At 35.0% G+C, this 72,089-nt stretch overlaps 2 protein-coding genes and 2 long non-coding RNA genes across 9 annotated transcripts; 3 read left to right on the top strand and 1 right to left on the bottom strand.

The window, feature by feature from the left end:
- Positions 1-9,935: 9,935 nt before the first annotated feature.
- LOC110870174 lies at positions 9,936-19,693 on the bottom strand. 2 transcript variants are annotated; one of them, XR_002553115.2, is made up of 6 exons: positions 18,916-19,693; positions 18,607-18,752; positions 18,420-18,519; positions 18,083-18,261; positions 17,390-17,548; positions 9,936-10,139 (listed from the first exon to the last, which is right to left on the bottom strand). It is a non-coding gene; the product is annotated as an uncharacterized LOC110870174 (long non-coding RNA). The 2 variants fall into 2 exon arrangements; XR_004888093.1 differs by lacking the exon at positions 9,936-10,139 and adding an exon at positions 16,476-16,620.
- Positions 12,144-16,340, top strand: LOC110870155 (uncharacterized protein At2g29880). 3 transcript variants are annotated; one of them, XM_022119373.2, is made up of 4 exons: positions 12,165-12,593; positions 13,241-13,293; positions 15,207-15,568; positions 15,670-16,340. In XM_022119373.2, the coding sequence occupies exons 3-4, from the start codon at positions 15,296-15,298 to the stop codon at positions 16,222-16,224; spliced, it is 828 nt and encodes a 275-aa protein (XP_021975065.1). In that variant the 5' UTR covers positions 12,165-12,593; positions 13,241-13,293; positions 15,207-15,295; the 3' UTR covers positions 16,225-16,340. The 3 variants fall into 3 exon arrangements, with proteins under 3 accessions (XP_021975059.1, XP_021975052.1, XP_021975065.1); XM_022119367.2 differs by lacking the exons at positions 15,207-15,568; positions 15,670-16,340 and adding an exon at positions 14,062-15,129 and having other exon boundaries at positions 12,144-12,593; XM_022119360.2 differs by lacking the exons at positions 15,207-15,568; positions 15,670-16,340 and adding an exon at positions 14,059-15,129 and having other exon boundaries at positions 12,144-12,593.
- Positions 19,694-30,173: 10,480 nt separating the features above from the next.
- LOC110917679 (putative UPF0481 protein At3g02645) lies at positions 30,174-57,600 on the top strand. Its single transcript, XM_022162173.2, has 2 exons — positions 30,174-30,312; positions 56,264-57,600. The coding sequence occupies exons 1-2, from the start codon at positions 30,201-30,203 to the stop codon at positions 57,598-57,600; spliced, it is 1,449 nt and encodes a 482-aa protein (XP_022017865.1). The 5' UTR covers positions 30,174-30,200.
- LOC110870185 lies at positions 38,287-40,269 on the top strand. 3 transcript variants are annotated; one of them, XR_002553119.2, is made up of 7 exons: positions 38,287-38,588; positions 38,872-39,060; positions 39,164-39,200; positions 39,461-39,666; positions 39,748-39,922; positions 40,003-40,068; positions 40,157-40,269. It is a non-coding gene; the product is annotated as an uncharacterized LOC110870185 (long non-coding RNA). The 3 variants fall into 3 exon arrangements; XR_002553118.2 differs by having other exon boundaries at positions 40,003-40,269; XR_002553120.2 differs by having other exon boundaries at positions 38,856-39,060; positions 40,003-40,269.
- Positions 57,601-72,089: the final 14,489 nt, after the last annotated feature.

Raw genomic sequence — 72,089 nt, 5'->3', positions numbered from 1 at the left:
TGCGAGATAAAACAACTTAATGAAAATTCAGTTTGTAAAGGTGCTACTGTAGGATAAAAACATGTTAAGCCCTGGTCTATTTGACGTCTTGTACGAACGCCTGAATGCAGTTCTTCTATGATCAACTCCTCTGGATGATAAGAAAGAGTTCGCGGCATCACGTCGCTTGGAACATCAACATTTCCCTCCAGATTAGTAACATTCTGTTCTGCATCTTGTTCACCAACTTGGTTTGTTTGACTCGAAAACTGGATCTGCTCCCCCTCAGAGTCTGAATCACCATGATAAAAAACTGGCATGTTTTCAGCTTCTTGATTATCATTCACCTCCGACTGATTACCGGGAGCAACGTCATCATCATGTTCACCAGCATTACTAGGACCTGCTTCATCATCATTTGAAGTTTCGTGAGGTCTTCTAGAATACTCCGCTGGGAACCTGAGTTGCGACTTATACTCTCGCAAAATATCCAGCTCATCAAAGAAATCTTCATCTTCATCTGATTCTTCTCTCATGTCAAACGAATCCCAAAGTTTGTCATAACGATAACGCCATGAATCACCAGGATTCTGTGGCGGCATAGTGTAACCTTGACATTCAACATTCGCAGCTTCAATAATCCGCTTTTCACTTGGAACGAAGACACGTCGCATTGGATTGGAATAACCAACAAATATTCCCTCGATGCTCTTCGGACCAAACTTTCCATGAGGCTCTATAACTGTACAGGGTGACCCGAACGGTTCTAGATACTTCAAATTCGATTTGCGATTATTGATTAGCTCAAAACACGTCTTGTTGAACTTCTTGACAGTAAGAACCCTGTTGAGTGTATAGCATGCAACAGAAACAACTTCAGCCCAGAAATTAATTGGTAATTTTGAATCTGCGAGCATCGTTCTGGCTGTCTCAATTAGCGTCCGATTTTTGCGTTCTGCGACCCCATTCTGTTGCGGAGTGTACGGAGCACTAAACTCATGCAATATACCTCTTTCATCACAAAATTCTTCCATCTTACTGTTTTTGAATTCAGTACCATTATCACTTCTAATTCTACTGATAGGCCTTTTGTACAGATTCTCAATTCTCTTAAACAACGCCATCAGACTGTCAAATGTTTCGTCTTTCGATTTCAAGAATGAAACCCACGAAAATCTGGAATAATCATCAGTCACGACCAAACAGTAGTAATCTCCTGTAATACTCTTAACGTTCACTGGACCAAACAAATCCATGTGAAGTCTTTCCAATGGTCTCGAAACTGAATTGACTTGCTTTGTAGGGTGTGACTTTTTCTTCTGATTGCCTTTGACACAGCTTATGCACTCCCCTTCCAGATGAAAACCTTTGACATGAACTCCTGTGACCAAATCATTATGCACCAAATGATTCATTTTCCTTAGATGAATATGCCCCATTTTCCGGTGCCACAATCTTGATTCTTTTTCAGTTGCTCTGGACACAAAACAATGAGCCTGACCCGTGGTTGTAGTAGCAACGCTCATGTCCAACACGTACAGATCATTGACTCTTAGTGCCCTCATGATGATCCATTCCTCAAGTATCACAAATCCCGATTTCAAGATCAAACATTCTTTGTCAGTGAAGTGAGTAGTATACATCCTGTCACAGATCTGGGAGATACTCAGCAAGTTGTTCTCCAGCTCAGCGATGTAGTTAACTCTCTCAAACGTTACGATTCCATTGGATAACGTTCCTTCACCTATAATCTTTCCTCCTTGATTACCCGCAAAACCTACATAACCACCGTTGATATTCCTCACATCATACAGCAACGCAGTCTTCCCTGTCATATGTCTTGACGCTCCACTATCCATGATCCATCTGGATACAAGTTTTGGAAGATCCTGCACATAACAAATCATCATTTAAACAACTTCAAGAAAGATGCCGATTCATGCTTCGCGATCCAGGAAGCTCCGGCATTTCAAACTGCTTAGTCAAACATCGAGTCCACCCAGGCCTCATCAGGCTTAGTTGTAACCTTGACTCTTGCAATTTGAATTTTGAAATTTTCAGCCTTGAGAGGTGGAAAATTTGCATCATAATCAACCGTAATTGATTCTTCAGCCTTTTTCACTTCAGAAGTTGAAATTTTCTTTTCAATTTTGGGTTTCCAAACTTGTTGAGATAATGCAACCCTCTTGTAAAATTTGTCGTTTTTAGTTACCAACTTCTTTACGGGTTCATTTTTCACACTCTTTTTCTCAACAACAATTGGTGTTTTACCCTTCACGTCAACTTTCTTCTGTTGAGTCTTCACAGTTTAAGTCTTAGGCTTCAAACTATTACACTTTCGTGCAATGTGACCAACTTGATTACATCTGAAACAAGTTCGAGTACTTGTGCCTTCAGACTGAGACTGAGAAGCTCTTTTCTCAAAAAACTCTTTGTTTGATTTTGAAATAATTTCTTTCTCTTCATCAGCAAGTGAACTCGAACTATTCACAAACTTTTTCTTCTCGACAAATCTCTTGTTTGGAATATTTATTTTCTGATACGATTTACCCCCCTGATAACCACCCGACCAGTTGTTTCTGTTGTTATTAAAACACGGTGGATTAACAGATTTCTTGTTGTAAACCTTGCCTTTCTCAAACCTCATTTTACTCTTTGTTTGACTCAATTTGTTCACTTCTGACAATTCGACTTCGACTAACTTGAAAACATTTGTCAATTTGTTCATGTTTACATTCTCAATTGGAAACTCTGAATCCGAAAACAACTTATCCGATCCCGACATCTTGTACATGACAAGATCAGGTTCATCATTTAAGTTGTTCTTGGACTTTTGTTTCGGAATGTACTTGTCCAAGAAACACCCATCTTCCTCAGTAGTGTCACTATCTGTTTTAAGCACATTATCAACAATACCTTTTACAATATCATTTTGGACACTATCGTCACTGGAAGACGTGAACGTGACATCAATGTTCTCTGGAAGTTTAACTTCACTTTCTTCCTCAAGTTCAACCAAAACAGATTGCTTTTTCGTGTAGTTATCCAAAATCGGCGGTGGAACTTTGTGAAAACCCACCCCGGTTCCATCAGAATACATGTCTTCGCCAGCTTTGTTTTTCCCGATGGGTTTGGGAACAATGTGCTGCAACACAAAGCTTGCGGAACTGTAGCTGTTAAGCTTCAACTGGATTCGCTCGTTTTCAATTTCAGCCTCTTGAACTTTAAGTTTCAATTTAGCGATTTCATCCAGTTGTTTGTTGATTGATTCTTCTTTTACTCTCAGCACAGCTTTTAGATGTTCGTTTTCTTTAAAAGTTTTACCATTTCGATCATCACTATATTTTACTATGCTTTTGAGTTTTTCAAACTTTTCAGAAATCTGACGGTTTTCAAGAATTAACTTTTCATTTTCTTGTTTAACTTTTTCATGTTCAATTTTATCAGTTTCAATTTGAACAGTTAATTCTTTAATCCGTTCAGTTGAAGCTTTAACTGTTTTGTCACGACCAAGAATCTGATTCTCAACACTTCTGACTTTTGCTGTCAGATCTTTAACTTTCTCACCGTTGAGATACGTGACAGTGTTACAAAATTTGCACTCTTTGAGGCAATTTTTGCAATCAACATTTCCTTCAATCTTTTTACCTGACGCATTCGTTGATGAGTTTGGACTAACATGGCCTTTTAACTCAGACACGCAGTTAGAGTCTACCTCAAGTGCTTTAGCAGCTAGCACTTTGTCAGCCATTTTTCCCAGGTTCTCTGCAGTCAACTCCTGCGTTGTATCGATAATGCCGGTATCAACCATCTTTGCTTTCTCGATCTCTTCTTTATCTTTCTTCTCTTTCTCTTCTTTCTCCTTTCTCTCTTTTTCTTTCTCTTCTTCTTTCATTTTCTCAGTTGGAGTTCCCCACCATTTGTGCTGCCAATACTCATCATCTTCTTTTATCTCCTTGATGATGGCTTCCAGATCAAGCGTTTTGTCATCAATCGCGATATTTCCATACTCATCAAGATAACACTCCCTGTCCGGATCCCATCTTCTCGCTCTTCTAGCTTCCAGATAGATACGAGAAATTCTAATGATTCTATTTTCAGCAATCATTTTCCGATAGCAATACTTCTGCTCTTCAGTACGATCATCTTTCCACGGAATAGGTTCATCGTTATTCGCCATGAATGCGTAACCAACCGCATCTTCTTCCGGTAGAACCTCTTTACTCCAATCATACCCCTCATCATCATAAATCACCGCTAGAGCTCTAGATTTTTCTCTGCTATCTTCACCCTGCTTCAATCTCGGCGGCTCGGATTTATTCTGATGGTATATTGCCTTCTTGTAGTAATCGTCCCTAAAAGGATTCTCCGACAAATCAGCATAGGCGTTTCTGCATTCTCGCTTAAAGTGACCCTTCTGCTTACACTTGAAACACGTCACTTTGGATTTATCGAACCCCAGCTTGGTAGATGGACCACCAATCGTCTTCCTGCCGGTAATTTCCATGAAACGCTGTGCTATACGAACAGCACTGGCCATCGCCCACCGAATATCAATCAGCTCCATTTCTTCGGGATCTATCTGATCATAATCTTCCTTCGTCAGATTTGTATTCCCGATCTTACCAGCCACCAACCCTTCATACGATTCCAACACCGACGCCAAGAAGACCATTTGTTGCTTAGCCGACTCCTCGTCAAAATTCTGTGTATTCTTCAAATCTATTGCGATGTTGCATGAAAATTTTGCATCAGAACGATTTGCAGAAGATGAAGATCCACTGTGATACCCACAGTGACTTCCACTGCTTTGACTGCTTTGACTTTCTTTGCTTGCTGACGAAACATTCTCAGCAGAAAATGCAGTCTTGGGAGAAGTAGCTTTTGGCATCATGCTTTTTGGATAGTAGAGATCCAAATTTTGCTGATAAGATGAATGATTGACTTTGTATGTCTTCTTCAGTTCCAGTTCGTGACTTTCAAGTCTCTCAATCACCAAATCTGGTTTCAAATTTTCAAGAGCAATAGTGTTCTTCAACATTAGCGTATAATATCTCCAATCCATCTCGTCTGGTAATGAATCGAACAGTTTGTCAACAAGTTCATCATCAGAATATGTGATATCGTGTCGTGCTAATTCCAGCTTCAGATGACCAAACCTTTCTATCATCTTACAAACTGACTCATTCTTAAGACAACCGAACATATCGAACTCTTTCCTAAGAAGTTTCTTTTTACTTTTTACAATTTCAGTACTTCCTAGACACTTCTTTTCTAGATTTTGCCAAAGATCTTTTGCATTTGTGTAATCGATCAACGCAATGATGTCTTCTCGAACAGACTGGAACAACAAAGCTACACACTTCTGTTCTGCTACAAAAGCATCAATCTCTTCAGCTGATCTTAACGCTTCACTATTTTTATTTCCATTTGCATAACCGTTCTTCAAACTTTTCCAGCTGGGAAATGCGAATGCCATCATCCAATCTTCAAACTTCCTAGACCACCTACTGTACTCCTCGATAGCCATAAGCTTTGGGGGTTTATTGAATGTTCCAAAAGCACTTTCCGATTCCCAAGCTTCCTTTTTCTTTTCTTTCGGCGGATTCTCATTTTCTTTGTTTGAAGACGTATCATCATTTCCGGAGTTTCCCGTGAATGCGTACATGTCGCTGAACGGGTTCAAGAAGATATCATCCATCGTGAATGTACCTGCAAAGTTAACAAACACTTAGAAAAATTTTCAAGATTTTGAAAAATGACAAACAAGCGGAACTATCAATGTTTGTGACAAATAAGCGAAAGCAACAAGTGACAGATAAGAGAAACTTCAATGTCCGAATAAGCGAAACCCCTAGTGTTCGTACAAGCGAAACTATCAGACTGTCACTACAAGCGAAACTAATTGTTTCTTCAAGCGAACCAATCAAGCGAAACGTTCAAATAAGCGAAACTTATGGTGTTTCAAGCAGAACTATGGTCTAAACTGTCCCTATAAGCGGAACTATCTGACAGTTTCAAGCGGAACCTTCAATGTCCGTTCAAGCGGAACCTAGTTCTAACCAATTTTCACCATGTTTTAGTCTGAATTTTAACCTGAGACTTTCTAGGATTTGTTAATACTGTATAACACACAATATAGTCAAAATTCAGGCCATTTCAACCGTAGGAACCACTTCAAACTGAAAAAGTATGAGAGAAAAAGAGTAGAAATGAGAGATTTCTGCAGATTCAAGCTGTAGTAGTATGAACTCCTCGTCCTGAGCTCTGATACCACTTGTTTGACCGTGTACCGACCTTAAACCGTCAGTTGAGATAGTTCATCTTCACGTATAAAGGCGTAATCAATATATGTGAAGCAATACAGCTTTTCCTTTTCAATTCCTACTCTTCTATTGCAATTTGAATCAGATTTGACAGAGTTTTAGCTCCAATACAATCAACAGTTTCGCTTCAACATGCACCAGTCCCTCTCCTAAGTTTCGCTTCAACTCCCTATTTATAGTTCAAGTAGTTCCGCTTGAAAGACATGCCTTTCAAGCGAAACCTATTTGTTCAACCAAGCGAAACCTCTACTCAATTGACATTCAAGCGAAACTCTAATATAAAACACCGTATTGACTTTCTAGACCCTATGTTGACCTATCTTGACCTAAAACTTCATGCAGACGTAGTCAACAGACATTCCATGCATCAACAAAATATTATTATGGTGTTGATTATATGTATGTTATTTATCATAACTTGATATATTATATATATTTTTAAAACATAAATTTATAAATGAAAGTATAAAATATATATACATGAAAATCCTAACGGGCATACCTGATACACGACGGGTAAATACCCGCCAAATACCCGACGGGTAATGGTCCGGGTATGGGACAAGATTTTGCAACCAGGCATGGGTATGGGATACCCCACCTGCAAATATGTCTCCCATGTTGATTTGTTCGATTTCTTTCAAAAGTTATAGGCTTTGACCAATCGATCTGATTGCTTTCCCTTTAAGATGCAGAAAAAACGCATCACACTGGAAAAAACAGCCGGTATCGCCCATAACTATAAAACGCCACCACAATTCTGTTGATAACTCGTGCGTTTCTCTTTCACTAAGAAATACCTGCAAAATCACGAGGGGAGGTGGTAGGAGGTGGGGGGGACCAGAGGTGGTGGCCGGCTATCGGAGAGTGGTTGGACTACGGCAGAGTGAAACGGTGTAGGAGAGGAGGGTACGGAGGAGGCAAGAGGACGAGAGTTGGTGGCCGGTTATCGGAGAGTGGAGAAGATGAAGGGTTTGTTTTGCGTGAGGTAGTGGTGGAGTTGGTCTAGTGATGAAGAAGAGAAAAAGGTGTAGGGTTTAAATGGTGGGTCCACTTATTTTTTATAACCAAATAATTTATATTTGTTTTATCTATATTTATTAAAAGTGACGGTAGTTAAGTCATTTCACACGTACTTTCCATTCAGGACTACTCGAGTAAACAAGTGAGCAACCACATGGAGCAAACATGCTATTTTGAAAAGTTGGGGATTAAAGATGAAAAAATGAAAAACCACAGGGACCATTCAGGAAATTAACTCAAACAAAACAGGTAGGTGCTTCGTCCGTCTAGTAAATTCTTTTAAAGCTCTGCTATCTCTTTGCTTCCAAGTTCGAATCCTTCTGTTTTACCCTATACCTTCCTTGCTTGTGTTTCTTCTTTGTATTCTTCACATCTTTTTTTTTTTTTTTTTACTTTTTATTCACCAAATTAACAAAAGAGAATATTTTATCTCATTTGCCTCCTTTTATTCTATATTCGCCAACCTGTATTTGCCTCCTTTTATTCTATATTCACCAACCTAAATAAAGTGAAATAATCTGTGTAGTTTTTTTTAGGGTACGGAAGAAATATATAACAAAAAAAATATCCCTAGAATATCTTTTACAATAAATATATATACATTTTAAGATATTGATAAAAATCAATGACAAAATTGTTCTTTCAAACTACAAAATAATAGATATTGTTCTTTCAAATAATAGATCGAAAACTACAGTACTAGTGCTAATTTATTTTTTTTTTTATATTTTTTTCTCTTATACAAAATGACATTGCTTAACCGCAACCCATTTAATTTCTTTTATGTGTTTTCCTTAATAACTTTCGTTGGTTAACTACAAGAAACCTAAAACGTGGTTAAGTTTAATCATTGTTTCTCGACATTTCGGTATTACAAATTTCATTGAAAAACTGAGTGGTATGCGGAATAAATCACTTTTTTTAATATTGTAAGCTGTAGCGAGTGCCAGTTAGTGTTATCCAAACTGGTAAAGGTATTCTTTTCTTAATGGTTATAGATCAACGTAAATATTTGTTGATAAAAATATCGATATCCATCTATTTGGTTTACGTCAAGGTTAAATATCGGTACCATTACCAGTATTCATTTTTGTCTCTTTTGGTTGAGATACAGAGTCCAGAGTCTCCTGATACCATAATAAAGTGAATCCATACCTAGTAAATTCTCTCCCAACATAAAAATACTTGTTCCCTTTGTTCGCAATTTTTTTTGCTTTTTATTCACCCCTGTATTTGCAATTTTTTTTTTTTTATTCACCAACTTGACAAAAGAGAATAATTTATCTCCCTTGCCTCTTTTGTTTTCTTTATTCACCAAACTAAATAAAGTGAAATAATATGTATGGTTTTTTTAGCATACAATACGAAAGAAATATTTTTTCCCATACTTAAAAAAAATAGAATAATTGTTATACTATATATAAGATATTGATAAAAATTGATGGCAAAATTGTTCAACCATAACCATTAGATCACACGGTGTGGGTGTTCTTTCTTGATGTTGTTGCCAATCAACGCCCACACTTTCACACCGTCCTCCCGCTTTATTCACGGCGTTGTTAAAGGGGCTTGGAGTTCTTTACTGGCGTTAGGGCAAACACATGATGATGTGGACACGCTTGGTTGGTTGATTTAAACTAGACGTTCAACGGCTAGTTTGACCCTAAAAAATCTTTTTTTAAAAAAAAAAACCTATATATGCTAACATATTTCACACCATTTTTTACAAAACCACACACTTCATCACCTCCCAACTTCCTATTTCTCTGAAATTTTATATAATTGTTAAAAAATGGAAGGCTACATTTTTTCTTCTTCTTCGCCGTCGTCGTCGTAAATATGATTTTTTTTACAAAGAAAGGATGTGTGTGGTCGTCTAGGATTTAGCACGCTGCAAAAAGTCACGGCTGCGCTTAGACAATTGGCTCATGGGATTGCTTCCGACATTATGGATGAATATATAAAAATGTCGGAACGGGTGGGTAGGGAAAGTCTTCATTTTTTGTGGGTATCTTATCGAAGTATATTTAAAAAAAATATTTGAGAAAACTCACGTTTAGTGACATACAACAACTCTTGGAGACTCATGAAGAGCGACATGGATTCTCAGGGATGATCGGTAGTTTAGATTGTATGAAATGGGAGTGGGAAAATTGTCCAACATCGTGGGCCGGGCAACACAGTAGCGGATTTCATAAAAAAAACCGGCTATGATGCTCGAAGCAATTGCATCTCAAGATCTTCGGATTTGACATGCATTCTTTGGTATGCCTGCTGGAAATAACGATATAAGTATTCTTAACCAATCACCCATTTTAAACGACCATATGAACCGTGTTGGGCCGAAAGGACCTGTTTTTATTAACGGTGCGGAGTATAAATATTGTTATTATCTGACGGACGGTATATACCCGGATTGGGCTGTGTTCGTAAAATCATTTACCCGGGAAACGACGTTAGACGAAAAAACGACGTAAGTTTAACGGGGCTCGAATGGCGGCACAAAAGGATGTCGAAAGTGCATTTTGTGTTTTGCAATCAAGATGGCACATTTTGAAAGTGCAGTGTAGATTTATGGAAAAACCTAGAATTCGAAATATGATGTACGCGTGGTTATTTTGCATAACATGATTCCGGTGGATGAGGGACGCGCAATTTGCGAGTACTACGAGGAGACGAGTCAACCAAGCACCGAAGAATTAAGTAATGAAGAACAAGAAGCGAACTTAAATGAAATTAAAAATAATACAACACATTACAATCTTCGAGCGAATTTTGTTGAACACATTTGGAGCGTTGCACGAGACGACCCTGATGAAGACAAAGAAGAAAATTAAAGTTTATATAAAATTTTAAACTTTTATGTAGTTTTGTGAATTTATCTTTATTTTTTAAATTTATGTGATTAGATTTAATTGATTTTATATTACTTTTAATAGAAAATAATAATAATATTAAATATGTGTCATGTGTCGAATAACGCCCCTCTTCCACACCCCCCCCCCTTTTTCACCATGTTACTATTCTGACACGCGCTGACGTGGCGTCCACATGTCGAATAACACCAATTTTTCAAGCCCTCCACACCGTGGGTCTTAAAAGACTATGGGTTTGTTTGGCATGGAACTTTTAGAAGCTTTTAGGAGCTTCTAGCTTTAAACTTTTAAGAAAAAGCTCATACTTAATAAAAAAAAACCTTGTTTGGTTGAAGAATCTTAAAGCTTTTAGGTTAGAACCTTGAATCTTTTGGCTGAACGCTCCTACTAGTAGCGTTTAGAAGGAGCTACAAACTTTTAGGGAAAAAATTACTATTTTAAACTCTAAAGATAATTAATTTTTAGGGGATATTTCACAGAATAGTAACCAAGTTTTGAAAGTGTTCTAATTAGGTCACTGGTGTCGTTTTTGTCTCAATTAGATAACTTAACATTCAAATCGAGCCATGTCTTTTTTTCCACGTGTCAAGAAAAAAATGGAGCATAAGATGCTGGGGTCGAATTATTTTAATATATGAAATTATATTTATTAAAAATAAAAACCATTTAATTACATTAAAAAATAAAAAAACAAGTTACAATCCACGTCATCACTCGACGTTAGCATCAAATAAAAGAGAAAAAAGAAACAAAAATCCACATCACCACGGTTATCTACGAAATGGATGAAAAAACCCTTAATTTTAATGAAGAATGAATGTTGAGTGACCTGATTGGAACAGTTTTGAAACTTGAGTGACCTAATTGGAACACTTTTGAAAATTTGTTACTATTCTACAAAGTTACCCCATTTTTTTAAGCACAAACTTTTTAAAGTTTTAGTTATGTCCATTTTGGTTATTTTATAAATTTTATTAAAAGCTTTAGCTACTCTGCCAAACACCAAATATATCAAAAAAACTACAGCTACTAGCTACCGCTTCCAGCCACCAGCTATCAGCTTCCAGCCACCAGCTCCTTTTGCCAAACATACCTTATGTCTGTGAGCTAATTGCGCTGAAACGTTGCCCCACTAACTTTTATTTTTATAGTTTTCTTTTAACAACGCTAATAAATTTTTAGTTTTGTCCATTTTGGTCATTTTATAAATTTTATTAAAAGATTCAGCTACTCTGCCAAACACCAAATATATCTAAAAAACTACAGCTACTAGCTACTAGCTTCCATCCACCAGGTATTAGCTTCCAGCCACCAGCTCCTTTTGCCAAACATACCCTATGTCTGTGAGCTAATTGCGCTGAAACGTTGCCCCACTAACTTTTATTTTTATAGTTTTCTTTTAACAACGCCAATTTTTATATATTAGAAAATAAACAGAGACAGCAAAAAAAAAAAAAACTGGTTGATGCTTCGCAAGAGCGGCCCGGGGGCGGGTTAGGTTTTTTTTTGGGGGGGGGGGTTAGGTTTTTTTTAGGTTTTTTTTTTTTTTTTGAGGGGGGGGGGTTAGGTTTTTTTTTTGGGGGGGGGGGGGTTAGGTTTTTTTAGGTTTTTGGGGGGTGGGGGGTTTAGGTTTTTTTTGGGGGTGGGGGGAGTGGTTAGGTTTTTTTAAGTATATTTGTAGAGTAACTTTGATAGTTATTGATAATTACAAAAATGCCACCTTGTCTTTTTGAGTTTTCCTTCAATTTGTATGTTTAGTATGTTAAGATTATTTGTACAAGAACTTTACCCATTATTTATAATAAAACATATGGGGTCCCAAGAACCTTTAGGAAAAGCACAGTTTGTAGAAAGCAAACAGCATATATACAATATTAATACTTGATGCATTAAGAAATGGAATTATACCGAAATAGCTGAAGTTTTGTATCTCCAAGGAACACGCAGCTGATTCTAAGTCCGGGTAAGTGGTAAACCTACCTACCTGAAGTTTTAAACTTTAAGGTAGTGTTTGGTATGAGGTAATGGACGATGGAATGGAATAATCCATTCAAGGGTAATGAAAAAAGAAGTGTTTGGTTGACCATGTGAATGGAATAAAGCATTACATACCCCATTCCATTCCTTCTAAAATTGTTGAAATCTATTCCTCGCCTACCCCCAGTTTTTTTTTCATTCCGTTCAATAAGAAAAGGTTGTTTCTCTATTTTGCCCCCATCTTCACCGATTATCCCTCCCTTTCCATCGTTATCTGATCTGCACATCCTCTAAACAAGGAATGGATTATGATTTTGGTTATATATATCGCCATCTTCATAGAGCGTCACTCCTCTAGAACCCTAATTTGCCCAGTTCATTGTTATTTTCGTCATCAGACACACGAAATCAGGTAAATTATTTATTTATTTGTTCAATTCTTGTGATATTATCATCCCAAACTTTCACTGAATGAATGGTGAACTAAACTCTTTACGAATCAATTGGTAATATCACTGGTTCTTTTTTAATCTTCACCATGATAATTGAATTTATCATTTTTTTTTGGTTTCTGTGTTAGAAGAAAACACAACTAAAAGTTTTTTCATTTTTATTCAAGTTGTTCGTTCCTTTTTCATATCACGATTCTTGTTGTTCTGTTTTGATAGTTCATATTTTATATTCTATTTCGGTTCTATGTATTGAATTACCGGTTCTTTTTTGTGAGTTTTAACTAGGGATGCAAAAGAGCCTAGCGGCTCGCGAGCTACTCGATATCGGCTCGAGAAAAAGCTCGAAATAAGCCGAGCCTTATCGAGCCCGAGCCGAGCTTAAACCTAAAATAAAAACTCGTTTGTTTATCGAGCCGACCCCGGACCTAAAAATAAGCTTATTTAGTAAACGAACTCGAGCCTGAACAGTCTATTATTTAGTAAACGAGCCGACCCCAAACCTAAAAATAAGCTTATGCAAGAATTTAATGTCTCATCTTTTTTTAGTCAAAACTGAATGTTTTTTTTTCATATATATATATATATATATATATATATTTGTTTGCAGATAACAGTTGTGTTATCACTTGTGCTTGCTGGTGTGGACCTTTACCATAAAAGGTATGTTATTTGTTGCAACCATTTTCATCACTTGTGCTTGTTTAGAAAGGCTTTTGTTGGTAGAAACTAGAAAGACCAATGACTGAATGTTGGAGGGTGTGCTATTGGGTGGCTGGTCATATTGTGTTTGATGTTGCTCGTAAGTGTCATGTACATAAGAAGAAACTAGCATATTTGCTAATTGCATATTCTTTATTAACTGTTTGTGAACTTCCAACTTGATTTTTTTGGACTTTCCACATTTTGATAGCCTTTTAACTTTGTTTATTTCAATATATTAAAAGTTGTCCACATAAGAATATGCACTAATAGAAAGTTAGAAACATGAGATGAATTAATATGACAGTCTTAAAGAGTGCTTTCGTGCACTCGACAACGACCAGATTCACATCCTATTTTGTTGAAGTTCACAAACAGTTAATAAAGAATTTGCATCAGCAAATATGCTAGTTTCTTCTGATGTATGTGACACTTTATAAAGTGTCATATTGGTTCGGGTCAAAGCGGGTTGTTACTATAATAGCTCTTCAAATTATTCCTTCAATGAGACCTCATTTTAAATGAATCCAGCCAACCAACCAGATCCCAGGATAATTACCAGCAGCATCAAACACCTTTTTCGTGATGGATCGACATTACTACCTAAGTAGTTAATGGGGTAAAATATTGGATATCAGTCCTTAACCAGCTAAGTAGTTAGCCACTAATTCCATTGAATTGAGTAAATATATTAATACTGATGTGTGTGTATTTGATAATTACCAGCAGCATCAACTACTACGATTATGTCTAGACTTAAATTGAACAGCCAGAAAAAACAAAAGAAATTAGCCGCATTTTGTGCGTTGTGGCTTCATATAGTAAATATGGTTACTTGGTATATACGAGCAGTTCAAACAGTTATAAGTATACGTTTAGATATGTGTCCAACTAGACCTCGCTTCAAGATGTTCAACCCCGAGAGAAAAGAATATATGCATAGATTAGTGTACGAGAGTGACGACACTTGTCTTCATCAACTACGAATGTTTAGGGCAACATTCGTGACACTTTGTAGTATGTTGGAGGGGGGTGGAAAGTTGAAGGCGACTAAGTATCTCCAAGTAGATGAACAGGTTGCAATTTTCCTGTACGTTTTGGCACACCATGTGAAGAATCGAGTAGCGAAGTTTCAATTTCGCAGATCAGGAGAGACTATTAGTAAACATTTCAACAATGTGTTAAATGCTGTTATACGGTTGGAAAATGAACTTTTTAAAAAGCCAGAGCCAATGTTAGATGGACATAAACCGGAAACGCCCGAAGAGTATTTCAACGGAGAGGGATTCCTTGCACCATTCCGAGGTCAACGATATCATTTGAATACTTGGTTAAATGGACATAAACCGGAAACGCCCGAAGAGTATTTCAACATGAAGCACTCTTCAGCAAGGAATGTCATCGAACGATGTTTTGGCGTTTTGAAGAAAAGATGGGCAATACTTAGAAGCCCATCTTTCTATCCTATCAGAACACAAAATAAAATTATACTTGCATGTTGTCTTATGCATAACTTTATTCGAAGAGAAATGGCATATGATCCTTTTGATGATGATGAGTTCATTGACACAAATAATGATGCGGATGACGAAGATCTTGGCTCAAATGTGGAACATATTACAACAGTTGGGACCTCGAATGAATGGACAAACTTCAGACAAAATTTAGCAACATCTATGTTTGATGCATGGACATCTAGACATCATTGATTTATTAGACCATTACTTTTTAGTTATGTTATTTCGGTCATGTTTATTAAATGTTTTTTGTTAGAATAAATCTGAATGTTTTTGTGTGTTTGTTATCTTATGTTTGTTATTTATAAATAATTGAATGTTTTTATTATTTATATAACATTGGTTTGTTGTGTGAAGACATGGAGTCACAACTTGATTCTGAAAGGGGTCCAGGAAAAAATAAAAAAAAATAGAATGACGATGAAGATGAGAAGCTTGTTGCAGCAATGCTTGATGTGCTCAATTCAGGTTCTAATTACAAATCCGATAATGGGTTTAAACCGGGCTTCTTTAGTGCAGTTGAACGAAAACTAGCAATATCACTTCCCGGAGCTGGCATAAAAGGAAAGCCACATATAGAGTCGCGTGTAAAGACAATGAAGAGTGATTGGTCTGCTGTGCATGATATGCTAGCATGGAACAATACAAGTGGTTTTGGTTGGGATTACAATAATGGCATGCTTGAGGCTCCGCCGCATGTTTGGCAAGCTTATATACAGGTAATTCATAATCATTTATGATTGTAGCCTTTTCTAATATTTGTTTTCATATAATTATTTTATGTCTTATTAACTTCGATCATGATGATGTGGCTTGTTAGGTGCACAAAAATGCCGCAAAATGGAGATCGAAGAAATTTCCTCATTACTGGGACTTATGTATTGTGTTTGGCAAGGATCGGGCAAGTGGGAGAGATGCCCAAACAGCCGCTGATATTATATCCGATATGACCAGAGAAGAACCAGAGGCAGAGGCTACTGGGTATGGACTAGATGATGTGGATCTTAATCAACCACTAAATAGGTCTTCATATGAAGCTTCTAGAGAAGACTCAAGTATACAACGAAAGAGGAAGAAGCGCAACAACTGGGATCCTCTAATGAGTAGCTTGAAAGAGTCGGCTGAAATAATTGGTGCGGAGATTAGGGAGGCTACAAATACTTTCAATAGAGTTTTTGGAACTGAGAGCAATAGAGAGGAACTACGTAACAATCTTTTTGCGGAGATGAACAAAGTTGTGGGTTTGACTACTCGTGAATGTGACAAGGCTGTATGTAAGCTCGCACAAAATGAAGAGTTGATGGTAATCTTTTTTAAGGTTGATGAAGAACGCAAATTTGGATGGGTAAAGACTATGCTTGAAGATATTGCTTGACGTGATATAGATGACTTTTGGATTATTTTTATTTTTTTAATTTGCAGATCTTGGATGATTTTTAATTATTTTGGTTGGAAACTTTTGAATAAATTTTGAATTATGTTTGTTAAATATATTTTGTTTCTCATAATATATATTTATTATAATTTTTAATGGAAAATTTTGTGAAAACTAGTAATTTTTCTTTATTTTTCAGACAAGGGTATTGTTGTCATTTTCAATGAATTGTATTCCATTCATTCGTCTTTTTTTGCATACCAAACAACACAAAGTAATGTATCATTCCATTCTTATAGGTTAACCAAACATGACCATGGAATGGTAATGACCCATTTCATTCCCTTGCCCATTCCATTCCTTTGTCCATTCCATTCACTCGTCCATTCCATTACCCTATACCAAACAGAAGGTTAAATATGATTGCTTAAATCATAAAGTTGCTACTTGTAATTATTATCATGCGTTTGTGATTTTGAGTTTTTTTCTTTTGGTCAAGAAAGTCAACGGCTGGTTGTCTTCTGATTTCTAATTTGTGGCATTGAATGTGCTATTTCATCATTCATTCAGGATATGCTAACTGAACTGCTATTGCAATTTTTTTTTATTTCCCTCTTAGTCAACTACTAGTGAAATAATAAAAAGATTGTAATATAACAATACTTATAAGAGTAAATTGCCATTTTAGTCCCTGAGTTTTGTCCAAATTTGTCATTTTAGTCCACATAGTTTTTTTTTCGCCTCTGGGTCCCTGACTTTTCCACTTTGTTGCCATTTTGATCACATTGACTAACTTCGTCCAAAACCCCCATTTTTAACCAGGGGTATATTGGGGATTTTCAATTTAAATCTTTTAAATTGTCATCCTAATCCATTCTTTTTTTTTATTTTGATAAAATAAAGAGTAATATATAAAAAAACCTTTAATTTCTAAAAACAAAATATTCAATAATATATATTAAAAATCCCTTTAATTATTATAACACTAGGATTTTGACCCGCCGCGCGTTGCGGCGGCGTCAAAAGTTAAATTAACTCGTATTTATACTTTATATTTGATCCGGCTCTTTACTAAAAAAAATTATGTCATCGTCGAATGAAAACGCATTTATACTTTATATTTGACCGGCTCTTTACTAAAAAAAAGTTATTGAAAACGTGTTACCTGGCTGTCGATTGCATCTCTCAAGCACCGAAAACGGCATGAATTGGGCTCGAGTGCGAGTGATGTGTAGGTTTTTGCTGCTCCACCTTCAGCAATTACTTGAAATGATGATATAATTATCTGCATTTGATGATAATATTGTTTGTATCTTCTATCAACCTGTGCACATAAAAAATTTGTTTCTTGAGTTCTTGGTTTTGTATTCTTGAAAACCAACAAAATAAAGATTGAATCCGCACAAGTCGTTACACGTTTTTTGACTTTGTTAGACACATTATGTTCGTGACGTTAACGTCATTAAACATAGAATTAGGAACGCCATTTTTTTGGGAAGTGGGACTTTTATTCAAATAAGATCTGATGCACAATTACCTAATGAAAAATGCAAGTTCGTAGACTATTCAATAAACTATTGTATAAGAACTGATGCACAATCACTTTACGAAAAATGTAAGTTAGTAGACTATTCAATAAACTATTGTAACTTCATTTAAAATCCAAAACTATATGAATAATTAATCATGAGTATTCATATCATCTTGTTTAGACGATAATAAACACTAACACACATAAAACATAAAGGCCATAACATCAAAACCAGCTCAATGAGCTAAATTCTACAGTCACAGAACAATTTAAACTATAGCATGCGAAGATATTACTGATAAGTTAGGTCAAAAATCACAAACTCACTTGATAATCTTCCTGACATGCTCCAGTGGCATATCTTCCTTCTGCGTCTCAACAAATCCAAACTTCCATTAAAGCCCCCGCAACGCGGGGGTGTGTGTTTTACACGTAAGTACACGGAGGTTGTGGCAGAGCGCACATGTACGGTTTTCTTAAAGTCTTTTTTATGACTACGTATACACCTTCAATTACAATGCAATGTTGGTTTAAAAAAAATTGATAGGGTGTTGCTTCATAAAATACTAAAAGTAATCGAATTTTCTTGTGACCAAACATCGACTAATACAATCCTACAGTATACATTAATTTTTCAAGTAAAATAACATGAAATTGAATAAACCTCATCATCCGTCACATATCCCAGCAAGATGTTGGAACAAAAACCACCACCAAAGCTTTTACAACAATAGCTAGACGTACCATAAACTTCAATACACCTCCTATTACATTACAAATTAAAATCAAATAAACACCAAGACCCAAGTATAAAGTATTCCACTTTTTAAGTTCAGTTTTTGAAATGTTACCATTATCAAGGGACTCCTGGCGTTAAACACTCGGGAGTTTCTTTCCGATCAATGTGAGGACAATGTTACCAAGGACAAAACTTTCCTTGGAAACATAAATAAACAAACTAATTTGCTTCCATCTCAAACATTCTGTCCTGCAGCATCTGTATAAGAGGTAGGATCTTCATCCTTTCGTCATTCAGAAGAAACAGGGTATACAATTACATCCATAAGGCTCAAATTTATCATAGCCTTCAGAATAAATCGATTAAACAGAAATAATTTAATGGAGAAAATCTGTAAAAAATATATGGAATATATATATACCCATGAGGCTCAAATTCATCATAGCCTCCGGCATAAATCCCGTAAAAATAGACCATTTTAGATTCATCATAGGCTTCAACATAATCCAGATCCAGAGTCAGAAGCACATCATCACCGTCTTATAAACATCGATGCAAACCAGAAAAAATAGGGTCTTATCATCACGGTCTTATAAACTTCTAGGTAATATAAAAAATAAAGAATAAAACCATAACCAGAGAACAGAAGAGGCATTGCATTGTGCACGAAAAAAAATCGAAAGAAAAAAATATAGAGTTTACACCCTTGAGGCTCAGAATCATCGTAGGCTTGAACATAATCCATGTCGAGACTCAGAAACACACCATCACGATCCCATTAACATCCATGCCAACCAAAAGATTCAAAGCTATAACCGGAGAACAACAGAGGCGTCGCAAACTGGACGTCCGCCGCCGCCACAGACAACCGGAGCCACCGGCAACGGCAGGGCAACACCTCAAGCTCTCCGTTTCTATCTCTCCTCGTATGGAGAGAATAGAAAAAGGGCTTTGAAAAACGTTCAGCATCTCACATCACCGGCAAAGGACCGTCGCCGGATAAAGCAAGAAAGAGACAGATCAGGGAGAAGCGGTGGAGATAAGACCGATAGAGAGCGAAAGTAAAAGCTTTACTCTCTCTCATCTCTTATCTCTTTCTGTATGATATTTCTTGCTCCTGCAATTTGAGTGGTTCAACGGCGATTTGTGCTAGTGTTTTGGATCTGAGTGATATGTTTCAGTCGAGTGGAAATGAAGGGGGAAACAGAAGTGAGGAGAAAGAATGGCATTACCGTAATTATAAGGAAAGGGCATTATTGTAATTTGGTTGGTGCACCGACATTTGTCTGTAAGATTATATAAATATGTATATACAGATAACTCAAAACAACCCCCACCCCCTCTCTCTCATCCACCACAACAATCACCACCGTGCACCACCACTGCCACCGCCATTCACCACCACTCACCATCACCACCGTTCACAACCCCACACTCTCTCTCATGCCGCACACGCTCTCTCTCTCTCTCTCAACATTCCACCACCGCCACCACTTACCCCACAACACCATCAATACCTTCAACACCTTCCACCACCAACACCACTGCCACCACTTACCCCACAACACCATCTCTACCTTTTTCGGCCATATCCACCACTACTCCTCCCCGCATGCCACCATTAATCTCAATGGAAGCTAGTGGCACATGTTGGCTATATCAACCATTTTTCCTCTTCACCGTGTAACACCCCAAAAATGGATTTGGTAATTAAACCACGTTACTAGTGACGACGGGTAAAATACTGTTAGTGGTAAAAATTAACCCGGTTAATATTAGGACTTAAATGAATAAATTTGATATGAATTAAAAGAGGATAAATACTTTGAGGAAAACAAGTATATAGAGAAGGCCCGAACTAACGTGACTTAAAATATAACGGGCCACGACTACCCCAAACTCACTAAGTTAAACTAGCAAAGTTTAACCTAGTTAACAAAACAAAATATTCTTGAAAATAAGTAGGTTGTAGCCTACTTACTAGTTAACAAAACTTGAGGGGCCAAAGGTGGAATAATCTAAAAGATTATTTACTAAAATAAAAAACAAAACACACACACACCTAGTGTGTTCGTGAACGACCAGGAGAAGGCTCCAAGGAGAGCCAAAACCCTAACTCCAACAAATCAACAAATTGAGGCTCAAATCAAGACCCAAATCGATGCATGAACACATATAAATGATCACCTAGTCGTGGGGATCACAAGGTATGTCGAATTTTAAGATTTGGTGATACTTTGAGATTATGATGAACAATCATAATTGAAATTCTGGAATGAATATTGAATCTATGAGTGCTATTGTGTTGAAATCTTTGTTTAGAAACAAACCCTAGTTGAAAACTTGGAGAATTAGTGTTAAAACTAGGGATTTGATAATTAACCTATTATGTGCTAAGTGGGTTTTGATTATGTGGTGAAGATGAGGGTTTACACATGTTTAAAATCATCATAGTTGCTAGTAGAAACAAGATACTTGAACAAATTTGCAAGTTTGAGTGTTGAACATACATGACTTGAGGTGGGTTTTTATATGATATAAAAGAATTGATGTTAAGATCGTGATATAGATGCTTGAAAACATGTTACCTAGTAGTTAGTGTGTAAAAATTTGATTTCGTTAAGCATTCGGATGAAATGCCTAAGTGAAATTCAATAAACCAAATGTGCAATGAATAAGTTGATAAGTCGATTGACTTTAAAAAGTCAAACCGACCAAGTATATGATCAAATGATAAAACTCGATATAAGAAGCGTAGGATGGAATAGTCGTAAATGATTATGACTAACCCAACCGTCTTACGAATTACAATGATAGTTTGACGCATGGCAAGCTAGGTGAAAGCTTGGGGAAGGAAGCGGGTCAAACGAATCAAGAACGAAGGAAAAGCATAATGCGGATGCAAAGTAAGTATATCTTACACTAGTCATATATATATATATATATTTAGAGTACGTAAAGGACAAATATCTAATTGAGATATGGTGTTCCGGCGTGTAGTCGTACGGAACAAAATAATCAAATATGATAAGAAACCATAGTGATGGTTAGAAAATTGTTAAAATTTGTTATTCGATCATTTTATGACGAATGAAACATGTACTTTTAATGGTTATCAAATAAGGTAAATTATAATAACCGATAAGGGCAAATTGGTTAATTGACAATATTTGACAAATTGGCGATGGTAATTGGTCATTTAGACCAAACGAGTCAAAAGGGTGAAATTATCACCCTTTGACGATATTGACTAATGGGTTGTCAAGTTGTATGATTTTAGGAAATAAATAGCACATGGATACTTACATCGCTATCATTTAACGGCCACTAAGGAAAGGTATTGAAACGGGTCAATATATTGACCCGAGCCAGGTATGTATAATGATACAACTCATCATGTAGAATTTGGAGTTCTACAAGAATTAGACAAGGTTAAAATATAGATATTTGGTTACCTCTTAGGTAAACCGAATAAATTGAGTTATGATTTAGGTATTTTAGAAACATATCGATTTCTAAGCAAGAATATAGTTAAAAGGTCGTAAATTGGAATCAAACATGTACTAATAGTCCTTCGTCGTAAATGAAGGACTAAAATTGACTAAAACGCCCTTGTAAGTGAAATTGAGCAAACGAACCATAAAGGTTGTTTGGAAATAAGCGATAGGATGAAATAAACACTTTGAATAAGTATGAAAAGCAAAAGACGTAAAATATTGGTCAAAAGTCTCTATAAAGAGTCTTTGCCGTAAAATAATGATTTGAAGTGTGTAATTTGGAATATATAAATCACTACATTGAATCCACCACAAATATAGTTGTGGTGGGAGGTCATTTGATAAGAAATGTGGGCATATGTATTTAGGAGCGAATGAAAGAGATTGGTGCTTAAAATATGCATAAATACCCTTAACGGGTCAAAATGAGCATATGGGTGAAAATGGGTTTAAGGAGGTATATAAACCTCTAATTTGAAACCTATTATGTTAAACATTTTTGAACTTGATAGGTTTATGGGAAATAAAGGTCAAACAAACACGTTTGTTCGATAAAAATAGAACGGGTCGAAAGTTGGTAAAAAGGGAAATAGCCGAAGACTTAAAAGTCTAAAATTTTGTAAAACCGGAGGATTGATTTTAACTCCATAAGGTGGAGAATCAAATTACAATCACGTAGGAAGAAACGGTAGGTTAAACGGACAAGCGGTTTGAAAGATACGGAAGTTTTCGTGTCGTTAAACGGCAAAATGGAAAAGCTGGATGCAGGGACCACCGTAACTTACGGTGCCACCGTAAGTTACGGTGGAGCTGATATGATTACGATGGTTACATACTGAGTTACGGTGGAAGGATAGACTTTCAGGGGCTACCGTAACTTACGGTGCCACCGTAAGTTATGGTGGACCCAGTAACAAAATATATTTTATTTATTTTAAATTCCCGGATTTGTTTAGACACGTTTTAAATCCCGTATGACTAAAGCATTTCATGTTTATGAAAAGTAGGTACTTTTGGATGCCGGAAGACGATCAAGCTCAGCGAAGAACCGAACACGATAAAGATACACGCTTCCGCACTTTGCCACGTTGTAAATTTTAAACAACGAATTCGATCACATTATGTAGAATAACTTATGATTTGTAAAAGTTTTAATAAACCCGTATTTCTATAGCATGTGTAGCCTTAACTACACATTTAATTGTTGGTAATTACATACAAAATCGTTAATCAGTAACTAGGGTGTTACAAGTTGGTATCAGAGCCTTGGTTTAAGAGATTCGAGTATGGTGGGGAGGAACCATGCTTGGACTTAAACCTTATGCTCTTGACAAAGAATAGTGTTCGGTTCGAGGCTTGATCGCAAATCCGGTAAGTGCATGTACGCTAATGGTCTAGCGCATTAAAGTGTTGCAGACAACACATAGGGTTACCGTGTAATACACGTTACCCCAATTAAATGATGGATATAGTTGACAAAAATACGCGCGTTGACGCGTATAGTAAAAAAGCCTTGTATTATAATACAGGTGATTATTGAAGTTGATATTACTAATTTTTGTGAATATCTTGATTGAAGGACACTTGCATTTAAAGATGACAAGAGCTGAACAAATTAAGGATATGATAGAGGAACGGTCCAAAGTATGACGATAGGAGCATGCTCACTAAGGACTAAATCGCGTAACGACCACGAACAAGGTTAATGGCAAGAAACGCCCGTCGGGGCAAGCATTACCAGGTGCGTGTTTTTAAATATAATCGCACAATTAGCAATATGCAACAAACATGTAGAGAATGATCGTTGCATAGGTAAATTAGAAACTTGGAAAACCTGAACAGAAATACATATCCAGGATGTAATTTCCAAGAAAACTGAATAGGGGCGTTACTTACATAGGGCGTGATGTGAAAACTATAAAAAGGTCATGTATGTCATGTGTTAAATCACTTACTCTGGCCAAGTAAGTAGTGGCATATGATACCACGAGTTTCTTATAGCGGACACATTTACATCCGATGTAGTAAGGGTGGAGTGAACGGGACTAACTAAAAAGTACCCAAATGAATCAGATAAGCAAAATATTTGATAATAATGTAAACGCACAACCGAGTGACGGAAGCGTATTACAACAGGATAATGAGCCCGAGTGAAGGGACAAAGAAGCATGTAAAATGATTTAGACAAGTATTGGGAGGGAGTGTACTTACACTCGAACCCAGAAAACGCAAGCATGTAAAATGATTTAGACAAGTATTGGGAGGGGGTGTACTTACACTCGAACCCAGAAAATGCAAACATGTAAAATGATGTAGGCATGTATTGGGAGGGGGTGTACTTACACTCGAACCCAGAAAATGCAAACATGTAAAATGATGTAGGCATGTATTGGGAGGGGGTGTACTTACACTCGAACCCGAAGAATATAAACATGTAGAATAATCAAGATATGCATTGGGAGGGAGTGTACTTACACTCGAACCCGGAAAAATGAAAATATGTCTTTAAACGAGTCGTTTTTGTAAAACGTCAAACTCGAGGACAAAGTCGGAAAATAGAAAGGAAGCGAGGTCTTAATGTATACCAGGAGGGTCGTAATAATAACGACTTCGGTAAAACACCCGGTTGATGGGTAAGAATTGAACGCATGCACAGACCGAGAAACGGAAACTCGGATAGAAAGTTAAAGGACTCGGGTTTTGGGTCATAACTAAAAGATGACAAAATAATGTAAATAAAAATTGTGAATAAATTATGTTCAACTATTTTAAAGTTGAACGGGTCGATTACAATATCACGCCGGACGGCATGAATAAATACAAACGGGATAGTGGTACCGTTAAAAGCAAAAGAATAATGAGCCCGGTAATGGGACATAATCGAGTACGGATATATGAAAACTGGAGAATGGTGAGCATAAGATGAACCTACACATAAATAATATGAGAAGTCATAAAGTCGGAAAATTTCGTCCGAAAATAAACAAATGAAGCCTTAGACTACGATCAAGGTCAACTAAAGTTCAAAAGCGGAAATATACGATTCCAAACATAACAAGACATGTTTTGAAGCTATATATGCATATATACATATATGCATTTGAATGTAGATACAAATAAAAGATGAATCTGTGGGATCATCGTAACCTACGGGAATGCGATTAGTGTTAAGGTCTATGGGATCAGAATGACCCTCGGGTCACGAAAAGAAAGGGGAATAAACCTTAGGGTTCCCATTAAAAGGGGGTGAAGACCTAAGGAAATAGCCTACGAGGCCACGTGAGAGAACCTACGAATTACTTAAACAAAGCGAGGGAAACAGTGAGAATCTTCGCGTAAAACAAAGACTGTAAAAGAGTAAATGCCAAGTCGTCAAAATTGCTTGACATAACTTAAAGATAAAACATTAAACTAAAATTCCGTTTTAGTCAAAAACAACGTTTTATCAAATATATATAGTATGAGATGATTGGGAAATAAACCTAAAACACGACGTGACGCGATCACGGTCAGGAAAGTTAAGTGAAATAAAATCACATATTAGCCCGAGAGATGGGTATAAAGTAACTGGACTAATAAGACTAGTCAATGAGGCCGGTTAAGATCAATATTTAAATTAAGAAAGTGTTCAACACGCTATCTATATTAAGATTAGCGTGAAATAATCATAGTTGATAAGCGTGTATGACCTAGTGGCCAAATGGCTACTCAGTCAAGCCAAATAATAAAGGTAAGTGAATACAAAACGACAGTGATGGTCCATGAGGTCATAATAATGAAAAGCATTGATCGCCTACTGAGCGATCACAAGGCAACACAAGCAAAGTGTTGGGAAGTCAGATCGAGTAAAGGCACGAGAAAAAGGATAAAGCTGGAAGGTATGTGATAATATGCCTTGTAGAATTCCGTTAATACACATTTAAATAGTGCTAAATAAATAAGATAAAATCAGGAAATTCATTTTAGTGGCGAATGCTGTACGAATGAACCAAATAAATAAGTTCGTAAAGAAAAGGGGTCTGTTTGTAAACAGTGAAAGATCTCACTAGAAACATCCAAATGGGTGAAAATAACGGATTCACAAGGAATTCGAAAGTATAAAGGCGATGGATTTCGCTAAGTTACTCAAACAAGTCGAAATGACAAGATGGCGTTATTTTGAGTTGCGTAAATTCGCATAAAAGATACATATGTTGTGTAATTAAAAGATGTTACCATATTGTCTAATGACACTAACAAATGGTCAAAGTGTGAGTAATGCTTAGAAGGTTACTCAGTCTATGTACATTGGGTTGAAACTCAAATAAATTATGTAAGAAAAGGTTTCGAGGACGAAACCTCTCTATGGGGGGTAGACTTGTAACACCCCAAAAATGGATTTGGTAATTAAACCACGTTACTAGTGACGACGGGTAAAATATCGTTAGTGGTAAAAATTAACCCGGTTAATATTAGGACTTAAATGAATAAATTTGATATGAATTAAAAGAGGATAAATACTTTGAGGAAAACAAGTATATAGAGAAGGCCCGAACTAACGGGACTTAAAATATAACGGGCCACGACTACCACAAACTCACTAAGTTAAACTAGCAAAGTTTAACCTAGTTAACAAAACAAAATATTGTTGAAAATAAGTAGGTTGTAGCCTACTTACTAGTTAACAAAACTTGAGGGGCCAAAGGTGGAATAATCTAAAAGATTATTTACTAAAATCAAAAACAAAACACACACACACCTAGTGTGTTCGTGAACGACCAGGAGAAGGCTCCAAGGAGAGCCAAAACCCTAACTCCAACAAATCAACAAATTGAGGCTCAAATCAAGACCCAAATCGATGCATGAACACATATAAATGATCACCTAGTCGTGGGGATCACAAGGTATGTCGAATTTTAAGATTTAGTGATACTTTGAGATTATGATGAACAATCATAATCGAAATTCTGGAATGAATATTGAATCTATGAGTGCTATTGTGTTGAAATCTTTGTTTAGAAACAAACCCTAGTTGAAAACTTGGAGAATTAGTGTTAAAACTAGGGATTTGATAATTAACCTATTATGTGCTAAGTGGGTTCTGATTATGTGGTGAAGATGAGGGTTTACACATGTTTAAAATCATCATAGTTGCTAGTAGAAACAAGATACTTGAACAAATTTGCAAGTTTGAGTGTTGAACATACATGACTTGAGATGGGTTTTTATATGATATAAAAGAATTGATGTTAAGATCGTGATATAGATGCTTGAAAACATGTTACCTAGTAGTTAGTGTGTAAAAATTTGATTTCGTTAAGCATTCGAATGAAATGCCTAAGTGAAATTCAATAAACCAAATGTGCAATGAATAAGTTGATAAGTCGATTGACTTTAAAAAGTCAAACCGACCAAGTATATGATCAAATGATAAAACTCGATATAAGAAGCGTAGGATGGAATAGTCGTAAATGATTATGACTAACCCAACCGTCTTACGAATTACAATGATAGTTTGACGCATGGCAAGCTAGGTGAAAGCTTGGGGAAGGAAGCGGGTCAAACGAATCAAGAACGAAGGAAAAGTATAATGCGGATGCAAAGTAAGTATATCTTACACTAGTCATATATATATATATATATATATATATTTAGAGTACGTAAAGGACAAATATCTAATTGAGATATGGTGTTCCGGCGTGTAGTCGTACGGAACAAAATAATCAAATATGATAAGAAACCATAGTGATGGTTAGAAATGAGTTAAAATTTGTTATTCGATCATTTTATGACGAATGAAACATGTACTTTTAATGGTTATCAAATAAGGTAAATTATAATAACCGATAAGGGCAAATTGGTTAATTGATAATATTTGACAAATTGGCGATGGTAATTGGTCATTTAGACCAAACGAGTCAAAAGGGTGAAATTATCACCCTTTGACGATATTGACTAATGGGTTGTCAAGTTGTATGATTTTAGGAAATAAATAGCACATGGATACTTACATCGCTATCATTTAACGGCCACTAAGGAAAGGTATTGAAACGGGTCAATATATTGACCCGAGCCAGGTATGTATAATGATACAACTCATCATGTAGAATTTGGAGTTCTACAAGAATTAGACAAGGTTAAAATATAGATATTTGGTTACCTCTTAGGTAAACCGAATAAATTGAGTTATGATTTAGGTATTTTAGAAACATATCGATTTCTAAGCAAGAATATAGTTAAAAGGTCGTAAATTGGAATCAAACATGTACTAATAGTCCTTCGTCGTAAATGAAGGACTAAAATTGACTAAAACGCCCTTGTAAGTGAAATTGAGCAAACAAACCATAAAGGTTGTTTGGAAATAAGCGATAGGATGAAATAAATACTTTGAATAAGTATGAAAAGCAAAAGACGTAAAATATTGGTCAAAAGTCTCTATAAAGAGTCTTTGCCGTAAAATAATGATTTGAAGTGTGTAATTTGGAATATATAAATCACTACATTGAATCCACCACAAATATAGTTGTGGTGGGAGGTCATTTGATAAGAAATGTGGGCATATGTATTTAGGAGCGAATGAAAGAGATTGGTGCTTAAAATATGCATAAATACCCTTAACGGGTCAAAATGAGCATATGGGTGAAAATGGGTTTAAGGAGGTATATAAACTTGTAATTTGAAACCTATTATGTTAAACATTTTTGAACTTGATAGGTTTATGGGAAATAAAGGTCAAACAAACACGTTTGTTCGATAAAAATAGAACGGGTCGAAAGTTGGTAAAAAGGGAAATAGCCGAAGACTTAAAAGTCTAAAATTTTGTAAAACCGGAGGATTGATTTTAACTCCATAAGGTGGAGAATCAAATTACAATCACGTAGGAAGAAACGGTAGGTTAAACGGACAAGCGGTTTGAAAGATACGGAAGTTTTCGTGTCGTTAAACGGCAAAATGGAAAAGCTGGATGCAGGGACCACCGTAACTTACGGTGGCACCGTAAGTTACGGTGGAGCTGATATGATTACGATGGTTACATACTGAGTTACGGTGGAAGGATAGACTTTCAGGGGCTACCCACCGTAAGTTACGGTGGACCCAGTAACAAAATATATTTTATTTATTTTAAATTCCCGGATTTGTTTAGACACGTTTTAAATCCTGTATGACTAAAGCATTTCATGTTTATGAAATGTAGGTACTTTTGGATGCCGGAAGACGATCAAGCTCAGCGAAGAACCGAACACGATAAAGATACACGCTTCCGCACTTTGCCACGTTGTAAATTTTAAACAACGAATTCGATCACATTATGTAGAATAACTTATGATTTGTAAAAGTTTTAATAAACCCGTATTTCTATAGCATGTGTAGCCTTAACTACACATTTAATTGTTGGTAATTACATACAAAATCGTTAATCAGTAACTAGGGTGTTACAAGCGGAACAAAACGCAGGTGACATGTCGAAATCAAAGAGAGGAACCGGATTCAACGATTGCCGTCACCACCAACCCCACCATCACCAACGATTCCGCTAGGATGTCGATTGGTATGTTGTTCACCATTAATTTTGATTTTTAGGGTTTATTAGGGAAGATTTGGGGAGACAGTTGCAGACTTGTGGGTGATTTTGGTGATGGGTGGTGGGTTTTGGTTAAGTTCTCTATTTTGATTAAACCCCCAATTCATAATCTCATGTTATTCAATCAAATCCCTCGATATATGGTTCAAGAACAGAGAAGAAGGTGATGGTGATGGTCAAGAAAGAGAGAGGAAAACTGGAAAAGTATATGTGTGTATATGATATCAATATATAATTGTGTATAATAATAAATTATAGATTATAAGAATAATATAATAATTATTATAAGAATAAGATTAAAGGGGTTTTTTAATATATATTATTGCATATTTTGTTTTTATAAATTAAAGGTTTTTTTATATATTTCTCTTTATTTTTTTCAAAATAAAAAAAATGGATCAAAATGGCAATTTGAAAGATTTAAATTGAAAATCTCTAAAATACCCCTGGTTAAAAATGGGGTTTTTGGACGGAGTTAGTCAATGTGATCAAAATGGCAATAAAGTGGAAAAGTCAGGGACCCAGAGGCGAAAAAAAACTATCTGGACTCAAATGACAAATTTGGACAAAACCCAGGGACTAAAATGGCAATTTACTCTACTTATAATAATATAACTCATATACATCGCAGAAGAAACAACATTCACCATGGAAAGAGGCGGCGATTTGGAGTTTGGAGAAGTAGACTCGATTCAAAATGGTGTAGAAAATGAAGACAACCATACGAACCGCTTTTCACCATCAATTCACAGGAAACCTGGTAAATTCTTAACTGATTTTCAAAATGGTCAAAATCTGTAGCTTCTTTTCTTATCAGTTTTTTTTTCTTTTTAAGAAAAATGTTTTTACACCTAAATACCACATAACCTTATAATTTGTGATTGCCATGATTTAAACCCACACCATTGTTTGTAGATGGCAAGTCCCATACAACTAAAGCACTAGGTCATAGGTTCTTATCACTAATTAAATCTTAGGCTATGTGTTACACCATACGACGTGGAGAGGCTTGAAGAATGAGCGTTATTCGCTATGTGGACATCACGTCATCGCGCGTCAGAATAGGGGCATGGTGAAAAAATGGGGTGTGAGAGGGGCGTGGAAAAGGGGGGTTTTTTGACACGTGACACATATTTTTTATTATTATTTTTATTTAATAATTATATATTATGTATTAATTTTCTAAAAATAGCATTATTACTAATATAATAATTATCAATCATAAAAACACTTACAAAATTAAAAAAATAAAGATTACATAATTTAAACTTAAAAAACGAAACAAAAAAACATAATCTAAAATAACTGAAAATAGCTACGATATTTATCCATGATTTCTTCTTTAAGTTTCATGTACGTTTCCCGCTATTCGCCTTCAAGGCGATCGATCTTCATAGCGAGTATTTTCATATGAGTTCGCTTTTGCTTTTCTTCGTAAAGGCTAAAAGCGTTTATTTTTTGAGTGTTTCTTTCTTGTTGGATGTTGTTGAACATGTGGATTTCTTCTTGGATGCCGGTAGAGGTGTACAAAACAACTGGTTTTAGAACCGAAACCGGAAAAAAAACAGAAACCAGTTTTTTTAACCGTTTTTTTTTATAACAGGTTTTAGAACCGAACCGAACCAGCGGTTGTAGACCGGTTAGGGATCTTAATCTTCGAAACTGGTTTTAAAACCGAAACCGTTTATAAAAACCGGTTTAAGCCGGTCAAAAACCGGTTTAAACCAGTAAAAAACTGTTTTTTTTTTGCATAAACCGGTTGAAAACCGACCCTAACCGGTTGGACGGGTTATTGTTTTGAGTAAAAAAACCGGTTATAAAAAAAACGGTTTTTGATTTTGATGAAAAAATCGGTTTTTGATTTTGATGAAAAAACCGGTTCGGTTAAAAACCGGACCGGTTATTGAAAAAAAACCGCTTTTTTGACTTATCTCTTCCCGGTGGTCGTTCCGCTTCAAAATTACCGTCGCTTAAGTTTATCTCAAAATTGGTACGAGCATCCGAGCGACTAGTGGAGGAACAACTTTTGGACCTTTTGGAGGACAATTGTCCCGCTAAAGGTACTCGTGCCCATTTTGATGAGTTTTTCGCAATGCCAACAATGAATAAATTTAAAGGTGACCCCTTTTTGACTTCCGAACAGAAGGATATCGCAGGCGTCAACAAGTCGGTGTCCGTCTCACCACTTTTTGGGTTGTTCTTTGGATTGTTGTAGTGGCCATTGAACGTGGGCATGGCAGCGTTTATTTCACGCCACTACTTAACGAGAGACTATCATTTTTCTGATAAAAATATCGTCCCAAATTTTGTGATAAAGCTTGTTAATTCGGTTCCAAAAATCATCACTATGTTGGTTGATACCTATTAAAAATATATTATAACTATGAAATATATTTTTTACAATAAATATAATAAAATATACCTATAACCGAATTCTCCAAAATCGAAAGCCAATCTTTCGTCAACATCAACTCTTATTCGCTTGTCCACAGATGTACACGACGATCCTCTTTTGTTTTTCCCTTTTCGGCCCCGGTTTCGTTCTATTGTTTCGTTTTTTTTTTCGCGTAGAGGATTCGGGTGGTGTAGGTTGAGTTTCCGTTACGGATTCGGGTGCAGGTGGAGTTTGGGATAGAGGAGTGAGCGGTTGTTGTGGAAACATAAAAGGTAGGTTCGTTAAAAGTTGACCGTATGCTAATATGCACGGATCGTTAAAACGTTGTTGGTTCGGTTGAGACCCTCGAGGCGAAGTCGTATTTGGTAGATCGCCGAAAACGTAGGGGTTGTTCGGATCAAAGTTTCGGTTGTGTGGAAGCATTATTTTTTTATATAAGAGGGTGAGGTGAGAAGAAGTTGGATAGAAGATAGTGAGGTGAAAATGGTGAGTTTTTTTATATAGATGGGATTAATTATTATTTAAATAAAAAATCTTTTTTTTTAAATAATGTCGTTGGGATCCAATGGCTAGTAGCCAAGTCCAATAACAGCATGTCATGTCAACACCCATTTATCATTAACGTCGGTGGGAAATCTCAAGCCCCGTCCACAACACCATCAACAACGCGGGGGTTGGTGTGGTGTGTGCGGCATGGAAGGGCATAAGCGCTGCACTTCCACGCCCATACCACATGGTCTTATGCTTTCATCTTATTTCAATGCCATATCATTAAACCACTTCCATTCACCCTGTTATCGTTTCACAAGTTTTCACACCCTTTTAGACTATACAGTGTGAGAGGGGCATGAAGCGGCACATGGCAACTACTTTAGCATTGTCAGATTTCACTTTCAAGTCCCTTAAAAATGTGGGGTGAGATGGGGCGGGGAAATGTGGCGTGGTGTGACACGTGGTATACACTTTTTAATTTAATTGACGTATAAAAAAATAAAACAAATCTATTAAATTAAATAAAACATTAAGTAAAAAGAGAAATAACATTAATAAACAAAAACATTACATTAAAAAATACTCAAAATAATAAAAACGAAACTAACAAACATAAAAATAACCAAACTAAGTACGATATTTTGCGTTGAGTTCTTCTTTATATTTCTCTTTAATTTCTATTTCTTCGTCACTAAGGTGATCGGTTTCTCATGGCGAGGATTTCCATATCCGCTCGCCTTTCTTTCGCCAACTCTTCATTTTCCAAATTTACTTTTCGTTCAAAAAGTTTGATAACCTTTTCTTTTTGGGTGTTCCTTTGTTGTTGGATGCAACTGAACGTACTAATTTGTTCATTTAGGTCGGCTAAACCTTCTTTATAGTCCGCACCCGAACTATGTGATTTTAGCTCCCTCTTTTTTTATTTATCTCTACCAAGTGGGCGTTCTGATTCAACCTCGTCGTGGCTCAAGTTTATCTCAAACTCGGTACGAGCATCCGAGCGATTAGTAGATGAACTTGTTTTCGTTCGATTGTCCCACTAGGGACACTCTTGCCCATTTCGAGGAGTGCTTCGCCACATATATCCCAACAATGAATAAATTTGAACACCGCTCCTTTTTTGCCATCGAATAAAGACTAAACACCCGCGTCACCATAGCGCCGCCAGTTTCAACGCTTTTTGGGTTGTTCTTTATGCTGTTGTAGTGACCGTTGAAGGCGGTCATGATGGCATTTATTTCATGTCACTTTGACTAGAGACTATCATACTTACTATAGTACTCTCGTTTCATTGTTTTGTGATAAAGATCGTTTATTTGATCCCAAAATTCGCCACTGTGTTGATTTGTACATATTTAAAAAACAAATTATTAATATCAAGATAAAAAAATAATAATTTATAATCATATCTATCTTTTAGCAATAAATATAAAATAAAATCTACCTAAAACCAAGTTCTCCGAAATAGAAATCCAAGATTTGGTTAACCCCACGTCTTCATCCTTTGTCCATGGATGAACAACTCGGTCCGCAAGTTTTTCTTTTGTTTCTCCGCCTCAGTTTTCTTCCTATGTTTTTTTTTTGTGTGGATGGTTCAATGATATTTTGTGGGTGCATTTCGGGTACGAATTCAGGTGTAGGGAGCGTTTGGGATATAGGAACGAGTTGTTGGGGGAGGTTAGGCATTCGTAATTGCGACGGATAAAACATGTTTTAGTTTGCAAGAAGATAAGCATAAGCCGATATGTCGGGTAAGTTACCCGGAACTTGAAGAAGGGAGCGGTTTTGAGGCGAAGTAGTATTCGGTATTTCGCCTCGACCATACGAGTTGTTTGGATGTGGGGATGCATATTTTTATAAAACTTGTGGAGATTTTATAAGGTTTAGAGTGGGGCAGAAGAATTTTTGGTAAAAAAATGATAGGATGGCTTAGGTTTAACTAGAGAAAGTTAATTTATTTTTTAAATTTAAAAAAGTTTTTTTTTTTTAAATTAACCGTTTGGGTCCAACAACTATATCCCCATCCAATAACTTGTCGCCATGTCATCATAACCAAAACCTCCACGCCAGGAAAGAACCAACCACCCATCTCCCACGTCATGCTCCACGCCGTTGTAGGGGCGGTGTAGCAACGTGGTTGAGGTCTCCACATCTCTTCCATGCTTGCCACACCGTGTAGTTTTAATTAATTAGATAAATATGTAATTGAATTCAGAGATTGGGGAAATATGTAATAAGGCTTCTTTAGTAAAGGGAAGTATGTAACTAAATTTAGAGGTTGGGAAAATATGTAATAAAGCTACTTAGGAAGGGAAAATATGTAAAAATCCTTATATATATATAGGGTGGGGTTCGGCTAGAAAGTCCAATTTTTCTATAAAGTGTACAAAGTCATAAAATACCACAATTTCAGACATAAAACACACTTAAAATCCACAAATAACATAGTGAAGATCACTAGAACACAATATCTAAACCCTAACAGTCCTTAAAAACTTCAAACACACCATCGTACAACTATGAATATAAAACACAACATGATAATCAACATAAAACACACTAATGTTAGTCATTCGATAATCAAAGCCTTATCATCCAAAACACAACACAAAACCTACAAATATGGTGTTAAGTAATCTTCACTATGTTATTTGTGGGTTTTGAGTATGTTTTATGGTTGATACTAGGTTAGAACCCCATGTATTACACGGGTTGAATAAATGTAATTTTATATACCAAATAATAAAAAAATATATCTTTAAAAATCTCTTTTAATAGATGGGTTAAATAGATGTAATTTTATATACCAAATAATAAAACAACATATATTTAAAAATCTTGTTTATTACATGGGTTGAACAAATGTAATTTTATATATTAAATAATAAAAAATTGTATTTTTAAGAACCCCGTGTATTGTACGGGTTAAGTAAATTTAATTTTATATATTAAATAATGAAAAAAGTTACATTTTTAAGAACCTCATGTGTTATACGGGTTGAGCACATGTAATTTTATATACCAAACAATAAAAAGTTATATCTTTATACACCCTATGTATTATATGGATTGAATAAATCTAATTTTATATACTACATAATAAAAAAAGTTATATTTTTAAAAACCCAATGTATTACACGAGTTGCATAAATGTAATTTTGTATAGTAAAAAATAAAAATGTTATATCTATGAAAAAACCTCATTTATTACACTTGTTGAATGAATCTAATAAAAATTTATATCTTAAAAAAAACTAATGGATATAATCGATATACAATTGATGGGGTGATTGCGGTGATGGTTTTTATAAATGTCACGTAACCATAGTGATTACCATATTTGAGTTGAGAGTTGAACACGAAAATAAAGGTATAAAACCAATAAACATTGATTAATATTTTGGTTTACCACTTATAAGCATTTTTTAAATAGGTTCTACCCTTAACTACTTTAATTTAATAAAATAAATAAATCATTTACATAATATTTTAAAGTATTATATTATCTCCTATACGAATTGTTTAAATTTATATTACATTTAATTTTATAATTATCTTTTAATTGATATTAATTATTTATAAAAAATAGATGGCTTCAATGAATGACATGTGTTCTCCTATTGGTTTCTTTTATTATATAGTATAGATATAGATTTTGGTGTTTTATAACTTTTTATACTATGTAGGAAAAATGGACTTTGTAGGCAACTCACACCCTATATACCCTATATATATATATATATATATATATATATATATATATATATATAGGGGAGGGTTTAAATGAGAACGCTAAATATTGTGAGAACCGTGAGAACAAATGAAAAAACCGCGAGAACTTGGTCAAAAACGAATCAAATTCAAAAAATTTTTCTACACTTATCATTATTATTCGAATACAATGTTAGAAATTTAATTTACACGTTTAAATTTACATGAATTCGTAAATAAAGAAAATTTACACATGTGTAAGTTTGCCATTTACACATGTGTAATCTGTCATATTTACACATGTGTAAAAAAATCTAAAAAGAGTGATTTTGAAACGAGAAATGAATTATTTGATGTTGTAAATTATTTTTTTTGATGTTGTATCTTAATTACAATGAGTTTTGTATTGAAAAAATTGGTTTTGATTGGTTTTCTCATTCGTTCTCACGGTTCTCGCAATATTTAGCGTTCTCAAGATAACCCTCCCCTATATATATATATATATATATATATATATATATATATATATATATATATATATATATATATATAAGGGAATGTTTAAATAAGAACGTTAAATATTATAAGAACCGTAAGAACAAATGAAGAAATCACGAGAACTTGATCAAAAACAATTCAAATTCAATTTTTTACACTTATTATTATTCGAATACAATGTTAGAAATTAAATTTACACATTTAAATTTACATATGTGTAAGTTTGCCATTTACACGTGTAAATTTGTTATATTTACGTATGTGTAACAAATCTAATAAGAGTGGTTTTGAGATGAGAAATTGACTATTTGATGTTATATTTTAATTAAAACGAGGTTTGTATTAAATTTGTTATCACGGTTCTCGCAACATTTGGCGTTCTCAAGATAACCCTATATTAATGTTAAAGATATCAATCTTAATCCAGACACTTTAATTTTAACCAATTGGTGGTTTGTAATAAAGTTGTACACATTCTAAACGGCTCAACGGTTTACAAGTAGGTTGTAGTAAAGTTTTAAATGGGTCAAGACATGTTATGTGGAGGTTGTAATAAGGTTGTAACAGGTTTTAACTTAATGATTACTAGGTTAATGCCCGCGTAATACGCGGGCTTCAACCAAAACAATATTATTTACTTTGTAATGAAATATTCTGTACAAACACAACCATTGGAAGAAACAAACAGAAAATTATTCAATCCCGGAAAAAACTTCCTTATATACTACATATGAATATTGTCAATGGTTATAAAACTACCTAAGAGTGATCACATCTTTCAAATAAAATAACAAAATTTTATTGCAAAAATATGAAGATTGTGAATGGATAGAAGAATCGATACCTAATTTATACAAAAGAATATCATCTAACTATTGTATAAATGAAGAACGTAACATTATAAACATAAGAAAACGTTAACCTAGCCGGAAGTTAAAAATAGCCATATGACAAAAACAAAAGTACTTGATAAACTATTGTAAACATATATAAAGACAATGATAATAACATCAAACAGTAACACCATTCAACCACATATTTAACTAAGTTATTTGTACCATTAAAAAACATCAACATAAATTAAACCATAATAAAGTAAGCAAAGTTTTCATGTCCATCAACCCAATATCCATAATGTACATATCAAATATACTAACCAACAACTTACCAAACTATAACTGTCATAAACAAAATGCATACCAAACTTGCTTAGATTGAGGTTACATCATTCAACACAATCTTCTTCTTGGATGTTACATAAGTAAAGTGCAACATATGCCCAAACTCCAACTGGTTATCTGCCATGAACTTCCTCCAACCATCAACGGCGTAACGTAATGCACCACCATTTAACTCCGTCTTCGTTTCATAAACCTCCACATCACTACTAGAAAATTGGGCAATTGTGACCAAAATTTGCTACCGAAAAAAATGGTAGCAAATTTAGCCACCGATTTGCCACGGGAATGAAAATCAGTGTATTTATTATAATATGGTAGCAAAGTGGTTGCAATTTTTGCCACCTTTTTATTTTCGGTGACAATTTGTGAGAAATATACGCAAAAGTATGAAAAATAAAAAGGTATTTATTACTTGTGACCATATTATCGGTGACAACATGAAAATTCAAATAGGCCGGTTATTTTTTTAGTGGATCTGGGCGCTTAGGGTTTCAACCAAATAACTGCCCTCCCAAAATTCTAATCCCTGCTTCTCACCCTCTACCCGGCCTTCAAAGAACTCTGGCTCCCATTGGAGAAATGGTCGACCACGACCATAACGGAATCCTTTTGACGCTGGGCACGGGTAATCCGGTGATAGAATCGAGGCTAACATCCTCCCAAGGAGCAACTGGTTCTGGAAGTGGCATGTATAATCCATGGGGAGAAGACTGACCTTTGGCTAACTAAGCCTCTTGGAGAAGCAATTTCACCTTTCAGGTCGGCTTTTCCATCGCCTTTTATTTGTTTCAGTTTGGTGAAATTGAAGCTGGAATCACGAGTTTTGTTAATTCAATTTCTGTTTTTGAATTGATTCTATATGATTTCGTTAATTTTTTTGTTTGATTTTGATTTCTGTTAAACCCAATCCAGATTCTCTCTTGTTTGTTTATAGTTACCCACATGTGTAGGGCTTGTTCTTTTTGATTTAATGATTTATCATACAATCCATACATGAATTACATTCGTTGATGGTGTTCTTCAAAGGAGATTGAACCTGCAGGTTTTGGATCGGAACGGGGTCGGTTCGGGTCGGGTTTCGGGCCGACATGGGTTTCTGCACGGGACGGGTTTCAGATCGCAACGGATTTTGGGCCGACACGAGTTTCCGCACGAGGCGAGTTTCGGGTCGGGACGAGTTTTGTACCGTTTCGACCCGTACCTGAAATTCCCTCAATTTTCATCGAAAACAGTAATGTGTTGTTCAAAATTTGGTTTCTTAGATGTTTTTTGTTGTTTTATTTTTGTTTCTAGGGTTTTAATTATTATTTTGTTGTTTTGTTTCTGCATTTTAGCTTGCCTGATTTGAAGAGATTTGGCAAAAACTACTGTGTAAGTATTAAAGTTTTGATTTTTATATCTTGGAACTACTGATAATGCAGAATGATTCTGTTGCTAGTTTTAGATCATCTAGGTTTGTCGTTATTCTGGTATTATGTGGTATTATTATTATTATCAAAAACCGTTTTGACGCTAACCATTTCGACCCGTACCGTTTCGACGCCTATGTAAGTTAGCATGTTTTTGCAATTATTGTAATGAGTTATATATGCATGCTTGTTTGTGATCAATGAAGTATCATGTGTTGATAGATGGAAGTGTTGTCCCTCTTTTGATATATTCTGTGATGGAGACTTCACAAGAACTAGCCATCGGTCCAGTAGCTGTGGTGTCGCTGCTCATATCATCAATGATCTCAAAACTCGTTGATCCTGCTGCTGATCCTGTTTCCTACAGAAAACTTGTTTCACTGCCACATTCTTTGCCGGCACCTTCCAAGCACTTTTTGGAATTTTAGGTACGTACTACTTCAATTAAGATATTGTTTTTTTTTTTCAAATTAGTTGGTTAATTCTGGTGCTTAATTTGGTAACTGCAGGTTAGATTTTCTTATCGATTTTCTATCGCATGCGGCCATTGTAGGATTTATGGCGGGTACGGCCATTGTTATAGGTCTTCAACAACTCAAGAGCTTACTCGGGATCGGTCATTTTACTACAAAAACTGATGTCGTCTCTGTGTTGGAAGCTGTTGTTAATTAACTTCGCACTTCAGTATGCATGCTTCTTTTGTTCCTAGTTAAATATATTTGTTTATGACTTAAGGATATCTAACATGTGTTTTTGGTTTGCAGTGGTATCCTTTGAATTTTGTTCTTGGATGTTTGTTCCTTATATTCATCCTCATTACCAGATTTATTGTGAGTAGTCTTTACTTTATTGTGAATTGATAAAGTGGATGATGTATTAATAGTACCTTAAGTTGATCAATGATGAAATTAACTCCAGGGAAAAAAGAACAAGAAACTATTCTGGTTACCAGCCATTTCTTTGGTTATATCAGTCATTATATCCACCTTGATAGTATATCTAACAAGAGCTAATGAACATGGGTTGCTGTACGTGACACTATTTTATTTATTCTTTATATTTACCAAATTATCATAAGTCTAATGAAAATGGTGGGTGTTGTTCGCCCCGGTGTGACAATGGTGGATTTAAGTGGCTTGAGAAACTATAGGATAAAAACTAACATGTGTGTTACAGTGGCGGACCCAGGAAAATTTTTCAAGGGGTGCGGAAATTTTTAGGTCTCGATTGCCATCACAAACTATTAGAAAAAATCGATACGATTCGGGTCGGGTCAGATGATAAAAGGATAATACACGATAAAAAAACAATATATATATATATATATAGGGGAAGGTTAACGTTCAATAGTACGTTGCTTAACGTGCGAAGCATACGCGAGTAAATTACGCATGTTCATTGAAAAATTACGCATTTAATAATTTACAAACCTAATTATGCATGATCACAAAAATCACGCATGGCAAACGCAAAATCACACATGGTCAGAAACCCTAATTACGCATGTTGTGGCATAATCACGCACGTTATAACACTGCTCGTATACGCTTCGCACATTAAAAACTTTTGTATTTTAAAGTTTTTCTATTGCGCATATAAAATATTCTTATGTATATATCTGTATAAAAATAATATGATGATGAATAAGAAATAAAATAACAAAACAAAAGTTAGTTTAAATTAAAAAGAAAATTTAAATGTTACGGACAATAGAATGATATGTCAATATTAGTGTATATAATTTTCTTTTACTAATTCAAATGGTATGGACAATAGAATATAATGATTTGTCCATATTTGTGAAAAAAAAATAACTAAAGAAGCTGAGGTAAAATAAATAAAGAAAAATAGATTCAAAGTCACCAAACCCAATGTGGGTCACTATCAAGTACAAGTTAAATTGAAAATAAGATTAAAATAATGCCTCATGGTTTTCTTCTCCATATAACTTTTAACAAAAGTTTTTAATTTGCAGAGATTGAGCTTCCGGTTGTCGGAAGAGAATTTTCTGGCCAAGTCATCTTCTTCTTTTTTCTTTGTTTTCTTTCTCTTTCGAGTTCAAGGGGTGCGATTACAAAATTTTAAGGGGTGCGCTCAAGATTTTAAAGCGTCTATAACACTAATTTTGTTTATTTTAAGGGGTGCGCCCGCCCCCCTTAAGGACACTGTAGGTCCGTCCCTGGTGTGTTACCGAAAAATATGAACCTACTGTTAGCTTTGAGGGTATGTGAGAATGGGGCACAGGTGCCTTTTTTTTTGCTTTGAGTGGGCTGGGTTAGAATAACATGTTTAAACTATAACTTCAACTTTGTTAAAATATCTAACAACTTAGTGTAAAATGATAGTTTTGCCCTTTTGCAACTCACAGCTGGGAATCGTTAATGAACTTTTCTATGCAAAATTGGTTGGTTCCCCGCCGCAATGCGCGGGTGGGAACTACCTAGTTTTTTTTTTTAATAATTTTGAAATGTGACAGGCTGACTATGGAGTCATCATCATCATCATCATACTCAGTATGTCCCATCAATAGCAAAGCTAAGGTAGGGTCTGAGGAGGGTGAGATGTAGACAGCCTTACCTCTACCCCGTAGGAAAAGAGAGGCTGCTTCCAATGAGACCCCCGGCTCGATAGTAGTTTTGCATCAAGCCTTGGACATAAGGCACATAACACTCAGCAATTGAGACAAACGCCGATTAGTGCATGTACCCCTTGTCTTTCGGCTATCAACGCCACCACATGATGCATGATTAACCATCCCCCTCTTTTAACGTTATTTTCACGATATTAGTAAAATAACGTTAAAATTAGTGCACTTTCACTTTTGCCCCCCGAGCGCCCAAACATATATACATTATATGAGCATACCGCAAGCGGGGCGTAGGCTGACTATGGAGTGTTTTCGGCAAATCGTTAAATTTGCCATTGGGGACTAGAGGTGGCAATCTTGACCCAAAGGCTTTCAGGTGGGTTAGTTTGGGTTGCTTTTAAAGTTATATTGGTTAGTTTGGATAAGATATTTTAACTAAACGGGTCACAACAAGTCAATTGAAATTCCATCTTGTTATTTTCGGGTCAAAGCGGGTCTACAACTTTAAAGAAATGGGTCCATGTGTGTTAGCACCTTAAAGAAACGGGTTAGATTTCGGATCAGAATGGGTTTCGGGCCGACACAAGTATCCGCACAAGACGGGTTACGGCACGAAATAGGTTTTGGATCGGAGCGGTTTCAGTTCGAATTGAGTTTCGGACCAAAACAAGTTTTGGCACGCGGCGGGTTTTGGATCGGAACAGGTCGGATCGGGTTCGGGCCGACACAGGTTTTCGTACGGGACGGGTTTCGGATCGCAACGGGTTTTAGGCCGACACGGTTTCAATATTTTCAGTTTTTTTTGTTTTGTTTCGGTTTTGCTAATTGCATCATTGTGAAATAAATTAAGTTGTGTTTGGATTAAATTGGTTAATTACATGAGTTTTGCAGGTGGGTGTAGAGGCAGTGGTTCGGTTGGATGATGGCAGCTATATACATGGGTAAGAGAATTCCTCAAATTGTATTGAATGTAAGCCCTGCTTCTTGGGAACCACAATTGTTTTATCTGATCAATCTTAGACTTACCGTTTGTTTTTTGTTTTTTTCTTTTGAAATACTGACAGATTAAAAGAGGCACCGTTGAGGTCAGTCAATGCATCACAATTATTTGGGTTGTGTTTTATCTCAAATCAGGTGGATGGGTCCAATTGGTATAACAGGTTATACGGGTTGAAAGTCCCAATCTCTTTAACAATTTTGTTCTAAGATTGGAATTTCTTGAAGGAAAATTGCTAATTTTTTCCCTATTAAAGGTAAATGTCTTTTAAATTTTTAACAAAGGTAAATAACCTTTGAAAATGTTTAACAAGGTTAACTTTGGCATAAGCACGCCATGATCGCCATCCTTCTATACAGATTGTTCTAGAAATAAGTGAGAATGTTAAGGAATTTCATATTGATTTCATACGAAAAAATGTTTTTAAAATTAGGTGTAATTTCCTTCTTAATATGTAAACAAACTAGAACTTGCTATTTAGCTTCTAGCACTTGAATTGTAGCTCACAATTGTATTTTGTTTTCTTTGCAACCAACTTGACCCATTATTACTTTTCGTTAATTCCGATTTCTTAATTCTATTCATTGGTTGTTTTGTAGATTGAAAAGTTGAACTTAGTTATCAAGGAGCTTGTTAAAGAAAAAGATAAAGAAAAAGATGAAGAAAAAGAAAGGTTCAATGGGTTGTTGGCTGAAAAAGAAAAAAGATAGGATGGATAAAGATGCTATGCTTGATATGCTTGATAGGATGTCACAAATTGAAGCTATCTTAACAGCTACAGTTTGAAGATAGGCTATAAACACTTGGTTTTGAATGTTTAGATGTTTATCTTATTAGGATAATTTTAGTTATTTTACATTTTAGTTGGTATTTTTTATATGCTTTTGAAAACGAGATATTTAAATAATTTTGGGATTTTATTAGACTTTTTTATATTAGTTGTAGTTTTATTGATATGCAATTTTGATGAAAATAGCAGGGAAGAAAAAAATTTGAATTAAAAACCAATATTCCAGTAATCAGTAAATGGTAGCAAATGGTGGCTAAATGGTAACAATATCGGTGGCTAAATGGTATCAAAACTCGTAAATTGTGTAAAAAATGGTGGCAATATTGGTGGCCAAATGGTGGCAATATTGGTGGCTAAATGGTATCAAAACATGCAAAAACCTATGGCTAAATGGTGGCAATATCAGTGGCTAAATGGTATGAAAACACGTCACAACTCGGTGGCAAACAAGCAGAGCGTACAAAACATGAAGCGGTGGCAAATAATTGTGACCAATTTTGTGGTGGTAAAAATAAGGTAGCAAAATATAAAAATGGTGGCTATTTTGTGGCATTAGGGCAATTGACACGGGTGTTTTTGTCACCGTATTTTCGGTGACAAACTGGTGACAACAAGAAAATTGCTACCATTTTGTAACAAAAAATTACATGACAAAAACCATGTTTTCTAGTAGTGCATCCCCAGTCATGTTTTGTCATGTTTTGAATATATAAAGGTTGCAAGTTATCAGACAGGCCTGCTCTGTCTACAACTTCAGCAGGAAGACGCTAAATGCATTTAAAGAAAAACAAATATAAGTCAACAGAAAAACAGAAAAAATGAAATAAATATGATGGTAAATCATGTAAAAAACATACCAGCCTATAGTCTCCTTTACGACTAAAGTTGAAGAATTCAGGATCCATGCCAACACCAGAAACTTTGCGTGCATTCCTTGTAATCTTCTTACGATGCTTCGCTTTTTGAACATCCTTTAAACGTTTTTTTCCCTTGTTTATGAAAAAAATAGAGAGAGGTGGTTAACAGCAAATATAGATATATAGAGAGGTGGTTAACAACAAAACAGATATTAGTGAAATTCATAAAAATACATTAAATACTTAATACCTTGACGTAATCAGCAGACGGACGATACGGAATCGATTCAATTTTTTTACTACATTGTCGGCCTTTGCATTCTTTCTTCAAATTCTCGACTGTCTCGGATATGTCAGCAAAAACTTTAGCTTTTCCTTTTCCTTTAACCTGTTGTGAAAAATAATATGAGCACATCCATTATTTTATTTTAAATGTTTTTAGAAATCTATAAATAAAAGAATACCGCATCATATTTCATATAAAAAATAATCGATTAAGTAGCATCTATTCATCAACAACACATATATTTTCAGATTAATAACAAAAAACCAAAGATGTTACAAAACCATTACATACTTAAACATCGCAATGAACATAATCAGAATAGTAATCAAGAATAAAACAGAAAGAAACATAGGGCAAAAAACCAACACAGACCGACTTTCATTACGTTCTTATCGAGCTGCAGATTTACTTTCAATAATGTCATCAGTACTTGAAAAACTATTTCACTGGTAAACCTCCTAAATGAACAGTCTGTTTGTTAAACCTCTAACACAACCAACGTAATTATTGAACCTATTTCATATACCTTATGTATCCAGCACATTGACTTAACAATGTGTTTGTAGAACCAAACGACCAAAAACAGAATATAACACTAAGCATCTACATGCAAGCTCAAGTTTCAAATCAGTACTCAACTTCGTATCGTTTCATTCAAGCTTGAGTTACTAAACATGACTTTTAATAAGCATTAATCATAAAAAATTAATATAAATATATGTTAGTGGTGGTAAACTTACATCTTGCATTGTCTTGGAATGTGAAGCATCACCTTTCTTCAACGTCTCTTCAAAATGAACCTTCTTCGGTGTACGTGACCGAACTGTTCCTGCTGGTAGACTTGTTGATTTCTTATACAAAGTAAGAAAATCATTAACAAAATGAATTTTAAAAATCAAAAAACTTAATTGAATTTAAAAAGCACTATTGTTTGGATATAATTAATTAACTACCTTACTGAAAGATGGATTTTCTTCATGAATATAAATGTTATCATCCTCCTCTATGACCTGGAAAACATCATTTTGAAAACAAATAAAGACGGGAAAAATGGATACAAAATGTAATAGTTAATAGATATGCACCTTTAAAAGCGTTTCAAAGTAATCAGCCTTAGAGATCTCCAACACATCATCATCATCGGATTCAACCTTCTTGCTCAACCTTATTTCTATCTCGTCTCGATAAACAGTTATGCCAAATAAAACATCATTGAGTTTTTCAAAGACCAGTAAATCATCTTCTTGTATGCAAAGATCGTTGCAAAGTTGAGGCCATCCTTGAGAAAATACATAACTTTACTTGTTGAAACAATCCACGAAGAACCCTTATAATCAATTTCATATTGGTTTGTTGGTGGGTTATCTCCAAAACATTCTTCAACAAAAGAATCTTCAATGATCTACATAAGATGAAACATAATACATTGACTTTTCCCTTCTAAGTTACATGATAAAGTGTGAAAAACCTATTAACGATAAAATGTAATGAAAATAAAATGAGAATCCGTATCGTAAAACCCAATCTTAGATAACGATTAATTGTGAAATAAGATTGACCACACACGCCGTTAACATAACATGAAAGATGGAGACCAAAATGTGATAATGGAAGAAAGGTGAGCAAACAATCCTTTTGAAGATTAAGGTCTGAAACAACTGTTTGCCAGCCGTCAGTTAAGACTGGCATAGATTTTACTCGTTTCAGAATTACTACCCATTTTTTCCCACTTGCATGATAGATATGCAGCTTCTTATCTTCCCAATTCTATCCATAGAATTGATTAACAAAAGTGATAGGTACATCCTGAATATATATAAATATTTAGTATATTTAGTATTATAACTTTTAAACATAAAAAATACTAAACAATAATAATCAAAAAAATGAATTATACGTAACATAAACAATGCTTACTATACTCAATGATGCCGGGTTTTGAAGATACTTTACAAACGAACAGTACATTATCACACCTGCAATAATAAATATGATAAGAAGGTTGCTTTCAAAAAACAAAAAATATCACATTCTCCTACTTTAGTTAATAATAATACTTACAATATACATAACCAACACTACAAAAAGAATACTGATTCGACTGCACATACTAAGGACTCACATCATGAAAAAACCTAACGTAAATGGTTCAGAAATCAAGAATTTCTATAATTGTACAGTTATTATAACTAACTTTAATTGTTCGGAATCTTACTGTTCTTATAACAGTGTTTAACATATTTTAACTGAATCATTCAATATCAAATCGTCATTGTACGTTTATGACTATATTACGATCGGCAAATACACACATGTTGAACAGAGCATAAGAAAAATAACCTCAAAAGACTAAATTTTTAACCATTAAACAGTCAATATTACTAACATATTAGTATAACCGTATCATCTCTCAAATACATCAATGTAGTGTTAAATCAACGATTGGAAGTGATTAACTCAAAGATAATGTTAAAACTAAAGGAAGATTACTGTTATTAATTGCAAATAAGGATTTCAACATGAAGGATTGTAACCGATTAAATCCAAAATCATGTTAAAAGTAAAGGACAATGACTATCGCAAACCTGTTAATAACAATTCCGACCTGTTAATCAGCGCCGGCTGTTGTTCCGACGAAGCTTCCGGCGAAATTTTGGAGCCCTAGATACTGTATTCGAAGAGTTAGAATGATGATTTGAGAGATGATATGATAATATAGCATGTATGTAATGATACAATCTATTGAATCAACCGTCATTTAAGAATTTTACATCTACACCCCCTTTAATTTCAAATGTGACAAAATTGAGAATAATCTAACCATCACTTACAACAACACCATTCTATTTTCTAAATCTTTATATAATTTTAACCAAGTGTGAAATTACAAATATATATTTAAGAGAAGTTGCAACATCTCAACTGATTTTGAACTTATCAACCGTGAATACTCACGGGTTGTTAATGTATCTTTATATATAAAAAAATATATACATACCTATATATATATATATATAAAATCTAACTTTGCATGATGAATAAGTAGGATTCATAAACGATAAGAAAGTGTGTATGATTATAAATTGATAAAATGTAATACTAAGAAAAAAACAAAGATTTTTTTATTCTTTTTATACCATATGATAAAAAATGGTAAACAATTTAAGCAACATCTTATTCATTAATTTCTTCTTTAACCTCTACTTTAACATGTGCAAGACGTCCTTCAGGAACACGTACCAAATCTTCTGTGCCTCTAAAAACCATCATATAAAATTTTGACTCCGAAATCATGTCAAATATAATATAGTGTTCATCTTGAATTTTCATGTCTTCTTTAATTTGATTCCATCCGGTAGTCATATACAAATTTTGACCATGTTTCTCCATAAAAACCAACCATGTACGGTTAGGATAAGCAGTTATAGTAACATGGTTGGTAGGTATTATGTTCTTCAACTTATGATGAACAAAAACTCTATCGATAAGCTGCAAGTAAAAAAAATTATGTTAAAAAAAGTTTTATAAACTTAATAAAACAAAACATAAAAAAAATGAATTACCAAATGATCTTTATGTTCAGTGATGTTTGGCAATATAAGAAATCATTTTGAGCAAGTGCCAAATCTTGATAGAAGTATATCAGGCGAAAACTAAGACGACCTTCGTACTAAAATAAAAGCAATGACTTATTTGGTAATAGAAGTTATTGTATCATGTTGAACCGTCCGTCGTGAAAAAATATGAAGAGTCTGCTTTCCTAACTCTGACAGTAAAAACTCTTTGAGCAGTGGTAATGATTTTAACCATCCCATCAGGAGCTAACTTGAAATCAGCTACCCAATTGTGGTAATTCCTTGGTAAAATCTGTATACAAACTAAAAAATAAAAACAACATATTATAAAAAAATAAAATTGAAGATAACATCAACATACATGAGACTTCATCTTGTTGTCTGATAGATAAACTAAAAAACAATTTAGCAACTCCATTGATATATGAAATTTGAAGAGAATGAAAATGATTATGTATTATGTATATGTATAAGATAAGGTTATTTAAGATTATAGTAATAGTCTAAATTATGGAAACACTATTTGTCTATTTTGTGCAAAAATATATTATGATTATATAAAAAAAGATATAATAGTAAAGTTTATTGCTTACAAAGCGGATTATAGAAAAATAAAAATATAAAGACATTTATTGACAAAATTAGAAGAGTATATTTAATGTTAAAAATAAAAAAACGGAATTAATTTATTTTTTTGATTTTTTAAAAAATGAAAACGTTAAGAATTATTTAAAATTAGTATTTAATATTTGCTATAGATTGATATATATATATAGATATATAAACAATATTAGTAAATATATAAAATAAAGTTTGATTATGTATTACATAATTTCCATAACAGAGTAAAACCGATTACATCTATAATTAAATTGTCTTTTTTAAATCAACTAAAAATTGTGTTTTAGTTACTAATTTTTATATGATTTTGAGTTTCCAAAGTTAGATTATGTCTTATAGTTTTAGTAACGTTTTAAAATATAACGAAATTTATTGAAAAAATTAAAAGAGTATACTTAAATTTAGAAATAAAAAACGGAATGTGTTTTTTTTTTTTTTTTTGAAACGAAAATTCAATAAACGAAACAAATTAGCAAAAAACAATAATCTAGATGTTCGGATAAAGCATCCAGACACGTCAAAACAATTATCAATTAAGAATAAAGACACAAATATCCAAAGACGGAAAAAATATTCGATGATATCAACAGTTTGTAGTAAAGCTGAACTACTCTTCGATCTTTGGAATTTGAAGCACTGTATCGACAACATCGTTGTCCTCATGCCCAATATCGCAAAACTTGCAATTTTTATGCCGACTGGAAAGAAACATAATCAACATCATAGACGGTACCAAAATTGCACTTCAAGCCAACTTCTCACATCGTATCGGAATTAGTATCCTTTTGATCAAACGATGTTGTAAAGCAAATTTTAAAAACAATACATCAGGGGGTTACATTGATGTGCTAAAAGTGGTCTAATTAAATTAGCTAAATTAAACCCTAAACTAGACTCTCTAAGTTTTAAATTTATAAACTAAGACTCTCTAAAACCTAGACCACATAACCGGCAAGTGTACCGGTCAATGTAGTATAGTTAAAGTAAGTCCGAGTATCGAACCCACGAGACTCTCTAATTACGTTTACGATTCTATCTAGACTACGACTGACACGACTTAACTAATTGTTTATTTGATGAGGGGGGTTTCTAAAAATCCTAAATAAAATATTAAACTAGAATATTAATAAAATACTAAACACGAATGTGGACGAAGACTTTAATCAAAGGCGATGGAGACTACCTAGGCTAGACGCAAGCTTAACTCGGAATGGATTTCTATTCGATATATTGTGGTATGGAACCGGGATCATTAAATGCTAAACCTATTAAGACACCAACTAAGCCCCTCGACCCTTCTCAAGGCGATTCTTGTGGCACTACCTAGGCTGTTACGATTACCGGTTTTTAAATTTCCTTACAGTCCTCTATGGGGGATATTCGGTCAAGCAGAAGGCCAGATTGAATTGGCTGAAATACGGAGATGAGAACAGTAGCTTTTTCCACAAAGCGGTCCAATTGAACATCGCTAAAAATAGGATCCATAGTTTAAATTTTAATGGTATTCCCATCTCGGATCCGGAGTTGTTAAAAGAAAACGTTAGAAGCTGGTTTAAGAAGCAGTTTTCAGAACCAATAAGGAGGAGGCCCGACTTCGAGAATTACGGGTTGCCTTGTGTGACGGAACAAATGGGGTCTGCTCTTTGTGAGCGGTTTTCAGAAAAGGAAATTTTCTTGGCTTTAAAAAGTTGTGACGGGAATAAATCCCCGGGGCCAGACGGATTTACGCTAAAGTTCTTTAAAGCTTATTGGAAGGAGTTAAGTCCCTGGATTCTGGGTTTGATGCAAGATTTCTTTAATTCGGGAACCGTGAGCCCGGGTTGCAACTCTTCTTTTGTAGCTCTCATCCCCAAGAAGAGTGATCCCCAAGAGCTTTCATGCTTCCGTCCGATTTCTCTTGTCGGCTCGGTGTACAAGATTATTGCAAAGGTGTTGGCGAATAGGTTAAAATCAGTGATTAATGCTATATCGTCGGAGACCCAATCTGCTTTCGTGGGAGGTCGAAACATTTTAGATAGCCCGTTGATAGTGGGCCTGCTGAATGAATTGGCTGAAATTCGGATGACTATGGGGGATATTCGGTCAAGCAGGTTCGATTCGATTTGGAAAAAGCCAATGAAGACCCGGTTCTTAGTAGGCCCATTTTCAGTTGGAAATGTTGGGCTCCTCCAAAAGCCTTTCTTTTATGGAGATCCTTAATCGGCAGGATTGCATCGAAAGATGGGTTGATCCGTAGGGGCCTTTCTTTTATTGATGGTTCATGCTCTCGGTGTGGGTTGGGTTTGGAAGATCAAGACCATATTTTCTCGGGTTGTCTTTGGGCCCGTAGCATTTGGTGGAATATATTGAGATGGTTGCGTATTTCTTTCCCTGTGGAGATAGTTAAAATTAGTGACATGTTGGATTTTATTAAAAACCAGCCTGGTGGAGACAAATGGAAAAGGGTGGTTTATACTGTTGTGTTGGCGACGGTTTGGAGAATATGGAAGGCTAGGAACGAGATGACTTTTGAAGCTCGTTTCATCCCGGTTACCGTTTCGGTCGATCTCATCAAAGAGGATGCCTATTTGTGGTTAAGCAATCGATCCAAGTGCAAGATGCCCAGCTGGGAGAATTGGAGGTTATTCGACATTTCGGTTATGTTGTAATTTGTGTCTTTTTCTTTTTTTTTGCTGTCGATTGCTGGTTTTCGTTTTTTTTTTTCTTCTCTGTTTATTTCTCTCAGCTTCTTGCTGGCTCTTTATATATATATATATATATATATATATATAAAGTGGTTTGCTGGTAAAAAAAAAAAATTGCCGTTTACTATCTCTTATATAATAATACTTGGCCAATTCCTTCAATCAATATATGTCAGCAACTCAAATAATATTCATCTCATCACACATCACAGTATCCTACGAATTGTTGTGATGTGTTACATTAATTCAAGTTTCATCTTTTATTCAACTTTGGCCCCTCATCTTTTAATACATATCACAATGATTTTTTTTACTTTCAGCTTATTGCAATAATGGTCCCCCAAGATTTAAAATAGAGATAGTGGTCACGGCCCACTCACAGAAAATAGCGGCAATTTTAATTCAGTAACTGGCGTTCTATTCTGCCCAACTAGCTGGTCATTTCCATATTACTCGTTTTTGCTCCATTTGCAACAGAACCTGGCCCAACACAAAAAAATATAATATAATACTAAAACTAAATAAAACAAATAAAAACTATACACTAATTATACAATTTACACGGGACAAATATGTGTATTTTACCCTACATCATACATCGTCTCTCATTTTGGATATAGAAACCTAAAAAATTATTAAAAAATAATTATTTATAAATATACATTTAACAAATCATGAATAAAACTTAAATCATATATTAACTAAAATGATAGTAAACCTTAACGGGACAATAGACATTACGATTGGAATCAGATAGTTAAAAATTGACGGCCTCCTCATCAGAGTGACAATGCCGATACAGTTCTGGACACGTATAGCAAGATTAATCCTGCGTAATAGATTAATCAAGGCATGGTCAACAAAATGTTCACCTTTTAGATTATCGTAGAAATCACATATCTAAAAAGGCATCAAACATCTATTGAAGAAATGAATAGGCATTAAAGAATCTCCAAACCTTGCATTTTTGATGTTATAATCCATTAAAGAATCTCCAAACCTTGCAAACCTGCAATGTTTAGACCACAATGTTAACCAACAGACGGAATAGTCCATATGAGCTTCAAGGAAATAGATAAAATAACCTTCCGAACGGTCTCATCCTGTGAGACGACAGTAAAGAGTAATTCTATTCCTAGCCTAGTTACAACATATGTTACCACCTGCGAAACAACATCGAGAAATTATGTTAAGGAAACGAATCTATAGCTTCAAGTAAATAAATAAACAAACCCTCCGAACGATCTCTGAGATAGCGACTGCTACATAAGTAGGCTAAACAACAATTGCGATTGAATTCAGGAAGGCAGAGAATGGTGCAGCGCAAAGAGCTATAGTGATCCAGGCAACCATAAGAATCCGACCCTGAATTTAAATAAAAGTAGTTGAAACGATAACAACAAACCTCTTTCGAGTCTTGAAAACAATAACAAAATCAACATTAAATGCGGTTAACATGAATTCAGCATACCACTCAAATGGTATAAAGTCCAATAAAAGCATATTATGATCATAGCAATCTAAGATTACAGTAACTTTATCAAATCAACTAATGAGCATCTAATCAATAGATATTTCCTACATACTACTAACAAATCATGTTCAACACACTTCATAAATCCAATATTTGCATACATATGATAACTCCACACTTCTTAACTATGCTACAGAATCCAAAATCACAAAATCCATATTAATTTCACACTCGAAACACATTAGATTTAACAATTAACAGTCTCAATTAAAGTCAATTGATAGATTAATCCAGATCAAACAACAGGCAACAGGTTAATGTAAAATCAATGTGTAAGATAATCAGTATCAAACGCATAAACAAATGAATGAAGGAATTAACTAAAAAAATACACAATCAAATTAAATCAACAAAGTACATAACAAACATACAAAACTTTTATAACAACCATAGAAACACAAATCGCTAAAATAAAATGAAATCGAAATTCACAGTTTTCCGGTTACCTATGCTGGATACTTCAACAACAAAGCCAGCCCAAATGGTTTGTCCAATACAAAAAACAAACCCATCCAATTTCACTATAATAAGCGCCTCAGAACCCGACCGGGACCAAGGCCGACGTGACACACTGCTCCCTGTTTTTTCTCCAAAATCACTGCAACATAAAACACCAATAAAATCGAACATTCATTCAGACATCAAAATGAAAGAAAACATTATTGTAGAAAAAACTGTAACCAATTTACCAAAATTAAAGATGGGTACCTGCTATTCGGGTTGAAATCAGAACGAAGAAGGTGATAGGGAGCAAATCTTGAGTCGGAACCAAACCATATAAGAAACCATTTAAAATATGAATGGAACAAAATTAAGTAAGATTATCCATACCAATAAGGATTGTATAAACAAAATCGGGAATGATGAACAATACCTAGCTTCAGTTACGGTAGTACATCGTCCATCGATCTTGCACCTGTTAATCAACCTGTTAATCAAAGTACAAAGTACATCAAACCATTCAAACTGAATCGAACAATAAGATGATGAATGGAATCAAACATTACCGTCAATGGTAGAGTATTGCATCTTGAAGATCGATTGAAGGTTGTCGGACAGGATTGAGAGTGATAAAGAGGCAAACGAATTTTGATCTAGGGTTTCATTTAGATCAAAATACATCCAGCATTATACCTATATACAATTCCTAAACCTAAAACGAAGCATGCATACTGGAAAACATAAGAAAATCAGAGAATATATTAACTTTGAGCAAATTAAGTAGCATCAAATCAACTACCGAGGATCATAATCAACAGACATTTCATATACTAACTGATCAGTCAACTTCTGACACTCTCGCAAACAAAAACATCCAGCATTATACTTATAAACACTTCCTAAACCTAAAACGAAGCAAAAACACTGAAAACATAAAACAAATCAACAAAAATATGTTCAATCCCTAGGTAAAATCAAGCGATTTCATTACTTTACATCACGCATTGGATATAGTGATATAATGATGAACACATTGAACTCGAAAACAAATAATATAACTTCACATTGTATTCCTATTGATTGACCCGGGATTAAATCCATCATCTAATTATCAACAAATATTAGAGACAAAATATCATTTGAAATTTTAGTACTGATTTATATAAACCACAACTGAAAAGAGCTAGCTAATCTCTCTATACAACCACAAATATCTTGTCTCTAGCCTTATAATATTAGCTCACCTAATCTAATTCGCCACAAATCATGTTGAACACAGTTCATAATTCAAATATTTGCCTACATATGATAACTCCACACTTTTTAACTATGCTATAGAATCCAAAATCACAAAATCCATATTAATTTCACACTCGAAACACATTAGATTTAACAATTAACAGTCTCAATTAGAGTCAATTTCTAGGTTAATCCAGATCAAACAACAGGCAACAGGTTAATGTAAAATCAATGTGTAAGATAATCAGTATCAAACGCATAAACAAATAAATGAAGGAATTAACTAAAAAAAATACACAATCAAATTAACTTAACAAAGTACATAATAAACATACAAAACTTTTATAACTACCATAGAAACACAAATCGCTAAAATAAAATGAAATCGAAATTCACAGTTTTCCGATTACCTATGCTGGATACTTAACAACAAAGGCAGCCCAACTGGTTTGTCCAATACCAAAAATAAACCCATCCAAATTCACTTCAATGAGTGCCTCAGAACCCGACCGGGACCAAGGCCGACGTGACACACTGCTCCCTGTTTTTTCTCCAAAATCACTGCAACATAAAACACCAAACAATCGAACATTCATTCAGACATCAAAATGAAAGAAAAAATTATTGTAGAAAAAACTGTACCAATTTACCAAAATTAAAGATGGGTATCTGCTATTTGGGTTGAAATCAGAACGAAGAAGGTGATAGGGAGCAAATCTTGAATCGGAACCAAACCATATAAGAAACCATTTAAAATATGAATCGAACAAAATTAAGTCAGATTATCCATACCAAAAAGGATTGTATAAACAAAATCGGGAATGATGAACAAAACCTAGCATCAGTTACAGTAGTATATCGTCCATCGATCTTCACCTGTTAATCAAAGTACAAAGTACATCAAACCATTCAAACTGAATCGAATAATAAGATGATGAACGGGATTAAACATTACTGTCAATGGTAGAGTATTGCGTCTTGAATATCGATTGAAGGTTGTCGGACAGGATTGAGAGTGATAAAGAGGCAGACGAATTTTGATCTAGGGTTTGATTTAGATGGCGATTGAAGATTGAGAGAGATAGGGTAAAGGAATTGAATGATGAGAGATGAGAGAGAATGAGAAAGAAAACGTATAAAAGAAGATCTCCAATCCTGGCATATGAGGAATGCCACTTGTCCAATTATTTGAGATTTGCCACCTCATTGCCTATGTGTCTGCTTAGTTGGCTTGCACCATTGGGTGACATGTGTCCCCCAATGGTTTGCTTTATTAGAGATATAGATATGTATTTTATGTTTATTTTTTAAACTTTAGATTTAAACTTTTTACCTTAATTTTAGTTCAAGTAGATTACGAGATGTTTATTAATCCGTTGGTGGATGTGCATTGCTCGCTTTGTCACTTATTTAGAGATCATGTTGAGCACTATGGTGGGAGACACAAACATGATTCAAGACAGTGTCGTTCAACGTCTTCTTTGTCGTGTCAAAAAAGAGGAGAGCCATATAAATCAATTTTCACCATCAATTTACATGGCACCTCGCATACTACGTGATATGAGCCCAAGTTCTTTCAACCCTCAGGTGGTCTCTATTGGACCTTTGCACAGAGAAGATGAGAAAGTGCAAGCATTTGAAGTGCGGAAAACAAGTTATCTAATTGACCTAATGCGACGTGCCAAATCCCCACAAGAGGAAATATTGAAATTATGTGTAGAGAAGGTGTACACTTCAATGGAAAAAATCAAGGGTTGTTATGTTTGGACGAAGGGTTGTTATGTTTGGACGAAGGCCTATGGTGATATTGAAATTGCCGACATGATGATTATGGATGCTTGTTTCATACTTGAACTTTTGTTCAAGTTTTCGATTGAAGATGAAAAAGTATTCGAAGAAGGAATGGTACAATTGAGAACCATAGTTGATGATTTGATATTGCTAGAAAACCAGATCCCTTTTTTTATTCTTGATGAAATATTTCAGTGCACAATATTGAAATTCAATCCTAATGCCTCCCTTCTTGAACTTACCTATATATTTCTAAAAGGTACCAACATCTTTACAGAAGATATAAATATGGATAATATATCGCTTAATAATACTCATCATATTCTTAGCCTTCTACATCAATGCTACAAGCCTCTGGATAACTTTACACAAGGTGATCTTCCCAAGTCAACAATCCCTTCGGTTGTGAATCTAGACAGGGCAGGGGTGAACTTCAAACCTAACAAAGATCCAACATGGCTTATGGGGATGGAAGTGGAATTATATATGTTCCCATGTTTTTTTGGGTCTTTGATCAGTAAGCCTACACTTAGAATCCCAGTATTAAAGATTTATGATTCCACTGAGATCGTTTTAAGAAATCTCATTGCCTACGAGCAGTCAGGTCGAACTCATAGTTATGTTACATCATATGCTTATTCCATGGATATGCTAGTGGATACTCAAGAAGATGTTGCAAAGCTGGTAGACTTGGGAGTCCTTGTCAACGGTTTGGGTTCTAATGATGAAGTTGCTAATATTATCAACAGCATATGCAAAGGAGCTGTATTGGAGGATTTCTTTTACGGAGAACAGTGGGTAAAATTGAGCAAGTACTGTGATGCTTACTTGGCAAAAAATATAGCAAACATGAAGAGGACTTACTTTAGCAGTCCATGGAACATAATTGCTCTAGTTGCTGGAGTCATTCTATTTGCTGTAACCGTAGTTCAGACCATCTTTACCATTAAGTCTGCTTGAAGAAACAGGGAGAACTTTACTGTAAGTTTTATCTACTTTTCTTTTCTTTTTTACCATTAAGTCTACTTGAAGAAACAAGTAGAACTTTACTGTAAGTTTTATCTACTTTTCTTTTCCTATTACCATTAAGTCTACTTAAAGAAACAAGTAGAACTACACTGTAAGTTTTATCTACTTTTCTTTTCTTATATATGTCACATTTAGACTAGTTAAGAGTTATTATCGTTTAGAAAATTCATAGAAATTGCGCCATTCAAAATTTAGTCCGTTTAATTAAGACGTGTTTAATTGGTTAGATATAAACATGAATGGGAGTTAGTTCCTTTAATTTCCATTAGTTAGTGACTATCTTCAGTTTCACACGTCGATGGCAAGGGAGAGGGTAACAGGGTTGATCAATTTTAGGGAGAGTAAGTGAGAAACTTGGGAATTGGGGTGCGGGTTTGTTAAAAGGGTAATTTTAACGTTTGATTTTTATAAATCATTTTATAAGCTTATAAACTAAACACTTTATAATTTTTATTGGAGCTAAATGCAATTCTTTTATAAACACCAATTCAACCAAAAACTTTTTCACATACGTCCCTTACAAGTATCACACACACAACACTAGCTACACACCTCCACACATTGTTAATACAACCACCGACCTGTAGATGGTCGAAACCCTAAAAACATATCAGAATCAAGCATGGTCCATATACCATTTAGTGCAGTATATTAGATTGTGTGAAAATATTTGATACTTGGTGATAATTGTGGATTTTAACTACAAAATCAGGGGATGTGTTGAAAATTTATTAATAAAGCCCTGATTGATCGTAAACATACTGTGGGGGTACGTAGAACCTATGCTTTTGCGCTAACTGTATGATGTATGAAGTAGAGGTCACAATGAAGTACTGTATGGCTCATAACCTTACAACATATGGACCCAATATTTGAATGCTAAATGGTCTTTTGTAATAGTTTTTAAACATTTTGTTGAACATTGTAGTTATCATATGGATGTGTTCTTAGCATTACGCTAACGAGTTTGTTGTACATGTTTAGGTCATGCGTGGACTACCAGTTTTCATCTCTATTTGCGTATCTGGATGGGTGCTTAAGTACAATGTATCATGTATTTGTGTAATGTTATACTTGAATTATAACTACAATGTATCATGTACTTGTGTAATGTCATACTTGAATCATATTTTGTTGTCCGTCTTTTACACCCATATGTGTCATCGACTTTTCAAATGTTATTAATTTTGTTTTGAAGGCATCTGTACTGAACCTAAGTTTTAGCCTTATGAATAACTGATTTTTATTGAACGTCTCTTTAAAATCTATCAACTATTAAAACTGTACCTTTGAAATGTTGGGTTTACAAATTGCGCTTTTCGACTTCTACCTGGTATCAAATATTTTTTCATCTACATACTTCATGTTAGTTAAGAAAATATTCTAAACTCCGATTGCGACGTTTGGATTTTGAAGGTTGTTATATTATGTTATGTGTTGATCACCGCTCTTGGTATATGTGGTTTTTCTAGTGTTGGGATTTGTGTGCACGTTGGACGGGTCTTAGCAATGGATAAGAGAACTAGGTGCTTCCGATCCCTCAATTTTAAGTTTAAAAAATTACCCAAAAAGACTTTTGGGACCCGTAACTATATTTTTTAACAACTAACCAAACACTCTATAATTTTACTCGCATACATGATGTTCGTCGTGAAACTTGAATCCTCAATAACATGTAAAGGAACATCGTATCAACACACCTTAATAGCGCTAGGATACATTCCATTTGATACCATGATTATATGGAAGTATTAGGCGGTCTTGATTCTTGAATGTGCAAGTATACTTTGACTTTGGTCCAACAAACTAAATATATGGATTGAGGGTAATTATATCATTCTATACATTTTTTTTCCAAATAACACCAAGAGAGATGTAAATGAGCGAAGATCGAGCTAAACAACTGAGTTTGCATCTTGAGCTCCAACTTTAAAGTTTGAGTTTAAATACATAATAGTTTTTTAAGCTCTAGCTCTTCTTAGACTCGACTCTTTTTTATCTGTTATATATATATGGTTATATATATATATATAGAGAAAAAATATATCGTACACTATGCCATAACATACGCTGCGTACGCGATGACAAAATCGCACGTTATGTTACCAAAAATGAAAATCGCATGTTGCGAAAATCCAAATATCGCATGTATTAAAAAAAATTAAATTTGCATGTTAAAAAAAATTAAATTAGCATGTTAAAAAAATCAAAATCGCATGTTCAAAATAACATCGCATGTTGATACTGCATCGCGTACCCAGCGTACGTTAAGACAATTTGTAAAATAATCGGCCTATATATATATATATATATATATATATATATAGGGTAAGGTTCATGCGAGAACCACCTTTATTGCGAGAACCGCGAGAACCAATGTGAACACAAGCTAAAATAGCTAAAAAAACCTAAAAAAACCCTAAAAAAAACCTAACCCCCACCCCCCAAAAACCTAAACCCCCCCAACCCCCCCCCCCCCCCCCAAAAAAAAAAACCTAACCCCCCCCCTCCAAGCTAAATGCTAAAAACTAAAACCCTCAAAAAACCTAAAAAAAACCTAACCCCCCCCCCACCCCACCCCCCCCCCAAGCTAAAATGCTAAAAACTAAACCCCCCAAAAAACCTAAAAATCTAAAAAAATCTAAAATTTTTTTTTATTTTTTTACTATTTTTTATGTTCAAATCGCTACTTTTAGTAGCGAAAAAAAAAAAAAATTTTTTTTTTTTTAAAAAAAAAATTTTTTTTTTTGGATACTAAAAGTAGCGATTTTTATATAAAAAATAGTAAAAAAATAAAAAAAAAAATTTTTGGGTGTTTTTTAGATTTTTTTAGGTATTACTGTTTGTGTTCACACTGGTTCTCGCGGTTCTCGCAATAAAGGGTGGTTCCTAACGGATCTTTGTCCTATATATATATATATATATATATATATATATATATATATATATATATATATATATATATATATATATATATATATATATATATAGGGTTAGGTTCATTTGTGAACCTTACCCTATTTGTGAACAAAACGAACACATCTTGACCCTTAATCTAGTTTAATATTTATAAGGGTAGGATTGTCATTAGAAATTTAAGAATTATTTATTAATTAAATTTAATATAGATTTCATTTTGAATAACTAAGGGCGGTTACCAAATATATATAACTTCCCCTACAATTTTGCATTCTAAAATTTGGATTCATCTTAAAAAAAAAAAAAAAAAACCCACGTACATCTTTATTTTCAATTCCCTTTCATTGTCTTCTTCCATATTATATGAGAAACTAATAAAAAATACTTTGAAAAACATATCAATCTATTGCTACACTTACACATATGTACATCTAAGTTTGCCCAACTGTAATACACATGTGTACTTCTTCACTTACACATGTGTATTATTACAATCGTTAAGTTCACAAATTACACCATTTTAAAATCGACAGAAGTACATAACATATCACAATGTTTCATGATGAAGTTTGAACAAATACACCTCTCATCGGTTCGTTTTACCCAGCACACTTAATTGTACAAAGCAACATATTGCATCACCTACATGTATGTACAATTCAGTTTGCCCAACTTAAATACACATGTGTATTTCTTGAAAATATGACGGCGGTTTTTTTTTCCATAATGAATTAAAATTGAATTACAAACTGAACATGATGGGGTGGTTATTTTTTCTGGTAACTGAACATAATTTTTAAGAATAAATAATTACGATACTGCCCTTGAGTAGTTATTTTAAATCAGGTTTTTGGTTTTTATTAATTAAAAAATCCTTAAAACCTAAGATCATGGTTTCCTCATCCAACGGCTAGGATCTGTTCTTTTTTGTTCACAAAATTAACAATGTTCACTCTTGATCCCCACCCTATATATATATATATATATATATAGGGAAAGGTTATCATACAAAAACCCTTATCGTACATCATGTACGCGAAGGGCGTAACCGTCCGATCAGGCACAAATCACGGATTGGACACAAAATAACGCATGAGATCCTTTTTTTTACCTAATCACGCATTGGAACATTATTACGCATGTTCATTTTGTGAAACCTTACTGATAATAACGCATGGAACATAATTACGCAAGTTCTATAGTTTGTCGCGTACGATAATGTAGGATAAGGCTTTTTGTACATTATACTTATTCTATATATATATATATATATATATATATATATATATATATATAAGTTTTATATAAAGAGAGTAGTTCATAAGATAACTACATAATTATAATAAGTATAACTATAAATAACCAATCACTTTTGTGAAGGGCATTTTAGTCGACATACTACTATTTTAGGTAGTTACATTTTTTTTATTACAAATCTCTTTATTTGCACTCTCAAAATCGGTTTTTATTATTTTTTTTGTTAATCCTTCTCAAAAGCATATTACTTCTATTCTAACAAATCAAATCATTTCTTGAATTGCCAAAACTACAACAAATGAAACCTTCTTCGTTCACTTTCTGAGAAGATCGTTTTGCACAGAGTTCAGAGTTCTAAGGTCCAAATCTTTGATCGCCACTTAAACGTGAACTATGGTCTGAACTGTTGATAAATCGGAAAGATTATTTGGTCTTTGCAGTGGCCAATAACCTTCTTGAGTAGTTCTTGTTCTTGGATGTTACATGATTTTTTTTTTCCAATTTATTCTTCTGTATTACAAAATAAATTAATTTTAATTTAAATTATGTGGTTAGTTTGACTTATTAGTTCATTTGTAGTTTGGTATGTTGCTATCAATTTACTTAGTGCATTACGTTTAGGAGGTTCATTGGTGACAAAAAATATGTGATTCTGAAACATTAAAATGTGATTAAGAGTATGTGATGCCACCCAAAAGCTAAATTCTGATGTTTTAGGTGGCATAGAAAAGGTGATTATGAATTAATGATTGATTCATCATATGACATGGTGAAATTGTGTAACGGTGCTGAAAAGGCTTTCTCTAGTTATTCTCCGATTTCGATTTTGGGATCTTTGGTAATGACTGTTGGTATATATTTTTAATTCTCCAATTTCGATTTAGTCATCTACTTTTTTTTAATTGACTTCCCCATTCCGTTTTTTCATCTTCAAAGTTAACCGAGTTCTTCTATTCTAACAGAATTCTTTAAAAATGGAATCACGGAAAACATGATGAACATAAATTAGTACAAGTACAACCCACTTCAGTTGTAACTTTTTTGCAATAAATTACATATATGTAATTTACTTTTTTTTTTTTTAAATAATGCAACAATCCTTTTTTAATAAAACCAGAAAACTTGTTAAGTTACATCAAAACAGAAGGTAGACGGGCAACAAGCTGCGCCGCCAACCCTTTCTGAATTGCAACCCTTTCCTCTGAATTTTATATATGTAGATGGTTTCATATATGTCATACATGTAACAAGATCAGGGTCGGCATGTTGAGATTGAACCCTACCAGAGGAACAGATAATGAAAGACAAAACTGGATCATAACAGTGGATTCATAATAAGTAGCTGTTTACATTAAGCTTTCCCCTTGACAGTGGTCATTTAGCTTCTGATAGACTTGAAAGTACTGCTCAATAGAACAACTGCTACTAAAGAACTGATGAAGTTTAAAGGCTGAAGCTCAATCTACTGACGGAATCCAAGCACTGCTGAAGAATTAAAGCACTGCCCATTCAAGGTCTGATCACCCTTTGAAGAAAGCACTGATGCTCAAACAACAATGGTTGACTACATCAGTGGAATGAAGAATCAGTGTTTATATACCAGTGTTTAGAATGTAATCAGTGTCTGTATGGTCAGTTTTTATAGAACAGTAGATAGAGTTTGTTATTTTGTTAGATGTCACTTTCATGGTGACGTCAGCTGAGATGTCTTAATGGTTTGGTTTGCCTATAAATGGAGTAGTACCCTGTAGTGTTACATTTGATTGACTGAGTGGGTTTTTCTCCTCATGTCTAATCCTTTCATCTTGTGCAATCAACCTTGGAGCATTAGGCTGAGGGGGAGTTTAGTTTTGTAAGCATGCTTTGTAATCTTTTGACTCATTTTGTAATCTTTCGACTAATGCAAATCATGTGTTTATCAAAACTATTTTCTTCTTTGATTGTGTTTACAAAGTTTGTTGTTCATTTCCGCTGCACTTAAACTCTGTTCATATCTATTGATTGTTCAAACTATACAAACAAACACAATCATGACAGCCTTCGATCCTAACAATTGGTATCAGAGCCTGGATAGTCAAATTTGATCTAACAATCAATTTGACATAACAGTTCAGCTTAAAGTTCATTGATACTGAGGTTGATGGTATTTAGTTGAAAAACAGAGTAACGAGAAATCATGTTCAAAGTGATTATTCAGATGCTCTGTAAAACAACCAAGATGTCATAAAACACACAAACTTCACATAAAACACCTGTAGTGCTCAGATCTAAAAATATGTCTGATAACTATGGTATAATTATTTACAAAATTGATTTCAAGTGTTGAAATGAAGTTTGTGTTTTTTCTATCATGTTTGTTACTAAAGTGTAAACCTCCTGTCAACAAAAACGTAGTTTCATAAAAACAGTAGTGTTTTTGTTAACATAAAGAGAGGGAAATTAAAACTTTAGTTATTACATCTTATGTGTAGAAAAACAAGTTGAGAATCCTGTTAAAAGGGATCAAATCAACTCTGTTAAGAACACATTGAGAAAATCAGATGAAAAACAAATTAAATTATACGTGATGTGAGATTTGACATAAGCATATGCAAAATGTCTAAGTCTCTCCAAACATTGCTGTAAAATGATTCTGGTCTGAGTATTTTTCCAATAAAAACCTCCCAGTAAGTATTCTAGTACTTATGAATGGGAAGGGTAAAAAGGGAAGAAGAAAAATAACAAAACTCAAAGGTGTGTTTATCTCAAAACTTTTGAAGTCAAAAGAAATGAGTATAAATATAAAACACTTAAGAGTTCAAAGTTGGGTAAACAATGGTCATCAAGCAATTGTGTGCATTCATTGATTCAGGGAAGTTCAGGGAACAATAGTACCATCAATGATCAAACTGATAAGAGGACTAGACAAATATTTCAGAATTCTCACATGTTTCCTCTGTTTGCAAATCAATTAACAAGGAAATGGTCACACAAAATAGTGTTTTTAAATCATTGACCATTTTCCTAAAATTTGAGAATGATGTGACTATGAGTTTTTAAATAGAAAATGTACCAGACTCTTTTTGATGTTGTTTTTCAGAATAACCTTTAATTATTTTTCTTGAAAAGGTTTTTCTCAATAAAACAAGATATATTATTCTTTATTTTTTTAGAATAATATATTTTGTATTTTTACTTGTTTTTGATAGTAAAAATATCAATCTCCTGCCAGGATATAGAACCTCTATTTTTGTTGGTGATATTATCCTTAAAAACTGATCAAAAGGAAATGGTACTAGTGCCAAGGTCATATCAACCTCAAGTTTATTTTATCACAGATCAAAAATTGATTGCTAACAGATTTTAAACTACTGAAATACTCATGTTCTGATTCAAATAATTAGACACAAAATGAGTAGCCTTAGTAGAAAGATTTTTATCATCTGGGATACTAAACCACTGTCAGGAATTTATAAAAGCTTCAAATCTTGTAAATGATATGTGGCAAAAACCTTGAATACAAATTCCTGTAAAAACTGCAAACATATTAAACTTGACATTTTGCATCTAAAATGTAATTTGTTAAGAATAGCATTCTTGTAGATCAATAGATGCTGGACATGATATTGTGGTTACACAAGACAAAATCATTCCCTTCATCTGAACAAGCAGATGCTCAAAAATTTTTGTCAAAAGTTTTTTTTTCTTTTCCTATTGTTGCACTTACAGTTGCTGAGCTTGGTCTTTCATTTTCTTACCACTGTCTTTCCCTAACTACTGTTGGATCCAAACATCTGCTTTCTAAAGTCTGTCCACTGCTGAAAGTCAACCCCTACTCTCTCATATTCTTGATAAGCACTGTTGTTCAAAATCAGTGTTCTATCCACTGATATGCTATCCACTGATAGTAAAAATCACCCACTGTTTCATTTGTTACCATTGTAACTACTGATGGTTGATCCATCAGTGGCTCTCAAAACAACTGTCCTCCATTATTTAATCTTTCATCAGGGGTTGGCACGTGTTCAGTTTTTAGGCATCAGATCGTTGTAACCGCTGCCACATCAGCATTCACTTTTTCCCTAAATAAAACCCTGACTAAAACCCCAAACAGGGTTTCACTGTCGAATTGAATTCCAAAAATTCTCTTCTCAAAGCAGTTTCCCACTCTTCATTCCAAAATCATTCTTTGATCTTCTTCATCAAAATGACGAAATTAAAATCGAAATCAAAATCAAAATCATCTTCTTCCTCTGCTTCCAAAGACGCCACTCAAATGGCCGTTGAACCCATCGAAATACCATACAAAGCCCCTCACAACTACTTGGGTCTACTCACAAAACCCACTACCACCAACACCTTCGACTCCATCATCGATACCTTATCTGTATCAAAGTACAAAACTTTGCTAACAGCAGATGCTCCCATTTACCAAGAAACCCAGAGAGAGTTCTGGAAAAATGCTATTCTTGAAAAACAAGATGACATCGTCATAGCCATTAACTCCTCTATACAGGGTAAAGCAATTCAAATTACTTCACAATCAATCTCAGAAGTCTTTAAACTCGACGATCAGAAAGGTAAAACTTCTTTTTCTAAAACCGAGTTGAAAACTGATTTTCTTGGTAGGGGGTATGCAGAACAACCAAAAAGAGATACCTTACAAAAAGGCTATTTTCCTTCTGCACCAAGGTTTCTATTTCACACCCTTTTGATGTGTGTTTCAAATAAAACAACTGCTTTTAACGAAATACCATTAAAGATCCAATGTATGGGTTATGCTATTTTAAATAATGAAAATTACAACTATTCCCAGGAGATCTTTAATGACTTGGTAAAAAATGTTGATAGCAAATCATTTTTGCTTTTCCAAGGTTTTTAAGCTACTATTTTGAACAAAAATTTGGAAAAGAAAATGAACATTTTCTCTAACAAGGTACTTATTTTCAAATAAATGGTTTAACACCTGAGACATTCTCAAGAATGTTAACACCTTCGAAAAAAAAAGCAGAGGTGCCTGAGCAGAATTTAGCAGTTACAACTGCTCCTTAGGTATCTGTTGCTGAGCCCACTGCTCCAGGTTATCATAGCAGCACAACCACTGCTTTGAAACCCAAACCTGCCATTACCAAAAAGACCAAAAAGAAAACATCCAGAAAGCCCTCCAAACCCAAAACAAAGGTACCTCTGGAAGATGAGATCCCAGAGCCACTGCCAGTGACAACACAAATATCACCTATAACTACTACTACTTCCTCACAGCAGATGGAAGAAAGATCTCTACCTTTGCCTCAAACTCCTCCTGCATCCTCACAAAAGGATCAGGTTGTAAACACAAGGACCCCACAATATGAAGCTCTGGATTCAATTGAATCCATCTTCCTCAGTCCTAATCCCAAGGACATGTCTCTTTCAACACCCTTATCTTCACCCCTCACTTTACCACAATCCATAATACCTTTGTTGCATGCAGTTGATATAGCTCAGACTCAAACCAGTTCCTCTCAGTCCCCTATCACTGAGAGTATACTCCCACAAGTGACTGGGTCTGATGTTTATACCTCTGTGATGTGTGCGAAGTGTAATATATTTTTGATGTATATTTTAAGCCCTTTTTACACTTTTAGCCAAGTTTTAAATTTATAAAACACGATATTTACTAACACTAAACACACATATGGGCAAGTGCACCCATCGTGGACGTAGTATAGTGTTGGTAAGATACCGAGGTCATCCAAGGACACAAGAGCTTTTAGTACCGGTTTATCCTCAACGTCTAATCAAATCAAAGAGTTAGAAAAGATTTTTAAACTAAGAAAATAAAAACTAACTAAATGCTGAAAAATAAAAATAAAATAAAAACAGATAGACAAGATGAATCACTTGGATCCGACTTGTGTATTAGTATAACCTTTGATTATTTTCGCACTTTTGCACTTGTTTAAGAGATTATCTTAGTTATTGTAGTAGGCCCCTCTTTTGAAGGCGACGTTACCCTCAACCCAGTAGTTTGAGTCAGCAAGGATACAATCCTAAAGGGTTGGATTATTGGAAGATAATGAATTAAGTTATTAATGCAAATTATGGTAGGCCCCGCTTTTGGCGGTGACGTTACCCTCGACTAAGTAGTCTGAGTCAGCAGGGATACAGTCCTAAATAACCGGGTTATAGTATTAGTAGTAGTTAACTTATGAGGGGGTCAAAGAGTTTGGATCCCCGCCATCCAATACCTATGGGCATTGAAGGAGATCCTACTAAATTTGACCCAGGTCCCTTGCAGGACCTCTAAACGCTGAACAAGGGCAAGACCCTTACCAAACCGTTCCCTTAACCCCCGACCAGGTAGCCAACATACCTTCATATAGACCGTGGAGATATGAACGGTGAAAATCTTTTATTTTATATAGACAGTAAAATAACGCCAAGACACCACGGACAAACGATAAGGAAAGATCACCTTCAACATAAGCAACTAGTTATTAAAGTCATTAATACAAAACCAAGTAAAAAGTGCAAAAGATTAAAAATAAAAAGTATTATACTAAACACTTGTCTTCACCAAGTGATGTAAGAGACTTAGGCAAACATGGCCTTGATTGTCAAGAACTCTTACGATCAATCTTGAAATGAAGCCAAGCACTCCTATTTATAGGCTGAACAGAAGGCTGGGCACGGCCCCGTGTCCGCTGGACACGCCCCCGTGCCCGTCTGACACTCTCTCTCTTCATTAATTGTAATTCGCAATTACAATTAATGCGCCTGATGTACTTTCGCCACGCCCCCGTGTTCACTGGACACAGCCCCGTGGTGGGCAATAGAAGCTTCTATAGGTTTGTCTTTTCTGCTGCTTCTTGGGCACGGCCCCGTGCTGGCCGAGCACGGGGCGTGTTCAGTCTTCTGCCTTCTCTATTTTGCTTGGGAAGATGCCGTTGAGGGGTCGGGCAATCCACTTTTGTTCCTTTTCTTGTATTTATGTTAGATTTAGCTGTCTTTTTGCTTCTTTTGTGAATTTGAGCTCATTTAATCCTGAAAATACAAAAGGAAGACAAAAACACTTTTTTTCAACATTAGTACTTAAAAAGGGTTAGTTTTATGCCTCATTTGATGTAATTTATATGTTGCATTTTACACACATCAAATACCCCCACACTTGAACTTTTGCTTGTCCTCAAGAAAAACTCTTTAATATGTGGCTTACACTCCCAAATGGAATGGGTAGAAGAGAAGGTTTTGGTTTGTCATAGAGTGTTGAGAATCCAAGATTTTTTTGGGTTTTAATTTTATTTATTTACAATCCTATTCGTTATGATTTATTTAGAACGTTTCATAGGATAAATTACTTATTTGGGCATAACATGCCTTTTTTAAAATTCCATTTATATACAAGTTCACATACCTCACGGGAGAAATCACTCACACTCAGCCGAAGGTGTATTTTTAGTGAATCACTCGAGAGCGGCATGGAACTTATTCCTACCATAAGCTTGCCAAGCAATCAATCCTCCTCCTTTTTAACTTGTTACCTTTGTAAATATCAAGAGGACTTTTTGGGTATAGGCTTGGGCTAAAGGTGGGTGAATGGGTTAGTAGAAAAGGGCGAAAAGCGTAAAAAGCGTCGGTTTTCGTAAAACACTTTGTTTTAGTGACTTTTTATTTTGAAGTATTTTTCCAAACAAGCTTTTTGTTTTAAGAGCTTTGTTTGCTTATTTCTAACTTCATCATTTTTTTGTCACACGAAAAACCGAGCTTGTTACTAAAATAAAGGGTGAAAAATAAAAAGGGTTTTTTGGTGGGTAAAAAGGTTTTAGGGTAAAGAAATGAAAGGTTTAGGCTCAAAGGGGTTAACTAGGTGGATTTTTTGGGTAGGTGGTAGAAAAATGAAAAATAATGGTGTAGAAAGAAAAATGGTTAGTCCTAATGCCTCCATCATTTACTTACTTGGGTTTAAGTTGGTAAGGACCGGGAATGAATCGTCGTGGCAAGTTCTAGAGTCGTAAGAACCAAGCGGCTATTCACACAAGAAACGAAAAATGAGCATTTAGTCTAAAGATGTAAATTTGTATGCTCAATAAAGGCTCAAAACTCACTTTTTGTGGGAATGGGTTTTTTCTATGTGATCAAGTATATATAATCAAATTTTACTAAGCTTGTCATGCCTTTTCATAATTTTCTTATGTTGGTTCTTATTATCACGACGCTCTCGGTTGTAAATTTGTAAAAATATAACCTTATTAATCTTAGGATTCCTAACTTAAACTTTAGACAAGTAAAAAATGAAAATTTTTGAAAAAATTTGGGGTGTTTAGCGGTTCCAATAGAGTTTTGTGTAAGGCTTGTTATTAGGACTTGCAAAATTTCAAGGTTTTAGCATCCACCCCACACTTAAATTACACATTGTCCTCAATGTGTCCCAAAAATAAATTTTTAGGTTGATCAAATGTGTAATATGGTGTTAAAAGCAAAAATTTATGTTACTGGCAGTCTGGACACGGCCCCGTGTCCGCTGGACACGACCCCGTGTTCAGGTGCCAGTAACAAAAATTAAAGAAAAGAAACAGAAGCCTGGACACGGGGGCGTGTCTGGTGAACACGGCCCGTGTCAAGTTACCTGAACTGGGCATTTTTCTGCAGGGGGTTCAGCACGGGGCCGTGTTGGTTAGACACGGCCCGTGTTGAACCTTCTGTAATGGAGAAATTGATGTCGGTCGCCTTGTTCTTGTGCATGGGGTCATTTTTCTCGTTCCCCTTTTCATCCTTTTCCACCACGAGTGTATTTTATTTATTATGAACCATCCAATCCTTAAAACCATCGTTCCATTTAATCAATAGAGAAATACATATAATTCCTAAATAAAATAAAATTAAAACTTAACTAACTAGGTCAAGAGGTACACGAGGTTATCATAAAGGGTTCTACTTTTTAAGAAAAATTCGAGAGTAGTCTCCCGATATAGTAGGACCTTCGGCCGATGGTTCCCTAGATGTCATTTAAAGCCATTCTTCTATCTCCCTTGGAAGGAAGAAGGCGGCTTCATTTTCCTCAGCAACTTGTGGCTGAGGGAGAACATTCACCGGGACTCCTTGCACCACCCTTTGCGGAGGCTCAGGGTGCTTGGCGTACCATTCGGCCGGAATGATGACTTCGGGCACCACATTCCACGCCCTTTGGGTTATCACCGGCACCAAGGGCGGGGAGGCGAGAAGGTTTAACCTCTGGTGCAAGAGGTTCACCTCTCGGAGATAGCCCTCCAGTCCCACCGTCAGATGGTTCATACAGTCCACTAACGCTTCCTCCACTCCCGTCATTTCATCAATAGCCTCCCTTAGGGCGTAAACATAGTTTACAAGAGAGTCTTCTGCTGTTGATGATCTCCTCCCTTGTCGGTTACCTCTTGAAGATGATCCGCTTGTTCTGCTTGCCATTTTCTGTGAAAGAAACCGAAGAAAGCTAAATTTTCACAAAACAGTGCCTCGGACACGGCCCCGTGCTCGCTGAGCACGGCCCCGTGTCCATTTGTCTGCAGGATTTTAGGCTAAGGAGTCTTGGAGTTTTAAATTATTTTCATGGTTTTTAACTGTGTTTTAAGCTTAGATAATTTAAAACAAAGTTATACAACTAACTTTAAACAAGAATCCTTAGCAAATAATCTTACAAACTTCACATAGAGGGTTGGAATCATGGGGTTTCCAAGCTTCTATGGAGGAAATGTTGAAAAATTTTGAAAGAAGAGGAAATGAATAAAAGTGGAAGGGACAAGATGGTCCTTGGAAACCTTCTTTTAGCACTTACCTAGGATGGTATGAGTGAAGATCCCAGGAATCTCTGTCTATTGAAGTGGTCAAAAAATGAGCAGGAATCAGGCTGCATTTAAAGAAAACGACAGCGCACTGGACACGGCCCCGTGTTCACTGGACACGGCCCCGTGTGCAGAGGAAATCCTGACACATTTTGTCCGTATTCTGACAAAATCAGCAGAGAATCTTTTAGGTGAGCACGGGGGCGTGTTGACCTGGACACGGCCCCGTGTCTGGAGGCCGTCTTATGGAGTTTTGTTGCTTCTAAGGATTTCGTTGATATTGGGTGGTTCTTTACTGGTTGGGACAACCCCAAAGTGCCTAAGATACCTTAATTGTCCTAGACTAAGGCGAGAACGCAAGAGGTTGTCGGTGAGGGTAATTCCTATTTTCATTCTAGGTGGACAAGTCCAACCCTTTTCCCGGGCTCTCGTTAAAGAAGGTGTATGCCGAATCGCTCAGGTCTATGT

Source organism: Helianthus annuus, chromosome 1, assembly GCF_002127325.2.
Source record: "Helianthus annuus cultivar XRQ/B chromosome 1, HanXRQr2.0-SUNRISE, whole genome shotgun sequence".
NCBI lineage: Eukaryota > Viridiplantae > Streptophyta > Magnoliopsida > Asterales > Asteraceae > Helianthus > Helianthus annuus.
This window is presented reverse-complemented; position numbering and strand designations above follow the sequence as displayed.

What these genes read in the sequence shown, in the direction of transcription:
- LOC110870155 (XM_022119367.2), top strand. Translation starts at nt 14,079, where the DNA reads ATGTCTAGACTTAAATTGAACAGCCAGAAAAAACAAAAGAAATTAGCC.
- LOC110917679 (XM_022162173.2), top strand. Translation starts at nt 30,201, where the DNA reads ATGGAAAGAGGCGGCGATTTGGAGTTTGGAGAAGTAGACTCGATTCAA. An exon ending in ATCAATTCACAGGAAACCTG is followed by an intron (nt 30,313 to 56,263) that starts GTAAATTCTTAA and finishes TCACTTATTTAG; the next exon opens with AGATCATGTTGAGCACTATG.